The sequence below is a fragment of the Cupressus sempervirens genome, chromosome 6 (genome assembly GCF_028749045.1).
Source record: "Cupressus sempervirens isolate cs-2001-9-10 chromosome 6, ASM2874904v1, whole genome shotgun sequence".
Lineage (NCBI taxonomy): Eukaryota > Viridiplantae > Streptophyta > Pinopsida > Cupressales > Cupressaceae > Cupressus > Cupressus sempervirens.
Window position 1 is genome coordinate 507,086,383 of NC_143123.1, and position 72,089 is coordinate 507,158,471.

Here is a 72,089-nt window from a genome sequence, read left to right on the forward strand (position 1 = left end):
ACTTATAGTATGTTTTTTGTAGAGACAACCAATTGAAAAATATACAATGTTATGTTTTTGGCGATGTATGCATATTGTTCATGTTATGTTCTATGCATAATTGGTAGCATCAATATCATGTAATTTGTAACTAACTTAAGAAAAATGATTTACTCATGCAGGAAACTATACCCCTTGAATGAGGATCATGCAAAATAACATGGATTGAGAGGTATAAGTTTATTACATGTTTGCTTTGTCTTTAACTTTGACATTAACTTTAGGAAAAATTCATCAATATTAGCCTTATTTTATATCTTGATATTTCATTCCTTCAACTATATCTCATTTGATGGGCCCCAGGTACCACCAAATAGGTATCTGTCAACTTTGTTTTCCTCAAGTGAGGGAAACATAGGAATAAAAGAGGACAGTGAGACATGTAGTAGGTCTATGAAAGAGAGACAAACTAGAGGGCAAGAGATTAGAAGAAAATTCAATAAATGCATGGAATTTTTCCTTTCTTAAGGGGGGTCTGTTGGATACAATTGTTCAATTGTGTGTTGTCTTTGATGTTACACAAATGTCATATAAGTCATCAGACAAAGTCTACCAAGCTCAGATGGTCAGCAAGGCAAAACACAGAGCCTACCGAGCTTTCAAGGTTAAACAAGAAATTTAGTTGTTACCGAGCTTTCAAGGTTAAACAATAAATTTAGTTGTTACTGAGCTTTCAAGGTTAAACAAGAAATTTAGTTGTTACCAACCTCACTCAGTCATCAAAGGGAAATATGGCAGATTTAATTCTTACCGAGCTCTCATGGACAACAAAGTTCTTATTGAGTTAACTTGGTAGCCAAAGGATTTTGCAGATGTTGCAATGTTAACCGAGTCAAGATGGTTAACTTAGGAAATTATTTCTAGAAGCAGTATTTACCGAGTAGGGTCAGCCAATGAAGGATTTCATTGACTTATGAAATAACGTTTATTTTTTTAAAGTAATATTTGTAGCCAACTGATGTATGGTTTATTGATAAATGTAACTTATGAATGAGTTGACTTGATAATCTAAATGGAATATATGAGAAGTCAAGTTGTGAATTCTAAGTGCAAGAGATGGATTTGATGTAATATGAATGAGAAGGATGACTGATTATTGTGAAAGAAAATTTTGAAGGATGATCAGAGATCATTGAGGAGCAACAAAGATATATTTGATCGAAAAGGATCTAATAAGTGCAAAATAGAGATCTGTTGCATCCTATTCAAGTCAATTTATTGTTACTTTCTAATCATTGTAGCAGTGATTTCAAATCTCTTAACAGAGTTGGTTTAACAACCATTTTGTAAATCCTCTAACAAGGTGACAGTTCAGTTGAATTGTTCTAAAGACCTCTAACAAGGCCACTTCTAACAGGGTGATAAAATCCTCTAACAGGATCACACCTAACAGTGTGTATTGTAACTTTTAATAGGGTTGGCTCCTAAAAGGGCTCACTTTAGAAGAGTGAAAATTGGTAACTAGTTACTTGGTGGTTTTTCCATATTGGGTTTCCACGTTAAATTTGGTGTCTCATGTGTTCATTTTATTTACAATTGCATGTATGAATGCTTGAAGATCAGTAACAAGTTAATTTACCGAGTTACAACATTTTTTTAATGTTTACCAAGTATCAATAGTAACTAGTTATTTAAGACATCTAAGGGATCTGTGGATTAGTTTTTGTAGTAACTGATTCACACCCCCCCTCTCAGTTACTCCATCTATAATCCCAACAATTGGTATCAGAGCTCTTGGTGCTTTTAGGAAAAGATTTCAAAGATCTAAGCTAAAGATTAGGATGTCTTACAAGAGGGAAATTACAAGACTTAACAGGGACAAGTTCTCAGCATGGCAAGGATTGATGAGACTTCATCTGGCTTCTATTGGTGATTCAGGACTGAAGTATCTTGATGAAAAATATGTAAAACCTACTAGTACATTATCTATCAATGATATTACTGAAAAGAAGACTCACAACAATATGATGATAGATATAGCATCTGCTTTGAGTTATGAAAAATTTGATGACATCAAGGATTTCAAAATTGCATTTGAAATATGGAACAAGCTAAAAGAGATCTATGGAGGAGATGATAATGTGAGAAGAGCCAAAGTAGAAAGTTTGAGAGGAAAATTTGATCAAATGAGGATGAGAGAGGATGAAAACATTGCAAAATATGTTGAAAGAATTAAAGCATGTGTTAGTGCAATTAAAGCATCTGGAGGAGATATCAAAGAGGAGATAGCTATAAGTAAATTTCTTAGAACTCTACTTCCTATTTATGCAATTAGAGTCTCTGCAATTCAAGAAAGAAGATGTGAAGCAAATCATAAGATAAATTTAGAGGCCATAGTTGGAAGATTGACTGCATTTAAGCTAGATAACTATGATAATTATGTTCCATCTGCCAAGAACATTGAGTCAACATTTGAAGCCAAGCTTTCACTCAAAGAAAAAGGCAAGAAGATAAAAGATCCTCAATCAGATAGTGATGAAGAATCAAAATAGAGTTTAGACAATGATCTTGAGGTGATTGAAGCTCTACTAGGAAGGAAATATTCAAAAGGAAAAGGGAAATACAAAGGTAAGGTTCCTCTAATCTATTTTTCTTGTGAAGAAATTGGACATATTACTGCTAGGTGCCCAAATAAGTAGAACAAGAATGAGAAGAAAGGTCACAAATGTAATGACAAGAAAGACTTCAAATCATTCAAGGATAAAGGTAAGAAAACATGTTTCATGGCTAAAGATTCTAATGATTCTGATGATGAAGAAGAAGATGAAATTGTTTACAAAGCTGTAAAATATGAGTCTGATAATGATGAAGAAATGACACTCATTTCTCATATGAGAAGAAATGATACATGGATTATAGATAGTTGTTTTTCTCATCACATGATTGGTGATAAAACTAAGTTTGAACATTTTGAAGACTATGATGGTGGCAGTGTAAGATTTGGTAACAATGAACCTTGTTGTATAAAAGGAAAAGGAAGAATCTCATTGACTAGGGAACTTGTATGTGATAATGCATATTGGGTAGAAGGACTAAAGAAAAATCTATTGAGTGTGGCACAACTACTCAATAATGGATCTAAAGTAGAATTCATGCATGGAAAAGCAAGACTTCTAGATGGAAAAGGTAAACTGATTGGATTAGGCACTCAAATAAAAGGTAACTTATTTTATCTTGAACTTGGTGAATGTTCATGTGTTATTGCTCAAATTGAAGAAAGTTGGTTATGGAATAGGAGGTTATGTCATATAAGATTTGAAAACTTGATAAAAATCAATAAATTCAGGAAAGTAAGAGGCATTCTTCACATAAAAAAACCTGAGGTTGGTCTATGCAAGAATTGTCAAATTGGCAAAATGGGAAAGACTAGCTTTAAAAGCAAGAACTATCAGTCTAAAGAAATTCTAGAAATTGTGCATACTTATTTGTGTGGACCTATTGGCATTGAAAGTTATACTGGTGAAAAAAATTCATTCTTTTTGTTGATGATTATTCAAGAATGATGACTGTCATGTACCTGAGAGAGAAATCAAAAGCATTTGAAAATTTCAAATGGTATTTCGCCAGAGTAGAAAAGGAAATAGGAAAAAGACTAAAATGCTTAAGGTCTGACAAAGGTAGTGAATTCATTTCACATGAGTTCAGTAACTTTTGCATTGAAAGGGGAATCAAAAGATAGGTTTCAGCACCTGGAACTCCTGAACAAAATGGAATAACAGAAAGAAGAAACATATCTATCATGGACTGTGCAAGAACCTTAATGATTGAGAAAAACATTGCTATCAAATACTAGAAGGAAGCTATTAACATTGTAGTTCATACCTTGAACTGAGTACAGCTGAAAAAAGGACTCTTTCAAAACCCTCTAACCCAATGTAAGTTACCTAAAAGTATTTGGAAGCAAATGTTACATTTTGAAAGAATCTAGAAAAGGTAAATTTGATGTAAAAGGTGATGAAGGAATATTTTTGGGATACTCTTGCAAAAGTAAAGCATATAGATGTTTGAATTTATCTACTCACAAAGTCATAGAAAGTGCACATGTGAAAGTTGATGAGTTTGCAGAAAGAACTGAAGAAGAAAGGAAAAGGGAAGCTGAAGATTATAGGAGATTTGTTTACATTGAACCTGATACAATGCCAAATACACCTGTCAATTAGGAATCTTCAACTCCTGAGTCTTCAGTAACCAAGTCGCAGGAAGCTCAAACTGAGCTAATACCTACCGAGTTGCAAGAACTTGAGTTGCAAATAGAAGCTACCAAATCAACATCTACTGAGCCCAAACAACCAGAATCAGAACCAGAAGTTGAAGCACAAAAGGATAACAATGCAAGTCACTTAAAAGGCAAGGATCCTATGTTAGCCAAGTATGTCAGGAAGCTTCATGCACCAGATTAGATCATTGGAGATAAATCAGAAGGAACAATGACAAGAAGTAAGTTGAAAAGCACTTGTTTACTTACTGATTTTGAACTTAGAAATGTCAAAGATGCACTAGACAATGAAATTTGGATTGAAGCTATGAATGAAGAGATAGAACAAATAGAGAAAAAAAAAACATGGACTCTTGTACCTAGACCCAAAGACAAGAATGTGATTGGAACTAAGTGGGTATTAAAAAACAAGTTAAATGAAGATGGTAAGGTGTCAAGGAAAAAAGCTAGACTGGTATGCAAAGGATACTCTAGAGAAGAAGGTGTAGACTATGTAGAAAAATTTTCTCCTATTGCAAGATTGGAAGGTGTCAGAACCTTACTACAATATGCTACATACAAAGGATTTAAACTTTATCAGATGGATGTCAAGTCAACATTTCTTAATGGCATATTGGATGAAGAGGCTTACATTGAACAACCTAAAGGTTTTGTTGATCTAGACAAAAAGGACATGGTCTGCACATTGCATAAAGAATTTTATGGTCTAAAACAAGCACCTAGAGCATGGTATGAAGGACTACATAACTATCTTATTCAGATTGATTTTCAAAGAACTAATGACAATAGTAGTTTGTACATAAAGGAAGGACCAGATAATAAGATTATTTTGGCAGAAATATTTGTAGATGATACTTTGTTCATAGGAAATGATGATCTTTGCAAAAAAATTTCAAAAAAAATGAACAAAGAATTTGAAATGTCAATGTTTGGAGAAATCAAATTCTTTGTTGGTCTTCAAATTCATTAGAGTAAGAATGGTATCTACATCACTCAATATAAATACATCAAGGAGATACTAAAAAAGTTTGGTATGGAAGACTACAAACTAGAACTCCTATGTGTACTAGATTAAAACTTACTAAGGATGATGAATCAAAGGAAGTAGATCAAACATTGTGTAGATCTACAATTGGAAAATTGCAATATGTAGTGCACACAAGACCAGACATTACTCTTGCAGTAAGAATTGTAGCAAGATTCTCAACAAAACCAAAAGAAAATCACATGATGGCAATCAAAAGGATCATGAGATACTTAAAAGGAATTGAAGATTATGGATTATGGTATAAACTTGGAGGAAATCTGGATTTAAAAGTGTTCCCTAATGTAGATTGAGCAGGGAATGTTGATGAAAGAAAGATTACAAGTGGAGGAGCTTTCTTTCTTGGAAAGAGGTTGGTTTCTTGGACAAGTAAAAAGTAGAATTGTACATCCCAGTCCACAACATAGGCTGAATATGTTGCAGCAGTAGTAAACTACTCAAACATTGTGTGGTTTAAACAATTATTGGAAGGTATGAAGCAAGAAATCAAAGAACTTGTTGTTATTTTTTGTGACAACACAAGTGCAATTAACAATTTCAAGAATCTAGTGATGCATTCAAAGACCAAGCATATTGCTATAAAGTATCACTTTGTTAGAGAATTGGTACAAGAAAAGGAAAACAAATTGGAATATGTCCATACAAAGGAAAAAATTGCTGACATATTCACAAAGCCTTTACCTAAGGATGCATTCTTGTATCTAAGAGGTAAGTTAGGGGTCATTCCCCTATCTCAAGCTCACTAGAATACAATTTTAGTGATGCATCAATAGGAACAGAATTGAAGATCTATTAATTGATGCAGCAAAGCAATGAAGACATTGCATATGAATTAGTACATCAGGTACAATGCTATTCATTTGATTTTTGTTTTCTTTGGCATGTGTTGTCAAAGAGGGAGAGTATACTGTCATATCTTTCTAAAATTTGCAAAAATAATAAGAGTTTTTGTAAGAGACAGAGATTATTATGAAAGAGGGAGATTACTGTATTTGAAGAATAGGGTGAAGTATTCTGTCAGTAAAGACCTATTTTCAAATTTCATTCTGCTATGACATGTTGTGTTTCCATCAATGCCAAAGAGGGAGATTGTTGGATACAATTGTTCAATTGTGCATTGTCTTTGATGTTACACAAATGTCATATTAGTCATCAAATAGAGTCTACTAAGCTCAGATGGTCAGCAAGGAAAAAAGCAAAGCCTACTGAGTTTTCAAGGTTAAACAAAAAAATTAGTTGTTACTAAGCTTTCAAGGTTATACAAGAAATTTAGTTGTTACTGAGCTTTCAAGGTTAAACAAGAAATTTAGTTGTTATCGAGCTCACTCAGTCATGAAAGGGAAATATGGAAGAAATAGTTCTTACCGAGCTCTCATGGACAGTGAAGGAATTTAGTTCTTACCAAGTTAACTCAAAAACCAAAGGATTTTGTAGATGTTTCAATGTTAACTAAGTCAAGATGGTTAACTTAGGAAATTATTTCTAGAAGCAATATTTATCGAGTAGGGTCAGCCAATGAAGGATTTCATTGACTTATGAAATAACGTTTATTTGTTTAAAGTAATATTTGTAGCTGACTGATGTATGGTTTATTGATAAATGTAACTTATGAATGAGCCAACTTGATAATCTAAATGGTATATATGAGAAGTCAAGTTGTGAATTCTAAGTGCAAGGGATGGATTTGATGTAATATGAATGAGAAGGAAGACTAATTATTGTGAAAGAAAATGTTGAAGGATGATAAGAGATCATTAAGGAGTAGCAAAGATATATTTGATTGAAAAAGATCTAATAAGTGCAGAATAGAGATCTATTTCATCCTATTCAGGTCAACTCATTGTTACTTTCTAATCATTGTAGTAGTGATTTTAAATCTCTTAATAGAGTTGGTTTAATAGCCATTTTGTAAATGCTCTAACAAGGTGACAGTTTAGTTGTATTGTTCTAAATACCTCTCACAAGGCCACTTCTAATAGGGTGATTAAATCCTCTAATAGGGTCACACCTAACAGTGTGTATTGTATCCTTTAACAGGGTTGGCTCCTAACAGGGCTCACTTCAGAAGAGTAAAAATTGGTAACTAGTTAATTGGTGGTTTTTCCCATATTAGGTTTCCACGTTAAATCTGGTGTCTCACGTGTTCATTTTATTTACAATTGCATACATGAATGCGTGAAGATTAGTAACAAGTTAATTTACCGAGTTACAACATTTTGTTTTATGTTTACCAAGTATCAGCAGTAATTAGTTATTTAAGACATCTAAGGGATCTGTGGGTTAGTTTTTTTAGTAACTGATTCACCCCCCCCCCCCCCCCCCACCATCTATAATACCAACAAGGTCATGTTCTTATGATGATGAGACAAAGGGTGACATCAAGGTTCCCTTGAGGTACACACATCTTGAGAAAGAATGGGTGCCCAAAGAATTACTCCAAACTAACACTATTTTTGTGTTAATGAGAGGATATATTGCATAGCTCCATCATCAGCACATGGTTTGGGCCTATTTTCAATGGATTTGGGCCAAAAGCAACAGGCAACATTGTAGGTTTTAAAAATAGTACACATCTTGGGTCAACTAATAAGCAACCTAATTGCATTTTTAAGTCACGTAAGGGAAATCGTTACAAATAAGTTTAGGGGAAGAGTTGCTAATAGATTACAATTTGAATCACATAGATACAAAGAATGTTACTATCATGGGACTTGCAAATACTGTATATGTAGAATTTAAACTAATTACTTCCAATTAGAACTATAATATACAATATACCATTTTAATAATATATATTTTTTCTAAGTGGACTATTCCTTTGATTATGCTAATGTTTTTATATATTCTTTGTCACAAGGTGACATGGTCAAGCCATCAGATGGCAAAGGCAGGGATGTTGCTCCCACCCCTTCTCTAGTGTGGTTAAATCTTCTGTATAAAAATTAATGCAATTATAATTTTACAAAATGTCATATTACTATGTTACTTTCATGAAGGTTTTGGACTTGTTTAGATTATTTTACTAATTTTTTTTATCACAATTTGATCCATAGGGAAAGGGAAAGGAAAAAATTGGACAACAACAATTACTTGCTAATATGATAGCCACTGTATTATGTGGCAATGACATCACATATAGTAGTGACCCTGTTCGCTTGTGTAAAAAGACCCTGAAGAATGTCAATCTACAAATTCTTGGTCTTATGATGGATCCACATCAATAGAAGAAAAAGAGGCCACAAGAAATGAATTATGCCATAGAGCATACTATCTAGAAGTAAGCAACAGTGAGTCTTTTTCTAGGATGATAGTTCAATAAAGCTTTATGTTTTATACTAATTTATGGATCATGAACCACAATATGTATGTTTTGTTACAAGATTTTTTGAAACCACACCAAGTTCTTCTACTTGATGAGGGTACTTGTGTCTGTCCTACAAGTATGTGATTTCAATTCTCAATCACCAAAAGAGACATTATTTTGTTCATGACTATTATTGATAGTTTTATATATTACTACTATCATGTTCACCCTTCTCCTTTAGTTAAACACTTGTATTCATTCTTTGAAACTTAAGATTGATATAATCCACCATCCATACTCTATAGTTGATACTCATTCCTAATATGTTATCTTAGCTATATGTGGAAAACTCATATATCTTTTCTAATTATAATTGTTGAACATTTATGATGATATAGTCTTAAATGTATATCCTCTTGACTAATTCCATGTCTATGAGCTTGTGATGATATCATTTTGATATCTATGTTGTACATAATAATTGGTCTAAAAATTTCTATCGTTGTCTCTGATATGATTCCATTCTCATTGTCATAAAATAAGCCTTTGAAACTTTCTATATATGTCTTTGATATCTCTATTGCTCCTTATTGATAATGTCCTTGATGTATTGTATCATTTTATTAAAATGTGGGAAATAGGTACAAATAACTTACAAAAATCAATTACAAGAGACATCTTTCCTTAAAGTCTCAAATAACACTTAAAATTAATAATGATTGATGTAAGAAAAATAGTCTATGGTACCACCTTTAAATGATTGTTCTTATGTTATACAATTGATATGTATATGACAACAATGCCACTACTATCTCTGATTAAACAATTAGGTATATGTAAGATGATTTTGGTTTATATATCTGCACTTAGTCTAATGCAAAAATGTTAAAATTATCTCTATTGTTTTTGATATGATTGATAACAATTATGCAAGGATGATCTTTAATTTGAACTATGCAACTAATGAGATTGGTAGTTGTCTTTGATATGATAGTGTAAGTAAGCTAAAATCTATTCCTACTCTTACTATAATTACTATAGCCCATAGTGATGCCTTTTCTATTCTTCATATGTTGATGAAAACTTACAAGTGTTCTCAATGATGCTATCACTATGTCTGATTTTGATACTTAAACATATACAATTATCTTTCAAACATTGATTATTATGATATGATGATCTACTAGTCCTAAAACATTTCTATAGGACTGGTTCTACTTATAGTGGTATAACGCTTACCCTCGACTTGATAATATTTATTTGTAATGACTCATGGGTGGAGAGTTTCTCTCGATAGTGATGCAATTATTATTTATTATTTATTATTAAATTCTATTAGATGAAAATAGGGGAAATGATAAATACATTGTATATATATGATTTTTTTTAGGTGTTGATGATTTCCATATGCCTACTTCCATGAGGCCGATCAACACTCCAAGATTTTTGACTGTAGGATCGACAACAAGGAGCATGTAAACATCCACACTTTTTGCAATTAGAGATGGTAAATCCTTGTTTTGCTACACTTTTTTATGTGTTAAATATGATAATATTTGTACTTTATTGTTCATTTGATTATATTATGACATTGATTAACTTTTTATGTGATAGGCACACCTTGTCATGTTGATGATAGAACTGATACTAGTACTGCTGATAATTTACCAGCCTTTCCTAGAGTAGCCCATGTTACTTGTACTAGATCATTGGAGGCATCATTGTTGATGGCCATGAAAGATATGTCTCCCTTAAAATTTCCTAAGCTTCTAGGTACTTTAAAATTATAATTATTTAGAGTGTGATTGTTGTTTACTTATTCATAACTCATTTTCAACTAATGATGTAGTGATGATTTTGTAGGAAACAATCTTTTTTATGAAACTTTTTATGATTTAACATTAAAGATATTTGGGCCCACATTATGTAAAAGGTACATAGCTTGATATAATGGGTTGTTACATTTCCGTTCATCCTTGAACTAATTTTTTATCTAACAATTTTTTTTTTTGTTAAAAGCTTGACTGAGCAAGCCCCTAAATTAAAAGATCATCTCATAAAAACTATGGAAGATTTCTTTGGTCAAAATATTTTGAATAGATCCCAACTTCTAAATAAAGCTTGCAAACATCTAAAGACTATATGAGAGACCAGTACAGAAGGGCTCTAAAGCTCAACCCAAAGTATGTGTCCTCATATTGTACTGCCACAGCTGGAGTGAAAAGAAATCATTGAAGATACAAAAGAGAAGAGCTAAGGGATAAAGGAATTAACCCACCACCTTAAAAAAATAGGTATGTGTCTCATAAACTTTAGTCTCTCATCTATTCCATCTTTCCAAGAGAATCTTCAACATCTCATGAATGCATACCAACCTTCAAACACACATGCACACCATAACAAGCCTTTGTCACATTTTTTTTTCAAGAATGCTGATTCACTATTTTTGCTTGCAACAACACTTAACATGTTGATTTGTGGTCAACACTTCTCAAGGAGCAATGGTTGTGAAATGATTTTAGTTAAAAATAGAACTCTATTAAACTAAAAGTCAAGTTCTTTATTTTAAATTTAAAAGCCACAAGTAAGAATGAAATTAAACTTAAAACTCATTGATATAAATCATTTAGATACTTTTTAAATAAAAGAATCAAACTTCAAAGTAAAAAAAATCACAAACTTAAATTATTTGTCACAAATGCTTTATAACATAACTCCTTATACAATAAATCAGTTTTCACACAAAAAATTAATTTAAAAAATATGTGTAAATAGATGATTATTAAAATTATTTTAACAAAAGTCATGCCTTTACTTTTAAATTTAGAAGTCTAATATTCTCTCCTACTCAATTTCTATAATAACCTAATTCAGGTTCCTAATACCTTATGAGATTCTTTACCATTTCTTCATTTTCTTTTATCCTATTTTTTCAACTCTCTCCTAAACCTAATTCAAAATCAGGGTTAGGGTTAGAGATATTCTCTTCTAATGATTTCCTAGGGTTTTAATTTGGTATTTTTTTTTCTATTGCAAGATTTTTTTGTTGCTCTTGTAGGTTAATGATATTAAGATCTACATGGCTGTCGTGAAGTGTTTGTGTTAACTCTTTTTTTGAATTTCAATCTATTCTTTTATTTTTCTATATTGTTTTGATTTAAACTCTCTCTTTTATGGTCTTGTTACTAAATTTTTGCAGGCCAGATTTGGTAAAATGATGATGTTAATATAAATTATAAAAGAAGATAAGGGGTTTAAGTAAAACTACAGGCCTAGTTCCCTTCTATTTTTATGTGAAATTGTTGTAGGTTCTTTATTCTATTGTTTTCCTTTTCTTCTTCATGTTGTAGCTTCTAAGTTTCACTTGTACTGATCTTTGTAGAAATCTAGTCCATTTTGATGAATTTGCAGGCCAAAACAAACTAGAATAGCTCTGCATGGCTGGCGGTCTCAACATGGCAATAATGTCAAATAGTGTTGGGTGTTGAGTAGGGTGATGTGTCTTTTTTCTTTATGCACCCAAATGGGAAGGAGAGAAAAATGTGTAGGGATCTATTGTGTATAGACATAGATGCATTGTCGTAGGGGGGATTGTTAGGGCTTGGCCCACATCCAAAATATCCATTCCTTTTTATAAGGAACATCAAACTAGACCCTTCAAGATTTATATTATACAAAAGTTTCATCTTTTAAAATATAATATTCATTTAAAAAAAATATTTTTGCACTAGTGAAATTATCTATTATATATTAATCAATGACCAGAGTATGATCCTATTGGGTAGTTGAAATAAAAATCTATTTAAATCTTTATGTCCTCATAGTAGAAATTATGAATTTATTTTTGGTTTAGTACTTTCTCCACTCACATTATGTATGTTTATATATTTGTAAATATATTATTTTGGATCTCTTATGATAAATATTTAGTTTATTAGTTTAATCATTATATTTTCTTGTTTATTAGATTGTGTATCTATATTAGAGGAATAACCATCAACAAGTTCATGGGAGTTTTAATGTTCATCTTAGTTTTTTTGTCTATTTAATTCCATAGGATAATGTCTAACATATTTATAGAGAACTCTATTCATATAAATATTTTCTATTTTATTCTATAACATCATTAAGTAAGAAAACATAAAGCATACAAAAAAGTATGTTTTAGATTTTTTTTTTAAAATAAGAAATATATTCATGCTTTTTTGAAACTAAGAGGGATCCACATTTTAAATAAAACATGTAAGAGTGATGTATTCTAGTTTCCATCTTAAAAAAATATTCAAACTTTTGGGACTAGGAGTGACTCATATTGAGAAACAAAACATAATAGTAATAGTTTGCTTGGAAAAATCATGTAGAACTAACCTTACATGTACCTTTTAATAAAATTCTTATTTGAGATAATATATTGATTAAATATTGATATCACAATTTTCATGATACTTTAAACTTTCAAATTTGTAAATAAACTTGTTTGTTTGTAACATGATTTAGATAAGTTCAATTATTAAATTAAAACACCTAATAGCTAAATCTTTGCATTCTTCATTTTATCTAGGAGGCTTTAAGTAAAATATCTAGTAATATTTTCTTAACATATCAATTCTCTTACAATATAAGACAAGAGGGTAGCAATCTTTACCTTTTCATTTTATTTTTTCACAATGAATAATCAAATCTTTAGTAATAGAAATATACTATTTAAAATAGAAACAGAAAACAAAAGAAATAAAACTTCTTCTTTCATTTCATCATAACAAAAGAAATAAAACTTCTTCTTTCATTTCATCATAGGGAATAAACTTGCACATACTTTTTTTGACTTTTATTTTAAAAACCATGGGTACTAAAGCCAAGTTTTTTTAATAGCAATACATTTTATTCATTTCTTTTAAAATATATAGCTCAAAGAAATATATACATAATATTTTTCTTTTAATGGCAACAAGCCCCCATTTTTAAAAGAAAGACTGAACTTTTGCTTTAACAAATCTTGCAAGGTAAACTAAAAGTGCCCAATAATGAGAGACTCTCCCATATCATATTACAACAAGACATGTGTATCTTAACAAGGAGCAACATTAATAGAAAAAACATTTCACCCTTAGTTTTTAAAAATATTTCCATATAATGTGCAATAAAATTAGAAATACTATGCCATGGAAGCTCACATCCCATCCTAGGCCTTTACAAGGCCACCCTTGAGCTAGGAGAACTATATACCAAACTAGGGTATCAAAATCATATCACAACACAATAATAACACAAAAACTTGTGAATTATACAATATAACACATAAACTCCCATTTACCCAAGGCTTCACTATGACCTTCAATGGTCTACAATGGGGTGGAGAGGGACATCACAAAGAGGAGAAGCCACAATTATCAATAAGAACTATTTCCATTATAAGGAAAATAAAATACATATTTTCTCATTCATATCAACCCTTAAACCCTTATGACCTCCAAATAAGGCTTTCCTTAAAGCTCCCCTTATGCCCCCCATATACAAAGTGGCACAAGGAGCCCATACTTCTTTCTGACATCCCTCTCCTCCATGAGGAGAGACTCTACACTAAAAAGAGTATCCTCCCCTCACCCCCAAGTCCAAGGAATACATATGCCTTGATATAACCAAATGGAAATCTATATAGAAATGATACTAGCACCCTACATTTCATACAACATCTTCACAAAACATACATACTAAAAAACACAATTACTACACTATTAATGACTAGAACATAAAAATGGAAGATAGGTGATGAAGAGCTCCCTCCCAATCCCTTCAAAAAGCTCTTACTCCTAAGCTTGTCTCTAAAATTGGAGAGTGGGGAATGAGTTAACCAATAATGGAGGAACCCCCTAAAAGGGCTCTACACATTTCCCATAACCCTCTTAGTGGAAGTGTGGGCTCCCATGGGTCCCTCTTCCCAAGTCCTTAAAATTTATATGTTTGGAAACTAAAAAAGGTACTCAAGAAAGGGGGAAAAGGCCTTTAGCACAAAATTCGAAGGTTTCCCACCTAAGGTCATGCTTCTAGAAGTTGATTTTAATCTATCTTGAAAGAACAACTTTTGGAAGGCCTCCCAAGTCAACTAACTGTTGTCTTATGGTTAAAATTGACCCTTACCAATAGGTATAACAATTGGTCTTGCTAAAAGAGGCCTAACTCAACCCTAGGTACTCATATGAACCTCCAAAAATCCTCCTAAAACTTACATACTAATTTCAGGAGATTAGACACATCTTAGGGTGTTAGCATGAATGTCAATGCTATCACTATGTGGAAGCATTTTAGAACATTGATATGATGTATTCATGATTATGTTTGTCATTGATGACAACATAGTAGTGAGTTTGTGAAGACTGACAGAGCAGTAGACTGTGATCTTTGTATTAAGAACAATACATTAGTCATCTATTGATGCACAGTGTCCAAAGTATACTACAATATATGTTTGTTACAAGGGTAAGTGCATGAAACCTGAACTGATAGTATACAAAAAATATTATTGATCTATAGAGAACTATATGGAAACTAAGTATTAGGAAAGAAGTTAATATTATGTGATTTTTGTAGCTCATCACAAATATAATGAAAGGTTGCACAATTAACTGGAGATAGTAAAATGGCTAGTGATGACATTAGAGAATGTGCATGTACAGAAGTCACACGAGTAAAAGTCTGCTTATGAATGTGAGCCAACAACACTAATTAAATGTGTATTCATTTAATTGATGTATTATAATTAAGTGGGAAGTTGACTCAAGGATTTATTATTTGGCATGGGATAAAGGAAATAAATTTTCCATGTTTAAGATAAGAGACTTGTGAACTATTGAGAAAGCATAGTGCTAAAGAAGCAGAGTGATTTACCTATGCATGTAAGTGACCTTAAGGGTTATTATTATTGAGAACTAAGTTCTAGATCTGATTGCATGGTTTAAAGGAGAATTCTAACATACTGGACAATGGAAGAAGTAAAATCTTGTTTCACATCTATTATTTTGAAAGTAATAGTATTGAGGTCAATTAGACAGTAGGTTCATTGATCTGATCTTGAAGCTATTAGAATAGTGGGTTCAACTATCTTACACAACTCCTAACAAGGTTGGCACAACTCCTAATAGGGTTGGGATCTCCTAATAGGGATTCAAAGTCTCCTAACATGGACTTTTTGTACTAAATATTGTAATAGACTCCTAACTGGGTCCATCCTCTAAAAAGGAATATTTATATTAGTACATCATCTTGTGGGCATAATTCCCACCAGGGTTTTCCTTTTGATCAATGGTTTCCCTAGTCAACATATTTGGTGTAATTGTTTATGTGCATCTTTGTATGGTTGTTGTTTACTTTTGTTGAATGGTTAAGTTTGTTTAAAGAGGATAAATGCTTTAACTATTGGATAACTAATTCACCCCCCCCACCCGTCTCAGTTATCTTGGTGGACTATTGTTTCTAACATAGGATTCTCTACCTAGACGAGTCACATGAGATGTCTAGTAGGTTTCTATTGTTAAGGTAGGGTTCACATGTTTCCTAAGTAGACATGTCATACACAGAACACATGTTCAAAGTGACATTAGAATTACACATCACAACACACATGACATTGTCCTAGGATTTGCACATTTTCAAATAACAAATAATAATTGCACTCATGCAACAACACATTTATGAATACAACATTATTACAAATGAGGTTTTGTCTCTCAATGGATGCAACCTTGGCTAACTATTTCATGTAAGTTTAGTTCTAGTTCTTTGAATAAATTCTTTTGATTTTCCTATACATCTCAATGCAAAAGTTAGTGGCCCAAGATATCTCATGTGTATATACATAACAATGTGCAAGATTCATAACATCGTATAATTCAAAAAATACTATACAACTTGTTATCTCACTTTAACATTTTCCAATATACAATATCATAATTAATCCACATAAAACCATAATTGTATTATATTAATTACAATTACCATTAACATAAGCATCTCATGTAAAAAATACATTTACCACAAGTCATATCCATCTCAATTCATTTAATCACAATGAAATTCTCTATCATTATCATCATGAGATAAACATCAAAAGTCAAGAAGGTAACCATATCATTAATGTATCTAGAAAATCAACATGCATGGCAATAATGTCATCATGAGAAGTACCACATCCTACATTATCAAATCCTAATAAAATAGTCTAAACTAGAATCATAGCGTAGAAAATGCTAAAACTAAAATGAGAGTCTATCAATTCTATGATGGCTTGGGGTAGGGCTTCACACTTTGATTGCTCTGAGTTAGTAATTGTAATTACTTTCATGATGATATCATATGATGTGTCTTTGGATGATGTTTATTTTATCTTCATAATTGTGATCTTCTTGTGTTCGAATATATTATTTATATTTGGAATTTATTATTATACATATCCAATACTTCCATGTGTATGGTGCATGTCTATTTTACATTTCTATTTGACGTGTCTAATGTGGTTGAGGGAGAGAGTCATAGTCACCTACTAGTTGAGATCTACATGATGCACCACTCCCCACCATTTCCTATTTAGTTTAGATATAAATCACATGTACATGCTCATCTTTTATGCAGGTTTATAGCTATTGGCCATCAACTTGTCTAAATTGTGACAATGAGTGTGCCTTATTGCAACAACTCAATGATAAGAATGGGGAGATAATACTTAGATTCAATCCCAGCCATAGCCTAATTACTTTTCCTAACAAACTGGACATGTATCTAACTTCCTACCCATTTTAAACCTATGAGTTTATCTTTATGTGTGTTATTTAATTTAGGGTTTTTGTTGGTTTTGGTAAAGTTACTAATATATTATTTTGGCTATGTGATTTACTTTGTAAATGATTTAATTATAATACTTGGACTAATCATATATTATTGATAATTATTAAATGTTATTTGATTAAAAATAAAATATTAAAATATGAAAATTTATTTAAATAATTAGAGATTAATTAAATATGTGTTTTAATTTAAAAGTATAAATTGGAAAATTAGTTAACGAATAATTAAAATATTAAAGATTTCATACTATTTATTAAAATTATTTAATTAACAATAATAAAAATTAGAGTTTTTAAAAAAAATTTGATCAGTATGAGGCCTAAGCCAAGATTAATTATTATGTATTATAATTAGATATAATTATTTATTAAGCTTGAGTAGACTTGAACCCAAGACCTTCATGATACTTTTTTATTATGATCCAAATACTTTTTCCTTCCTTTATGATTCTTCTCTACTTCCCTATTTATACAATACCCTTCTTTATTTGGTAGCTTCCATTCCTTGTTTGTGAACTTTTGAAAATGTTTGCATACACTTGTTCTTGGCCAAGATCGTTGTTAGAGTTTACTCTATTTAATAATTGATATATAGATTAAGAGAAAAATAAATCCATGTAATCTTATTTATTTTTATTCAATAAAATATAAAAAATACATAACAAAGGAAATTAGTACATCGATGTCTTAGTGTTTGAAATAATTTCTATCGTGCAAAAATTACTAAGCTGGACAATCTCCAGCTCTAGATACAAATAATTCAGTTAATTGGTTTTATTCTTATGTCTGAATAAGGGCAACCTTGGGAGATATTCAAAGTATGATGCTTCCCCACATTGATATTATGCAAAAGAGAATTGAATATGCAAAGACACTAATCAAAGATACAAACATTTCAGTGGTAGAGCATATGATGGAGTTGTTAGTTGAGCTTCAGATAGAACTGCACATCTTAAAGGTATTGCAAGATAATTGGGATAAGACTATGTCTTTAATTTTGAAGGTGTGTTGTGATTTCCTCTCTCATTTTGGCATTACCTTGTAAATTTTGGCATTTGTAACAAAAACAAGGGGAAATTTATATAGAGAGGAGGAAATATGATTATATGAACAAAAGGGGGGAAAATGTACAGAATAAGAATTGTATAGAAGATATGTAAAAATAATATTAAAAAAAAAAATTGAAAAATAAAAAATAGATAGTTGTAACCAAGTTGTAGAGTCTTTAGTTCAAACCAAGTTGTAGAACATAGCACATGCAAAGGGGGAGTTTGACTGAAAGATTTTGATTAAAGATTTTGTGTATGACAAGTGTTTTTTGTCACTAATTCCAAAGGGGGATATTGTTGACCCTATGTCAAGACATATTGTTAATTAGTGCCAAAAAACTTAGTCATAATGGGAAGTCAATTAATAATGCAATTGAGCTTTCCCTCAGACATCAAGCATCGGTATAGCCTGAGTTACCAAGTAGATGACTATTAACTAAGCTCTAGTATGAACTAAATTAGAAGTGTTAACCGAGCTCTATAAACTGAGTAACTGAGAACTCCCAGTTTCAAAATGAGAATCAAGAAGGAAAAAGTAGTGTCAACCAACTCACCAATGTTTGTCAAGTGACTAATGTGGTTGAGCATCCAACATCAACTGAGTGGATAGAGTTGCCTGAGTATTTGCATACCACTCGAGCAAGCTATTGGACCCAAGTCTCAGCATTGAGCCAACTTGGTAATTGTTTAAGAAACTATTGTAGTTGACCTAATATAATGTTACTATTTGGATAGGTATATATGAAGGAAATATTGTATCATCCAAATAATCATAAAAATATATTATTCATTATCACAAGAGAATGTGGATAATAGAAGAGTAGATTGATTGGGAGGCTACCAAGAAGTACAAAGGCAAAGAGAGTCTCATCTATCGCAATCAGTGATCATTATATTATTAAAAGGATCTTCATCAGAAAATAAAGTTGCAAAGAAGAGATCAAATTGTTGATTCATCCTAATAGGTGTATCAATCTCAAATCCTCTAACTAGGTGGACCTAATAGTCCTTACAGAATCTCTTAATTGAGTGCATACTTCATTGTATTATAGAAATACTTTCACAAGGTGGACCTAGTAGTCCTACTTACTCTTAGACGTGTAGATCACTACAAGTGATCAATTGTAAGTCCTAATAGGCCAACTTTATTACTATAGTAGTGAAGCATTGTGGGTGTCATTCCCACCCCAATTTTACCTTCTCCTTGGAGGGTTTTTGAGTTACCAATTATTGTGTCAAAGTGTTATGGTGTTGTTTCTTTTATTGCTTTGTGATCCATGTATGCAAGTAGATTATATAATCTAATAAAGTTGGATTAAGGCAAAAAAGGTTTAAGTTGTTCCTGATTCATCCCCCTCTTAGTCACTCTATCATCATTACATTTCCAACAATTGGTATCAGAGCAAGATTCTCTTGTCAGAAGTTTAGCAGCTTGAGAGTAAAGATCAAAGGAAATGGAAGTGTACAAACTAGAGAAAGTCATTAAGAATGAAAAGCTAGATTTACATGTGGCCATGGAATAAATCAAGAAATTGAAGGATAAACTCTCTCAATACTTGAAAAGAATAAAAGAGTTAGCAAGACAGATGAATGATAATCTATACACAGAAGAAAGAATTGAAGACATTTTTTAGAGAATGAAGTTTAGAAGAAGAAGATGTAGCAATAGAAGATCTACTCCGAAGGAACCTCATTCTGTAAGAAGTCAGGAAATTGAAAAGAGAACACAAGATTCATTCAATTAGGATATGTGAAGTAATGGAACAAAAGAATAAAGCTGAAAATGAAAAAGGTATGGAAGATGAAGATAAAATATTACTCAACATGAGAATAGAAGAAAAGGACAATGAGATCCATCAGCTATCACTACATCAAGAAAATATGATAAATCATCTTAATGGTGCAAATCAAGAAGTCATCAATCTAATGAAAAAAAATGATCTTAGAGAAGAAAAGGAAACCAATGAAAGAATGATGAGATCATAAGAAAATATGAATTAGTTGACTAAACTATCTCAGAAAAGAAACAAAGGCAAAATAGGATTGGGTTACACTAAACAAGGAGAATCATCACAACAAGGAGCTCAAAAGAACAAAAGGCCTACATGCAACCACTATGGAAAGATAGGACACCCATCAAAAAAATGCTAGAGTAATGGAAAGTCAAAGTTCAATGGAAATTGTTATAGTTGCAACAAGCCTGGACACAAAGCAAATGAATGTAAAGATAAACCAAAGTTTGAAGAAAAGTGCTTTACATGCAACAAGAAAGGTCATGAATACTCTATGCACAGAACAAAGTAATGGAACATTAGACCAAGACCATGAGCATTTATCAATTAAGATTACAATACATGGTATATATGTTATCTATGTAGAGAATATGAACATAATGGAGCAAACTATGCAAGGACTCACTTCAAGAAAATGAATCCTATGAAAAGATGTTAAGTTTGCAAAGAAATCGGTCATTTGGAAAGAAATTTCTTAAACTGAGCTAGTGCAAATACTAATGAAGAAAATAAAGGCAAGACTAAAATTGATGAGATCAAGTCTCAAAGCAATCAACAATGGGTAAGGAAAAATATGGAAAGCTCAAGTCAAAACTTTGAAGTAAGTATGCAAGGAGAACACTAGAGTTGTTAATAAATATAAGATCCTACATCAATTCTAGACAAGTAAGCAAGCAAGTCCAAATCAACATATCAGATGCACTAGGACAAGTGGAAGAATCATTTCTTAATTGAGTCAAATCTCTATTATAACCAAGATGTTAGACATTATCGAGTTATTCTTCAGGAATAACTATGTAAGGTTGTATTCTATGAATCAATTGAGTCATATGACTTAATTGAGAGAAGTTGGGTTGATAGCTAGTTCTAACCAAACTTCACTATGTATAGTTCATGTTGAGCTTGAGTTTTAAGACCTAACCAAGTTATTTCACCTACCTTAGTATATAGATTTATGAGGCCCTAAAAGGGGAAATTTTTATAAAAGGTGAAAGTGAGGGTTTATTATTTTATTATGAATTTAGAGAGAAAATTTTGCTGGAGTTTAAGCTTCCTCAAATTTTGAAGAGAGGAAAGAAAAGGATGGAGAAATTTGCCAAGAAAGATGCCCCTCTTATTCTTACTGAAGGAAAAGGTGATAATACAAAAGAGGTAGATGGCCCTCCAAAGAATAAAGGCATGACACCATTAAGAAAGTCTACTAGGTCACCTACACCTATGATCATTGCCACTAAGCCAAGGAAGTCACTAAGGAGATTGAGGCTTTATGATGATGATGAAAAAATTCCAATCATCTCACTAAAGAAGTCCCCACCAAATTTTGAATATAGGTTGAAATTATTAAGGGAAGGAGGTGGAATGACTAATTTGAAATTTCTTAGATACAAATCTAGAAATAAAGAGGAGCAGAAATAGATTGAAGATGCATTGGTGGAGAAGATGATGAAATGGAAATATGACCGCAATGAACTCAAAGGGAAAGCTCCTGAAGCCCTATTGAATGTTATTTCTCACCAACGATCAAATGTTATCAAAACTAAGGAGGACATCAGAGAACAAACTCTAAAGAAACTAATGCCAAACCTCTCTAAGAAGGAAATAAAGGAGGCAATGTCAAAATATGAAAACAAACAAACACCTAGATTCAAATCATTTTAGATTATGTCAAATAAAGTTGAGGATGTTGTACAGTCTACATCCAATATATGGAAAAAAACATTTTTAATCTACATGATAAGAAGGAAGAGGAAGATTTTCCAGAGGTTCAAACCGTTGAAGAATAAAATCCTGAATCAATTCCAATAGAAGTCATGTCATCTCTTCCAAACTCTATAAGAAAAGATGTTGTCCCATCCAACTCCAAGTTAATCAAGGTCACTCCCAAGTTGTAGTCTACCGAGTTGAACATAGTTCAACCTATTAGAAAGGCCAAGGCTATTAACATGTCAATTCCTAATACAACCAATAGTCTTATAGAACCATAAGAGGTGGTTAAGCCATCTCACAAATCTTGTGATAGATGTTGGCCCACTACCAACACAATTGAGAAATGATGAGAAGGAAGAAAAAGAAAAAGAAAAAGAAATTATACCTTCACCGAGTGTAGATAAGGCAAAAGAGGAGAAATAAAATCCTTCATCCACCCTAGTAGTAACTAAGAAACATGCTCTAACTACTCCTAGGGCAAGAATAACCAAGTAACAACCTATCAAGGATGAGGGCATAGTTGAAAAAGAAGATAAAGAAGACAAGCTTCAACTAACCAATGAAGAAAAGAGTGATGAAGGAAAAGGGAAAGAAATTATACCTTCATCAACTATCAAGGTCAAAGGAAAAGAAAATAATATTGAGGATATTGACCTAGATGAAGAGATTGTGATCTATCCAATCTCTCTATTGAGAAAATGGAGATAATGGGTGAACTTTGGAAGAAAATATCCAAGCAACAGAAGGTAAGAGTAGAAGGAGATATAAGAAAAGTCCTTGAGGACATTAAAGATATATTTTTGGATGCATTTTCTATAGAGGTAAATGAAAAATTCCCCATCATTGAACAATTACTTGAAATTGTACAAAAGTTAAATGAAGACAAAAAACTTTTTGAAAAGGCAGAAAGGAAGTTTGAAAATAAAGCTCTAGAAAATGTAGCATAGAAAATTGTCATTGACCAAGTAGAGTTGTGCACTCTTATTGCTACATTGGAGAATATTGTATCACTATTTGTAAAATTAATTGAAACAAAAAAATTTACCAAGGAAATCAAGGATAAATTGGCTAAGATTGATATGGACTTGAAGGCTGGTGCTATTTAGTTGGCACTTAACCCAAGTTCCATCTCAACTCATTTTGAAAAAGTCTAATTTTTGATAGATCTATAGGAATAATTGTTAAGGGAAGATACTAGAATGAGGGAAACCTTGACAAAAATTAAGATTATGATGCTTCCCCACATGGATATTATATAGAAGATAATTGATCATGCAAAGACACTAGTCAAAGACACAAACCTTTCAATGGAATAGCATATGATGGAGTTGTTAGCCAAGCTTTAGATAGAACTTTACATCTTAAAGGTATTGAAAGATAATTGGGATAAGACTATGCATTTAATTTTAAGGTGCATAATTATTTCCTCTCTCATTTTGGCATTACCCTTTAAATTTTGGAATTTGTAACAAAAATAAGGGGGAAATGTAAATAGAGGAGGAAATATACTTATATGAACAAAAGTGGGGAAAATGTGCAGAATAAGAATTGTATAGAAGATATGTAAAAATAAGATAAACAGAAATAATTTTGAAAAATGAAAAATAGATAGTTGTAACCAAGTTATAGAACAAAGCACATGTAAAGTGGGAGTTTCACTGGAAGATTTTGATTAAATATTTTGTGTATGACAAGTTTTTTTCCCACTAATTCCAAAGGGGGAGATTGTTGACCCTATGTCAAGACATATTGTTAATTAGTTCCAAAACACTTAGTCATCATGGGAAGTTAGTTAGTACTACGATTGAGCTTTCCCTCAAACATCAAGCATCAATATAGCCCAACCTACCAAGAAGATGGGTGTTAACTGAGCTCCAATATTAACTGAATTAGCAGTGTCAACCAAGCTTTGTAAAATAAGTAGCTAAGCACTCCCAGTTTTAGAGTGAGAATCAAGTAAGAAAAAGTAGTGTGAACCGAGCCATCAATGTTTATTGAGTGATCAATGTAAACTAAGCATCCAATATCAATTGAGTAGATATAGTTGCCTGAGTATCTGCATATCACTCGAGTAAGCTATTGGGCCCAAGTATCAGCATTGAGTTGACCTGGTAATTATTTTTGAAACTATTGTAGCAGACCTAATGTAAAGTTACTATTTGGATAGGTATATATGAAGGAAATCTTGTTTCATCCAAATAATTATAAAAATATATTATTCATTATCATAAGCGAATGTGGATAATGGAAGAGTAGATTGATTAGGAGGCTACTAAGAAGTACAAAGGCAAAGTAGAGACTCATCTATCACAGTCGGGTGATCATTATACTATTCAAAGGATCTTCATTAGCAAACAAAGTAACAAAGCATAGATCAACCTACTGATTCATCCTAACAGGTGTATCAGTCTCAAATCCTCTAACCAAGTAGACCTAACAATCCTTGCAGAATCTCTTAATCAAGTGCATACTTCATTGTATTGTAGAAATTATTTCACAAGGTGGACCTAGCAGTCCTACTTACTCTAAACTAAGTAGATCACTAGAAGTGATCAATTGTAAACCCGAACAAGCTAACTTTATTATTGCAGTAGTGAAGCATTGTTGGTGTCATTCCCACCCCAATTTTACCTCCTCCTTGAAGGGTTTCTTTGTTACCAAATATTGTGTCAAAGTGTTATGGTGTTGTTTCTTTTATTACTTTATGTTCCATGCATGCAATTAGAATAGATAATCTAATAAAGTGGGATTAAGAGAAATAAGTTTTAAATGGTTCTTGATTCATCCCCTCTCTCAGTCACTTAGTCATCATTATGTTTCCAACATAGATCATATTCAAGTTTAGAATTAAGAATCTAGTTTGGGGTCTCTATTTTTATTAACATATTTAAGAAAATTTATGAATCATCTTCAATAACTAATTTATTAATACTTATCTCTCTACTTAAGTTAAGCCTTCAATTAGGGCCTCCAATCTTGCTAAGTTATTAGACATCACTCCTAAGGGCTTGACACATTTCATTATGCATGGTCTGTTATCTGAACAAATAATACATCCTAAACTTACTAGTCCTAGATTTCCCCTAGAGGCCCCTTCAAAATTTAACTTTGACCATCTTGCAAGAGTAGGTTCCCATTTACATTCTTTCCTAGTGATCTTGTTGGATTTTGTGTATGTCATTTGTAGATTAGTTAGGTAAAACCAATTTTTATGCATTTCTACATCTTAGTCTAAAAAAGAACCTTCCTCCATAGATAAGTTGATGAGATTATTGTTAGCTACCTTTATAATACATGCCTACAATTTATTAAGAAAGAATGTTGGATCCATCCTTTCATTAAAAAAAATTCTTCTATTCCTTTCTTTCCATAATTTCCATAGGAGTATATGGAAGGGGTTATTTTCCTAAAATTACTATAAACCTTAGAAAATCCATGTTTAGGCTAACTTCTTAAGAAAATTAATAAATTTTCATGGAATATTGTTTGCTAATTTAATTTCTTACATAACAAATACCAATAATTCTAAACAAAGGGACACTCATAAAGAAATTTTTTTGATGATTCATATTCTTTTTCTCATAATGGGCATCTTGGTGGTCCCTCAAAACCCATCTTGGTAAACCTATTTGTTGTTAGAATTCTCCTTTGGAAAGAACCCTAAAGGAAAATACCTACTTGTGGAAGGCATGTTGGGTCCCAACACAGATTAAGAGGGATGTCAATCTTATCCCATTATTGGAAATTTATTATCTTTTCACACTCTAGTTTGACTTTATAGTTTTTGTAATGCCTACCCCTAGTTGACTTTTTATGTCATATTGCCAAACTCTTTTAGGCATGTTTTATGATTAGCAGTACTTGGTTACTAGATTTGATTTAGATATTATTTCATAATCAATTTATATATGTGATGAGTTAGTTATTTCATATGTTCATGATTATTTTGATGATGATATATGTATGTTCATACAATGATTTCATTTATCTCATGATGATAATTAGATGTGTGAATTATATGCAGTTCTAGGTTACTTACCCCATACTTGCATGTGTATGGTGCAAGTGTTGCAATTTAAGAAACAACATTAGAATAGTTATATTAATATAAATAAAGTATCACCATATAGATATTACAAAAACTATGTTTTTGCACAAAAAACTATGATATTTCAATATCAGTCAGTAAATGATATTGTAGAAATTAATATCTATTGAAACTCTATCTCATGTCCAATATCCCTTAACATTGTATCAAAGCCTAACTAATAGAGATCAAATAAAGATAGTAAATTTTAATTAAAATTTTATACTTACATCCATTCAAAAGTGTGATCATGGTGAACAATGCAAGACTCAAGGATAGACTTGAAGGCACACAATTTCATTATCACAAATAATTCAAATAATGATATTTCTTTGAGAACTTGAACTGGAATCATAAGTGGAAATAAAAAAATTGATGTCTGATAATGATCTAGATAAAACAATATGGAAAAGGCATAACAATAAAGCCATGAAAAGTATTATTGATGTTATAAAGGATCATATCCTTCCAACTATATCAAAATTAACAATTGCATATGACATGTTCCTGAGTATTCAAAATACATATGAGATCAATAATACAAGTAGATTTCTTACTTTGAAACAAGAACTTCTGCATATCAACATGAATAAAGGAGAAATAATTAAATTTTATTTTATGAGAGTTTTATTATTGCAAGATCAACTTTCAACTATTGGAAATAATATAGATGATTTTGAATTATCCCTACTAACGATTAAAGGGTTACCAACTACTTGGGAATCCTTTATTCAAGATATTAGTGCATGACATACACTACCAAAATTTTATCCTCTTAAGAATGACTACACTTAGGAAGAATCAAGACTAATTACAAGATGAATTAGTCAAAATAAAGAGGGAGAAATTAACGCCCTCCATACTAAATAAATAAATAAAGGAAAGAAAATTAATTTCAAATGGAAAAGAGGGAAGAATATCAAATCTATTAAAATAGATATTTTTCTAAAATACAATGCTATAAGTGTGATACGTTTGGACACACTCATAGGTATTACCCAGAAAGGAAGAAAGATAAAGCCTCTATAGCTAAAGTTAATTTAGCAAAAAATTCACTATTCTTCTTAGCCTTATCAAGTGAATTAAAATCAAATAAGAATACTTGGATAATTGATAGAAAATCATCTCAACACATAATCAGTTTCAAAGACCAATTTGAAACTTTTGAAGGGCACTCAACTAAGGAAGTCACAATATGGGATAACTGCACCTATCAAATGAAAGGAATTGGGACATGTTCAATTCAATTAAAAGCTAGAATTACTCTATAGTTGAAAGATTTTGTATTTGTACTAGACATCAAATGAGATGTGGTCTCTACTTCTAGCCTAGAAAATTAAGGATATCATGTTACTTTTTTGGAAGCTAAATTTCTATCATGGCTTAAAATTTCTAAAATAAAAAATGAAACCTCTATAAGATTTAGAGATGGAAGTTTATATAAAATATGCAATTCTCAAAATCATGTACTAAATCATGAAGTTTCCAAAACTAATGAATTTTTGCATAGAAGGTTAGGACACCTCCATTTTCATGCCCTGCCCTCTATAGAAAAAATTGTGAGAAGGTTACCAAATCTACAATCTAGAAATATTAGATCTTGAAAAGGATGTGCCTTAGGAAAGAACTCCAAAGGATCATTTTCACATCATGAACATAAAAATAAATTTTTCCTAGAAATTATTCACACTGATTTGTGTGGCCCAATGTTAGTTCCCTCATTAGGGGGATTATTGTACTAAGGAATATTTGTTGATGACTACTCTAGAAAAACCTAGAATTTTTTTCTAAAACTTGAAATAAATAAAATAGTATTCAAAATTAAAGAATTTAAAGCATTAGTCAAAAATTAGTCTAGGAAGAAAATTAAAACTCTAAGATCTGACAATGGTGGTGAATAAATTTCTTTAAAAATTATAGAATTTTGCACTTCTATTGGGATTAAAAGGGAGTATACAATACCTTATGATCCTCAAAAAAGTGGAGTAGCATAAATAGAAAAAAAAAAAACCATCATTGAAGCCACCAAAGCTATGATGCATGATCAAAATCTTCACACCCCATTTTGGGTTGAAGCCTCAAATATGACAATATACATTAAAAATAGATGTCCTCATTCTATTTTAGAAAAAATAATACCTAAAAAATCCTTGATTGGAAACAAACCAAATTTAAGTCCCCTAAGAATTTTTGGTTGTCATATGTATCTTCATCTTCCTAAAGAAAAGAGGTCCAAACTAGAATGCTCTAGAAGCAAGGCATATTTGTTGGTTATAGTGAATCCTTTAAAGCCTATAGATTTTATATCCTATGATAAAGAAATATTGAAATTAGAAGAGATGTTAAAGTTGAAGAAGATGTTGCATATAAAAATTCTTCAAAAATTGAAGAATCAAATGATGAACCAACTATAGAATTAGATGAAAAATATACTATTGAAATTTAAAGGAAGAATTGTTCAGAATATCATGAACCTTTATCATATAATTATTAAAATATGGAAATCCCTAACAAGAAGAAAAGACCACTATGGGAAAGAAAAATGATTGAAGAAAATAATGTAGCCCCTAATGAAACCTTTAGAGAAAATAAGAAAACAAGAAGTCACTCTTTCTATGTTACACTTATTACCGAGCTCATCAAATATCAACTAATGTTGAAGAGGCCTTATCATGCCAATCCTAGAAAGAGCTATATTATTGAGGAATCTGTATTGAAAAATTATGTCTAGAATGTTGTACCTAGACTTAAGGATAAAAAATTTGTCTCCTCAAAATGGCTATTCAAAATCAAACATACACCACATGGTTGTATTGAAAAACACAAAGCCATATTTGTTTCCAGAGGGTCCTCTCAAGGGTGGAATTTATTATGAAGAAAAATTTGCCTCTATTCTCAATATACCTCTTTAAGAACCAAATTGCCATTGCAACACCCAAAGGATGGAAGATACATCAAAAGGAAGTAAATACCACTTTTCTAAATGGTGTTATTAATGAAGAGGTATATCCATGAAAATAATTCCTATTTGTGTAAATTGAAGAAATCTCTCTATGACCTTAAACAAGCCCCAAGGGCATGGTATGAAAGGATAGACACTTACCTTACCAAACTAGGATACTCCAAAAATGACACAGATCCAAAAATATACTTCAAATTATTAAATGGTTACATTTTAATACCTATTATATATGTTGATGACTTACTAATAATAGGGGAAGATCATCTTGTTACAAAATTCAAACAGGATCTTGCATCTGAATTTGATATAAAAGATTTGACTCTTCACTAGTTTCTAGGTCTAGAAGTGTGGAAAAGGGAGAACTATAATTTACTAAGTCAATGAAAATACACTATAGAAATACTCACAAAATTTGGGATGATGGACTATAAACCATTATCCATATTGATGGTGAAAAACCTTCACAAGCTTAAAAATGATGAAATTGAATCTGAACCTATAGATCCCACATACTATAAAGAAATAATTGGATCACTAATGTATATGGTGAATAGTCATCCTAATATTTACTATCCAAAAAATGCATTGAGTCAATTCATGTGTGAACCTGAGATAACCCATCTCATGGAAGCTAAATACATTCTATGATACTTGAATAGAACCATTGGACTTGGTCTTAAATATGACAATGCTAAAATTCAACTTCAAGGGCATTCAGATTCAAACTAGGATGATAGTTCCATCAACCATAAAATTACTTCAGATTGTTGTTTCAATTTTGGATCTGATATGATATATTGGTTTAGCAAGAATTAGTTAGTAGTATCTCAAATTATTACTAAAGTTGAATGCATAGCCACATTTATGGGAGCTTGAGAACTAGTATGGCTAACAAAGTTGTTGGTTGGACTATTTGGGAAGTCATTGAATCTCATAGTTATACACTATGATAATCAAAGCCACATCAAATTTATTAAATCTATTTTTTCATAAAAAATCCAAGCACATAGAATTTCCTACCACTACATCAAATGTGTGGTAGATAGGAATGTATGAAGAGAAAAATGTGAACATATTTACCAAACCTATTGCAAAGTTGAAAGTGGAGTACTTTAGAGGTAAACATGGTAAGAATAATATGTAATCCTAATTCTTGAGATTGACTCTCAATCATGTTTAAATTGAATACATATTCATTTATATTTTAAATGTTAAAAGAGTTACAATGTTGCATATGTGGATAATGTCATGAAAGGTGACAATCTTAGAAATAGTTTGACTTGCTATCATGAAAGACTTATTATTTTTTTTGTTTTGGAATGTGCCAAAAATCTTGTTAGTACATTTTTGAGTTCTTGTTATATTATCATGATAGACTATATTAAATTATTGTATTGGAATGTGTCCGAGATCATGATAACTAACATATCATGATAGAATACATTAAGTTGATGTCCCAACTTATGTCAAAGATAGTGATACTTGTCATGATGCAAACTATATTGTTTTCCATAAGATAAAGATTGGTATATGATAAGACCACATTCAATTATTATCCTAGAGTGTGTTATAAATCAAATAACTCATCTCCTTCTAGGATATGATTTAATTTAACATTCTTGTTGATATGCATCCATGTATTGATGCTAGTAATCATGTCAAAAGAATATGAGATTGATTAATACCTCCTAAATAATACTATGAATTTTAATTACCATATTGTGAGATGGTTGTGTTGGTTATATCCTCCCTTACTAAGAGAGAGTGTTGAGAATGTAGCATCATTTAGATATATTTATGATTGGCACAACCATATGTATGTATGTATGTATGTATGTATGTGTATATATAAATATATATGTATGTATATGTATATGTATATCTATGTATGTGTGTGTGTGTATATATATATATATGTATATATATATATCTATGTATATGTATACGTATATATATATCTATGTACATATGTATATGTATATATATATATATCTATGTATATGTATATATATATGTATATATATATATATGTATATATATATATATATATCTATGTATATGTATATATATATGTATGTATATGTATATATATATGTATATATATGTATATATATATATATCTATGTATATATATACATAGATATACATAGATATATATACATATATATATATATATATATGTATACATACACACACACACACACACACACACATATTTCAATGTGATTGATTATGTTCATATTTCTTATCTTTCAAATACTATATCAAAATTCATTATTACTATTAATCAAACCCATGCCCTACATTGGCACCCTTGTCATGTGTTATGATAATTGTTGGTCAAATGTTGTGTGAACACTATTATTATTGATCAAAGGGTGTATTAGTATTGACACATTATCTATCATGATTTTATTTTCATCATGCTATATAAAATATCTCCTATGCTTATTAAGGAAAGGATCTTGTGTTATCTTGGTCAACTTTCACATGGGGTCATGACCTTATGTGGCCCAAGACACACAGTGTCATAACCTTGTATGGAGGGTGACTATTCAAATATATATTTATATACAAGGATGATTTCTTGTGGAAAATTATTAATAAAAATGAACATTGTATTAACTTCATTCATTGTCCAATACATATGCAATTTAAGAAACAAGATCAACAAATTTATATTAATGTAAAGAATGTCTCACATATACATATTGCATAAATTATGTCATTTTAGAAAAAGTTAAGATATTTCAATTGTGTGGCCTCAACCTATCCGTCATAGTATAGATGACATATTTGCATTATGATACTTCTAATTTGATGTTTTGATATACTTTAGAGACTATAGGGTTATGTTATTTTAATAGCTACATTTTGATGATCTACACTTATGTCTGCACATTAACATGTAAATGATATATTTAATGATTTCATTCATGTTCTAATCCTTTTGCACTTGCTTTTACAAAAAATGAATACAAAAAATGCTTGTAATGTGAAATTGTAATGTTTAAGTGGAAATTAGAGTTAAAGGATAGATGGTGATATGCATTAGGACCTAATTCACATGCCAAGGGAATCAATAGTCATGGATTCAATATTTCATTACTATGATAGAAAATAGATCATAAAGTTATTTAGAATATTAATTTGATCATGTTAAGTAAATTTTAATGTTGATAGGAAGAATTTGATATTTTAATGTTTTGAAAGTTCTATGTGAAAATGATTATAAAAAGCAAGTTAATTGGAAATGATGAAGTATGAAACCTTAATGTTTTGATGTGATAATGATTTATTGCACATATAAACATATTGCTTACATGATTTTCTTGGAAAACTAATGCTCAAGTTTAGTGTGTAGGAATTTAACCATGGGATTTGACAAGGAACCAAGGCTCAAGCCCATGTGAACATGACATAGCCAAGGTTGAATTGGTGGAAAAGATTCAAACCTTGTTGTAAAGTGTTTTTATTCATAAAAATGAATTATATGTGTGTGTAATAGTTTAATTCATGTATTATTTGAGACAAGTCTCTTTTAATGTAATGTGTTGTTTTTGTGTGTCACTTGACACTTGTGTTGTCCATGTGTTGATGACTTGTCATTTAGGGTTTTAGGAAAAAGTTACTTAACCTAGACCTAACCCAATGTAGTACCCAAGTTAACCCCTTACAGTAGAGTGTTAAGAGAAGTCTCCATCAAGGGAAATTACAATTCCAACTTCCCAATAAATTTTAGGGATCAAAAAGTGGTCCAAGGGGGTTACATGATATTAGTATGGTTTGGGGGGTCTAAATTTAACCTTTAGTAGGCCTAGATGACCTTGGGAACCCTCCAAAAAAGTCACTTTCAAAGAATATTGAAATTGGAGTGTCATGTGAATTCTTCCATGCTCTCTTAGTTAGTCAAGGTTAAATTTTTAGAAGGGGACAATGGCGTATGAAAAATTGGCTCGTGTTATGAACATTTTTAGATAGTGGGGGTTTTGGGATCCTTTTTAGATGACTTGGGATGAAATTAGTGGATTACCTACCCACTATCTAATTTTAGAGACTCTAAGGGTTTAGAAGCTTGGAGGGAGCTCTTCTACAACATTTCAGATCCATTTTGCAAAAGGATTCCATTTTGAAGTTGAATCATGGTATTGCATTCACGAGCACGTAGGAAGTGAGAATTCTATTGTAAGAAAAATGTGTAGCATCATCTTCTATCATGTTGTATTGTGATGAGTATGAAGCTTGTATTCTCATTGTTTTCTTGCTTTTTTTCCTTAATTTTGTGCATGAGTGTTGTTATGGGTGTGAGGGCTTCACTCACCCTTTGGGAAGGGAAGAGAAGTCTTGGGTGAAGGTCTTAGTTTGGCTTGACAATATAGTTGAGAACCTTGGAGTATGGGATCCATGGTATGCAATAATCACTCATATCTTGCTTGGGTGTGATAAGGGAAGTATGGTGGAGATGAGGAATTTTATGGAATATGGGCTCCAAGGAAGCTATAGCTGATGGTAGTATGTTTGGAGAATGGTTGTAAAAGCCTCAAAAGGGCATGGAATTTGCTGATTTGTGAAAGCATGTGATTTCTACAACTATCAGAATTAATGGATGTTAGGAGTAGGAAAGTGAGTAGTTAGTGTTATGTTAGTTAGTAGTATAGTATTATAAGTAGAATGAGTAATAGATTTATTCATTTGTTAATTATTAATTAGTAGCATTTTGGTAATGATTATTAGTTAGTAGGATTTTAGTTATTGCTTAATTTGCTAGTTATTAGATTTGTCTAATTTACTTGAGATTTATATTAAGTGCTAGTAATAGAAAAGTGGTGTGATAACCCATCTAAGTGATTTTAATTTATAATTAGTGTAGGTTAGTTATTGTTATATTGATATAAGTAATTTCCATAGTAAAGGAAATAGTATAACAATGTAGTTAAATTAGTTAGTAGGTTATGTAATTAGTTATAATTCAAGGATATGTTAGTAGAATAGTATTTAGTATAGTATGAAAATTAGTTGTGGTATAATCTACAAATTTTATTTAATAATATAATTATGTTTAAATAGCATGTTCATGATACTACCTTAGTTTATTTGATAATTTAAGCTAAATTTCAACAAAAGAGTTTAATGTTAGTTTAAATAAATATTTTATACATTGTCATTCACTTAAGAGCGGTTAGTTTTATTAAATGCATTCAATGAAATGACGATTTGAATACTTGATTTTATGGAAACTTTTAGAGTAGTTATTTTATACTAAGAGAAATAAGATAAATACATGAAGGTCATTTTAGTGCAAGTTCATTATTTAGAAGAAATTGATTAGATATATACAGTTTTATTAAATATCACCAAAATTAAAAGTAATTAGAAGAAGTCTTAATTAAGGGAAGAGTGGTAAAGAATTCAAATTTTATGTATAGATAACTTAGCTTAGTGGAGATCAATCTAATAGTAAGGGGTTAGTTTGTGTATCACCTAATCTTGTAGTGCCATATTGAATACTAACTAATAAATGAAAGCATTCACACAACTAAATAGTTAACACTTATGATAGGACCAAAGTTATCACCAACAAGGAATGCAAACCAAGAATGGTAGGCTCCTTATGGTATAACCTATGGTGATGTAGATGTGTCCCTGATGGATGGAGATGTATGCTAACATTGTGCTCAAGCTTCCAAAGGATGGAGGGTTTTTACCAAGTGTGTATATGGATGAGAGTTTCAATAATGGAGGTATAGATGGATTTCAACATTATGATGATATTTTGGTAGTTTTTAGGCTCTCAAAATAGCATTATAAGTTTACATAAAAGTGGTTTTTTGGATTGTGAGAGGGAAGGACTTTATTTATAGGCTAAAGGGGTAGTAAAATGGAGGGTCAAGATGCAAGAATGGAAGAATGGTGAGGGAGGTTTAAGATGCTTTCAAAGGGAAGCACATGGATTGTGCTTGTTTAGAGCCAATAAGAGAGTGACACTTGTCACAAGGAGGATGAGTGTGAGAGGATGGGATAAGGGTTGGTCAAGGAGAGTAATGAGAGAGGTTGAGTGTGTAAGGGACATGTAAGAGACATAAAGAGGGATATAAGAGGAATTAATGACATGTCAGAGCCATTAATGCTCTTGGAAAGGGTGGAAGAGGATAAGGGAGACTTGTTGACTTTGGCTTGGGCTAGCAAATCCTAACCCTTGCTTAAAGTTGTACACATGTTTAGGAGGAGAATTAGACTTAGTTTAGTAAGGGGCTTAGGGGGAAAGTGGCTTATCTTTGATAGGATGGGTTAGTTAGGTGGCTAAGTGAGGTTAGTATGGGTGAATGGGTTGGATTAGGGATAAAGGTAGATCTTAGGGAGGCTTTAGGGGTTTGGATATTTTATTAAATGATTTATTTAATAAAATGGGGATATGAGATTAAATTAAATATATTTGAGAATTTATTTAATTTAATAGAGGAATAGGGATTTAACTGATAATTTGATTTTGGGTTATCATTTAGACTAAATTAATTAACTAGGGGATGACAACTAATTAATTAAATAATAAATATTTAATCAATAATGTCCTAGGAGATGACTAAATATGATTATCTAGTGGTGTAATCAGATTTAGGCATCTAAATTTTGCCCCTCTTTAACATATTGTTGGAACAACACTATTTCAAAGAAGTTCTAATATAAATGACACAAAGAAGACCTTTTTTAAAGCAACATGGTTGACCCAATTTCAAGTAGAAGAGGAGAGAATGGACTGTGTGATGCCCCCTCAAGAAGGTGGTAGACAAAGAACACAAGGCTTGATGACTTCTTGAAAAAATCACTGTGAGTTAGGGTGAGTAGGAGGACCTAGAAGAATGAAAAAGGGGTGGAAAGGGGAATAAAAGGAAAAAAGAAATTAGGCTAGGGGAAAAGTAGGATGCTAGAGGAAGCTAAAAGAAAGAGTATATATATAGGGCATTTGAGGGGTTCTATAAGGGGCATGAGGGGGACAAGGAAGGGTCATTTTCTTTCATATGAATGAGGAGATATAGTTGTTGGGAGCTCTAATTTGGACAATACAATGACTATGCTTGGATGACCAAAGCATCGAGTGGATGTGGTATGACAAGTGTGGGTGCAAAAAACACTAGATAAATCAATAGGTTCAAAAAATCAACTATTTAGTTATTATTTTAGAGCATTTTTAGCATTCTTAGTGTTGGGATTAAAAATTGCAAGGTCAATTTTGAGTGCCATTGAGAAATTCAAGCCCCATAAACATTTTTTGATGCATGTGTACCTAGCTGTACCTTTGAGCCTTGTGAAGTGTTCAATGTTTCTAACACCTTTCATTCAGTGCATCTACTTGTTTCATGAAGTTATTTTGTCATTTCGAGTCATTTCGTGAAGCTCTATTTTATGCAATCTCCAAATCTGCATTTTTCACCTAAGTGTCAAACAACAATAGGAGGCTGTGTTTGCATTAGAACATCTTTAACCTAGAAATATTTCATAACTCACCACTTTGGGAGTATCTAGTGTCTATACCTAAGAGCCTATGTTTTAGATTTTGAATCATTTTGAATCCATTTGGTTAGGTTTTGAATCCTTCAAAGTTGGTAGTTTATTGTTTTCATGATGATGCACATTGCACATAATTCTGGGAAGCCCTATTTGACTTGTTATAAGTTTTCAAATGCAACAAATCCATTTGATCAGTTTTCAAACACAATTCCAAATGGAATTTCTAACTTTTTATTGGTGTTAGCATATGCAAATTTGTTGGAACCCCTTTTTTGATGTTTTAACTTGAAATCTATGATAGGTGAGATGAAATGGATTGTACCACTATATTGTACTCCAAAAATACTTCAAGTATGCCAATTTTCACATCTTGACAAATTCATCCTCACACTTTTCCAGGTCAATTCCATTTGCAAAAATTGTTTTTCTACCATTGTTTCAATCTGCAAAATCTGAATAGCCTGCGTTGACTACTTGCCAAATGCGTCCAATTATTCGTCATGAACAAAAATCCTAGATTCATACTTTCCTCATGACAATGAACTAATGCCTCATTTTTCATCTTTCCAAGTGTCAATTTTCCAAGTTTTTGAAGCCAAATCTGAAAGCAATTTATGGTTTTCTGACATGTTTTCTTGCATGCAGTTTTGAAAGGTCAACTTTGATGGTCAATATCTTTTGACCCTAAATTCTTCATGAGATGAGATTTGACAGGGTGAAAGTATGTGGAACAGAGAATTAGTGGATCAGATTTTAGAGCCTAGTTAGGTGTTCAGATCAATTTTTAAGGCTAATCAAAGGACCTTCTGGTGCAAAAGTGATAGGATGCAAAAAAGGATAAAATCAGTTTCAAATGTTGATTCAGTGTTTGAATTTGTTTCAAATTAGTATCGGGTAGTCAGTGGGCTAGTTATAAGATTCAATTGTTTGGAAACAAAATTTTTTTTAGTTGAACCCACTTTGGGGCTCGACTAAATTCATCAGAATGATATGGTGTATCTCGCCCTAGATGCCACAAGTGAAACTGATGAAAACTTCCTAAGATCCAATGCCAATTCAACATTTTTTTCTTCTTCTTCTTGGAATTTTAGATTAGGCATGGTGTAGTCAACATGATAATAGGGAATGGGTTACAAAATGTATCAAGATCATGTGTTCTATATGCTTAACAAAAGCTCTTTGTTCTTAGAGTTGATCTTGATTCAACACATAGTTTTCTATAGCCATCATAAATATTCATTTATTTGCTCAACCCAACTAGCAAATCTTTGAATGACAAAGCAGTGAAATGAGAAGATTGAGACACTTTATTCAATGAATATGTCTCAAGATTGAGAGCAACAATGAGTGATTGATTGTGGCTTCCAATGTCCACATCCATAGCCATAGGAAGATTATTTTGTACTGGAGTACCCAATGTGGAAATAATGAGAGTTTTATCTATGTTATCCTCCTCCATGGCTAGATTGAGCAACTACTCAAAGGCGACATGATTAAGAAAGAACCTCCACACATAAGTCTAAGGAAGGAGCTTGCACAAGAAAAATTCATGTCACATTATATCTTTGAAAAAAGTATAGCTATGATTTATGCTATGGAGGCCCATGCTAAGCAAACAGGGGCCGATCACACTAAGAGGAGTAGGTAGAAGCCATCAACAGAGAAACCAATAGCCAAGACAATTAGAAAATGCCTCATGTTGATCATCAAAGGCAAGGAAAAGCTGTAGTCTGAAACACCCCATGCAGGAGGAAATAAAAAAGGGGAGCACACATTCAAGAAATGAGGATAAAAAGAAAGGAAGCCATTATAGGGTAGAGTATGCACACAAGGGAGCTTAGGAAAACATCATGCAAAGAGTAGCCCACATGTAGAATAGAGAAGCTCCTCAATGAAGAGTGGCAGAACATAGAAGAGTATATGCATAAAGAAAAGAAGTCGTAAGCATCCAATATCTGATCAAGGGAAGATGAAGCCATCAAAAATAAAAAGGAGTCCCACAACATGCTTGCGTGAAGGTATCAAGAGGAACTCACGCCAATAAAGAGGTAGTCTACATGCATATGAGAAGACCTTGCATAATCAAAGGAAGAAACACACATATAAGAGAGGCCTCACATAATAAAGAAGTGGTAAAAAACCAAGGCAAAGACGTTCAACACCAAGGGAGGATAGAGCAACATGTGAAGGAAGATGCCCATACATAGAGAACAGAGGATGTCCATGGCAAAAAGGACAGTCAAAGATAAAGATGAGCATCTGAGAATGAAAGGGGACATCCATGTATGGTAAAGAAAAAATATAGCAATGAAGAAGAGCTACTTAAGAAATAGAAAATCACCTCCTTTATAGGCGTCAAGCACTTCTCCCACACAAAACCAAGCATTTGTCTCCATCTGATTACTCATTTAGCAGTAGGGCCTTCATGAAAAATAAAGAACAACCCCATAGGCAAGGTCACAACAAACAAAAGAAAAAAAAGGAAGGCTATGGCTAACATTTTGTCCCATATTCCTTGTGATATCATATCTCTAAGTCTTTAAATACAAGGTGACTCAATAAGCATTGTGTCTTAAGAGACAAGGTCTTTTGTGAAGACAAAGCTTGTAGAGGGGCCCCACCTTTTAGTCAACTTGGACGTGATATTTGGTGATGTAAGCAAAATTTTGACCGAAGATGTAGAGATGTTGATGTGGTAGAGATGGCACCAAATCACGCTATGTGTCCACATCATGTGGACAATGCAAGCTTGCAAGATGAAAATGTTTGAGATTTAGATTATGCGAGTATGTGGGATTGCACCACGTGTCAATGGGTCCCTGCTGGTCGTGAGGTGACATCAAAAGAAAAAGTTCAAGATGGATTCATAGGATGCTGCCACATGGTAGATTTAACAGTGTACACATCCCCACAAGATAGAAGTGCTTGAAAGTTAAATAATGTAGGTAAGAAGATGTCATATCCAAACTGTGGGGCAAAAACACACAATTTTTTTTTTAATTATAATTAAAATGCTCTAAGTTTTAATATGATTGCTTGAAAGAGAAGTGAAGGTTCACTACAATTCATCTAAGGTTTAACCAAGAGAAGGAAAAAAATTGTTTAAAAATTTAAACTCTTGGTATCAAATTGTTATCAACACTTGTGCATTATTTAATTAACAATAAACTTAACTTTTTTCAAACTGGTTTCAAAATGAAGTAAAGATAAGTCAAACTCTTTGAATCTTTTGAATTCAAAAGAACTTACTAATTAATGTGATGATACATTCATAATTAAACATTATTTAGAAGTTATTCAAATCACATTTTTATTTAAATCTATAAATCATTAAAACATTTCTAAACTTTAAAGTAACTAACTACTAAAATCAACGTCAGTCAAAACTATTAATTAAGCTTTAAGTAATCTTTATTTTAAATTATTTGGGTTCAAACAGATTAACTAAGCATCATAACGGTTATACTGACTAATCTTTTCTAAGGTCTAACGACATTAATAACTAATACTAATCTCTAACTAATAAAATTACTAACTCAAAAAGAAACTAATTTATACTAATTTATACTATTGAAACCAACACTACTATACAACTTTATAACATACTAATTTAATTTCTTACGTAAATTAATAAAAAATCTAATTTAATTAAATTAATAACTAACTACACTTACTTTTTACAAAAATCTAAAATAACAACTACTTTAAAATAAATACATTTTTAAATATAAAACATACTAAAGACTAACTAACATAACATAACTTAAATAATAAACTAACCTACCTACTAACTATCCCACCCCTAAGCTACCCCTACACCCTACTCTCACTTGACAGCTCAGCTCCCGCCCCCACATACCCTTGCACTTCCCAAAGTGCGCTTCCCAAACATTGCGCTTGGGATAGCGCACTGACAAGGGAGGTACTGATGACGCCTCCCCTCCAACACATGGCCTAGACTCCCATGTGAGTGCTAGGAAGAAAATATGGTGGGGAGAATGTATTAAAACATTTTGCCTCCAACAAAAAGTAAAGTGAGGGGGATGGGGGATGGGACATGGGGGCAGGGTGACATCACCCCTCCCCCTGATCATTTTGACTTGCCAAACAAACTTTTTTTTTTTTTTTAAACCTTTTTAAATATAGTTTCAGATCTGACGTCCACCAAGGAAGATGGAAAAGCATTGATTACATAAAGTTTTATGGGTAGCAATATAGATATTTAGTTTTAAATTATATTATACACATTTTTTTCTAATATCATTATCAATTTAGTTTTAATTTTCAAGTTTTTACAATTGATTTAAAAGAGAATTTACAATTGATTTCAAAGGGCAATTAAATTGTTTTCCCCATACAAAAGACAGAGAGTTTTTACTCTCTTGAAACTCATTTTTAACAAAAAATTTCTAAGTAAGGTTTACAAGGCAATGTATATTTTTTTTTCAAGGGGTATTTTTTTTTTAATAGATTTAAAACATTGATACAATAGTTTGTGTCACATTAACACCATAGTTAGTTGATCTCCTATACAACTTGAATTGAAATATGTCAACCTTAGCCATTATTTTATTTCCTTAACATAATTTTCATTTTTGAACATATAAGGAAAACTGATAAGTTTTTCTTAATTAAACCATCATCTTATTTCTAATTTTCATCCATCTAATTGAAAATTTTACGATTAAATCACACAATAAGCAATATTACTCAATCACCATTTTATTGGCAAACCTGATTAAAAGGCTCAGCCAGGAAAGAACCAGGAAGAAAACTCAGCGTCGTAGCCATTACAAAAAAGTTTGAAAAAAACTAATTACATAGGGTATCAATCCCAAATTACAACAATTTAATTGAATTTTCTTCATGACCCTCATCAAGGGATTCATAACAATTTCTGCAACACATTTCTAGAACCATGGAGGGAACAAAATCTGATCAGGTGACAACAAGCATGACCAAGAAACAATTCAAATATGCATATTCATACAAGGTTTTCACAATAGGATTCACAATGAATCAAAACTAGGGAAAGGTGGATTTTTCCAACTGGAGATGTCAGACACAACACCAAACCAGGTGCCCAATCGGGGCTATAAATCAAGAACTTATGTTCTTTCATTCTTACATGCCAAAACTCATACGTGGTTTGTGCTGACAAGTAGGGTCCCATAACACCCTACCCTCTCTCCCTCTTCTCGTCCTGAGAAGAGACTCTACACTGTTGGAGTCCAACTAAAAGGACCTTTCCCGAAATTGGCCACTTCTACCCTCTCCAAGGGTGAGTAATGCCAAAACACCCATACAAGAAAACTTCAAAATTTAAATAGAAACATGGAAGAAAAGCATTCAAGAACATGGTTTTCAAATCTTTCCAACATACCCACAAACATACAAACATCCAAATAGCAACACCATAGCAAAGCATGAAACAAGCATGAAAAACTGAACAAGGGAGATGAAATTCCTACCTTCACAAAGAGGTAATGGAAAATGAATAAGTTTGAGTAGAGTCTTTCCCTTCCTTGCTTCAATCTTCCATGACTCCTCTCTAAATGTAGAGATTGGGTAACAACCTCCACTACTCCAAGAAGGGCCTCTAAATAAGCCTCAAACTCAAGCACCAAAAGGATCAACAACTTCTCCCACCCACCTACAAATCTAGAAGCTCCTAACTCAACCCATACTATGGTTAACCACTAGGTGGAGGTGAGGTGAGACAACTCACGGTAGCCATAGTCAATTTTCGCACAAAGGCAAAAAGAGACTTTTTTGAGTGACCTCAAAAGTCAATAAAAGGGGCTTAGGGGTTGGAAAAGACCCCCAACCCATACCCATACCCCTTGGGTATAAATATTTCATGTTTTAAAGCCTTAGGAATAGGTTTGGAACCAAACAAAAGCTAAGAAATAAATAGGACCATCTAACAACTCTAACAAAGTAGATTAAGCAATAATCTAGATTAGGGATGACTAAACTTGATTAAGAACCAAATTAGCAAACTAACACTAACTTAATCTGACTTAGGTCCAAAGGTTACACAGCTAACCCTAACTAGCACGATGAAGAACATAAACAATTCACAAGTGTCAAGTGACACTAAAAGAACACAGTTACAAACATTAACATTTACTAATCACAGAAAGATACATACATACATCTCACAATTAAAATACTTGAATTACGAACAACAAGGTTTCCAAAATTAGCACATAGAGATCAGTTTTGTTCCTCCGTCAATTTTCTCGGCTAAAATATCTGCACACTCATTGCACACATCAGTAGTCCCGTAAAATCACATGTACATATATATACATACATACATACATACATACATACATAAATACATACATACATACATACATACATACATACATACATACATACATACATACATATATATATATATATATATACGTATCAAAAATTCAAATAAATCGAAACATACATCAATCAGGGTTTCTTTCATCCTACTTATATCCTTAGTCATAAAGATTCCAAAATCAATGTGTTAATCCTACATTTACTGATTTCATCAACATACATATACATAAAACATTAAATGACAAACTCAAATATCTGAAAGTAACATCACACAACATAAAATAATATAATATGTTCAAGTATCTGATAATGTCTCAACATCTCGAGTTGTGAGTATCAAAATAATAAAGTAACAACTAAGGCTACGAAGGGTTGGGGCAAGGCCTCACAGCGGATGCAAAGCTCCATTTAGATGATGACATGGTAGATGCAAGTTTCAAGCCAATCAATAGATGACATGTGGCACTTGTTGGCAGTGATCAACCAATCATGAAGCACCATGTGTCACCCGGTCAAACAAAAAATATAAAATGTTAGAAAAGATCAATTTTTTAATATATTTCCTCAAAAAGGCACGTTCAAAGTTTTAAATTTAAATGGGCCTTTTTCTAAAGTTTGAAATTTAGAACAATTTATTTTTTTGAAAAATTTAAAATATCAAAGTTGCAGACCTAAGTCTTCTACCAGAGGGATAATTTTCAAACTAGGATTCTAGCGGTTCTTGGTAAGAAAAATATACAATGTTATATATCACCAAAATCGGGAGAAACTAATTTTTTTGATTAAGAAGTTAGTTTTTGCACAAGAAGCAGTCTATTTGAGCTATAGGAGGTTTTCTCCCTATTTTCCAAGTTGCAACTATGTTCAGGTTACGAAGTTTAGAATTGATTTTTGGCATGGAAATGACCTAAATATGTGTAAAAGACAATGAAAATGTAGTTGGGATTGAATTAATCAAGGTTTTATCAGCATACTTGATGCATATTAGATATTTTGGCAAACAAAAGGGATTTTCATCATTAAATAGGATATTTTTACAAGTTTGTTACAAAGTAATGATGTAAACAAAATCAGATCAAAATGGTAGAAAGATGAAAGAGGTTTTCAATAGAGAAGATGGAATTCCAAGTGGACACATGTCATTTTGAGATCAGATCTGGGAATTCATCTTGGTCTATATCTTTCTTTCTTTCATCCATTGTAGGGGTTCCAATTTTTTCACTATGAGACCATTGTTGGTTGGAATTTTTAGTCTTTCTGTGAGACCACTTTGTGGATCCAAATCTATGATTCCACCTTTATTCTTTAGCATAATTCTCTTGTATGAACATAATTAGGAAGGATAATATAGATAGTTCAGATCTATTACATTTTTCTATGTTTTCATTTCATGCATATGAGTGTATTATTTTAAATAAATTAATACAAAGAACAACAGGTTGAGTTTCATCTTGAATCTTGTCTCCTTTCTCAGTGAGCTTCAATGTTTTGCAATCTTTAAACAAAGAGCCTAGGTCATAGTTGCAGTCCCTTAAAGTTGTATGTTGTTTCATTACTACTTATAACTTAAGGCTGTAGGGGAATCAACAAGATTGCAAGTTTACTAATGAGGATATCAGGTAAGAATGAGGTTTAGGTTGAACATAGATGTCTATTTACAAGGTGAATGGATAGATTAGATATTTGAAGATATGAATAGGCATTAGATATCCATATGTATGTATTTGATTCATGGATTTTCCCAATGGATTAAGCACTGGTCAGCTATAGGATCATTAGTTCTTACTATTGCATATTTGAGGATTTGTTGAATTCAACTTTATTAATCAAATGTTCTTTCCCTTTCATGTTGAAGAACCTAAATAGAATGCCCTCACTCAGCTTATGAAGTTCATAGATTTGCATCTAGCTATTGTAGATCTATGTTATTGCATGAGTCTTAGGAGATATAAGAGTTGTTATCTACATTGTTAGATTCAAGAGTATGTTTTGCACTGGTACCATATTGATTGAATCTAAGGTCCACCTGCCTAGGTTTTCTAGAGCCTAAAGTAGAAGAAGGGTCTAGCCTTATAGTTGGACTAGTGTCTAAAGTGATGTGATGAAGATGGGAGTTAGTTGCCCCTAGATGTGCCATATTCTCATCAAGGTAATTGGAAACCTACAACATTTTCAAACACCAACAAAATGGCAACTCAAATGGGGAGATAAGAAGGCAATACATTTTTTTAAAAGGACAAGAATCTTTGGTGTTAATTGAATATCTCAATCCTATTTTTAGTATGGTTTTGACCATTCGAGTCACCAACAAAATGGTGAATCTTCTAGGGACTGTATTGAATCTAAATGGTAGGCAAACCTTGAGAATTTGAAAGAAGTAGATTCAATATAGCATGAGAAGTGCATGAAAGAGTTGTAGGAGTAAATTCTTTGATGTTTTTTTCCAATTTTCTTACTTAAATATCATGAACCCCAATGATGCTTTGTTTAGGACAACAATATATTTGAAGGATTGAGTACAGATTGTGTTGCTACTAAGTTTTATGACTCAATCACTTCAGTCAGTTTGGTTTTCAAAATACTACTGTAAATTCAAATTCAAAATTGTTTTAAAGAGTTTTCTCTCTTTGAAGTTTTTAAACATTTGCACATCCTATAAATTGAAATTTCAATTCAGATTTTTCATGTTATGAATCATGTTTTAAAAATCTTTCTCACAATTGTGAGTGGCGACTCTCTTAAAGATCTTTGTACCGTGTAGATCGGTTAATATATAAATGTTTTCAAAGAGTTTTCAGCTTGGTAATTTAGATCTGAAAATTAAGTTTTAGACAAGAAGAGAGATACATGAATTTTTGACCATTGAGTTTTAAAGTGTTGATTGATTTGCTATCATAAGAAATTTGAATTGTTAAAGTGAATCACAATAGTGATTTCATTTTTTTCTCCTCAAGGAGATGGTGGCTCTATAAGGATTCAACTAGTGGTGTAAAGGAATTTCTGTCTTGCATCTATGCTAAATCAGAAGATCAAAGTTTAGCATCAACATTTGCGGTATTTTGATTTTCATGTTTCTTTTCATGAAGGTCAAGTGTTTAAAAGGGTTGCCTCAATTTAGTTATTTTTAGCACTAGATAGAAGAGGTAGAAGTTTTACTTTATGATGGAGTCAGATCTCAAATTAGAGATTAGTTTGCCAAATTTTGAAATTTAGAAACTGTGAGTAATAACATTGTTATGTTGAATAAAATGATTTACAAAAGGATTATCAATCTTATAAGAATTGAAGTAGGAAGTACTCAAGGTTTAAGTGCCAAAAAATGTTATTTAAGATGTCTTTTCATTATTGACCTGAGGAATCTTCCTTGCCTAATGTTTTCCTTGGTGTACTAGTGTCTGATTCAATGAATTCTCCAGCACCTATAAGATTACAAAGAATCTTACAAATTGAAAGATTCATTGAAGAGATGGAAGATGATGATTATAGATTTCATGTTATTTCTTCTAATGATAATGAATGTGCTGAAAGCTAAGGTAGCAATGAATGATTATATAAAGGTGATTTGTCTTCTAAGTGTGAAGAGAAGGATTTAAATGTTAATGAATCGAGTGATAGTAATCAGCATGAGGAAGATGGATATGATAAAGAAAATAAATTTTATTATAGTAAATATGAAGTTGATGAAAGTTATAACAATAGTAGATCTAGTGGTTGCCATGATAAGAAAGAATGTCATAATAATGTTGATTTTTCATATTGTTACACTAATGATCTTGTTGTTGTAAGTTCTTCATGTTATTCAGATGATAATGATAGTTGGGAGAAGATTTGTTAGGAAATCTTCTTGAGCTTCGATGAAATCTCAGATTTGTTGGCTTGTGATTTTGAAAAGCATGTAAGTGTTTCTAAGGATCTCCATATTTTCTCTCATAACACTTTCTCATTCAGTCAAATTGATTCTCCAAAGTTTGATGTGGAAAAAGAGGTAGAATTTGAACAATCTTTATTAGACTTTAGAGGTGTATATAATAGTACCTCAAATGTTTTTGCACATGAAGATTTGTTGGATGATGGGCATATTAGTGAAGGGAAGTTTAATGCTATTTCAGATTGTTTTCATGCTAGTTATGTTGCAATATGTTTTGATTTTTCATGTGATGAAGAGGAAAATAATAAAAGTTGTTAATGAGATTAGAGATTCTCTGTATATACTGATAAGTCTTCTAAAGATAAGTTCAAGATCCATTCTAACATTCAATTAGATGAAGAAAATGATTGTAATTAGCATATCTTAGATCAGTACTTTCAAAATGAGTTCTCGAGCTTGGTAACTAATCAATTGTTTGAAGAATGTAAAGAGGTTTCAGTGAAATATAAATATGATGTGATGAATGACATGACTACAAGTAGGCAACAATCATATTTCACATACTCTTTGTAGCTGGAGACACAAGGTAAGTTACAAGCTTTTGGTATATGCAACTTGGTGAATGGTGTAGAATATGAAGTTTTTGTGTTTTCGATCAGCATGCATGAATTATTATTAGACTTTGATTCTCAGTTTAGACCATGTGATTGTGAGCATGCTGATTTATTTTCTCATAATGAGCATAAGGTAAAGGCTAATTCTGATGTATATATGTACTATGAGAATGATGACAGTTATTTTGTTTTGCCTCATTAGCTGAGTGAAGGTATTTTTTAAAATGGAAAAACAAATGAAAGTGAAATTTGGAGCTTACGTCAGCAAAATGCAAATGAAAATTAGGTTTTTGATAGAGGTAAAGGTTGTGAGAAAGTTTGATGGACGGGGGTCATTGTGTGTACATAGTAGTGGTAGTTGTTGTTTGCTTTCAATAAAACTATTCAAGAAATTTTTTTGAAGTTTTGGGAGTAGTCTGCTTCTTCCAGAGATCTGAATCCTTGCCATGCCCACAAGGGATATGCATCCCCAAACAAAACCACTATTGGGACTAAAAATTCATGGTCAATTTTGTGTACCATTGAGAAATTCAAGCTTCATAAATGCTTTTTGATGCATGTGTATCCGACTCCATGTGAGGTGTTCAATGTTTCTAACACCTTTCATTTAGTGCATCTACTTATTTCATGAAGTTATTTTTTCATTCCGAGTCATTTTGTGAAGCCCTATTTTAAGCAATCTCCAAATCTACATTTTTCACTTAAGTGTCAAACAGCAACAAGAGCTTGTGTTTGCATTTGAACATCTTTAACCCAAAACTGTTTCATAACTCACCACTTTGGGAGTATCTAGTGTCTATACTTGAGAGCCTATGTTTCAGATTTTGAGTCATTTTGAATCCATTTGATTAGGTTTTGAATCCTTTAAAGTTGGTAGTTTACTATTTTCATGTTGATGCACATTGCACATAATTCTGGGAAGCCTTGTTTGACTTGTTATAACTTTCACCTAGTTGAATAAAATGCTAAAATTCCTTTTGAATTTCATTTTAGGGGTTAGAGACTTGTCTTTTTTCAAGTTTGAACTCATGACGAATCTATTTGATCAATTTTCAAACGCAATTCCAAATGGAATTTCTAACTTTTTACTGGTATTAACACATGCAGATTTGTTGGAACCCTTGTTTGTGATGTTATAACTTGAAATCCATGATAGGTGAGATTGAATGGATTGTACCACTATATTTTCTTTTGAAAATACTTCAAGTGTGCCAATTTTCACATCTTGACGAATCCATTTGCACACTTTTCTAGGTCAATTTAATTTGCAATAATTTATTTTCTACCATTATTTCAATCTTCAAAATTTGAATAGGCTACTTTAACCGCTTGTCAAATGTGTCCAGTTATTTTTCATGAGCCCAAATCCCTAATTCATACTCTCATCATGACAGTGAACCAACACCCCATTTTTCATCTTCCCAAGTGTCAATTTGCCCAATATTTGAAGCTGAATCCAAATGCAATTTATGGTTTTCTGACATGTTTTCTTGCAGGCAATTTTTAAAGGTCAACGTTGACGGTCAATATCTTTTGACCTCGAATCTGTCATGAGAAAAAATTTGACAAGGTGAAAGTATGTAAACAGAGAATCAGTGGATCAGATTTTAGCACCCAGTTAGGTGTTCAGATTAGTTTTTAAGGCCAGTCAAAGGACCTCCTGGCACAAAAGTGACAGGTTGTAAAAAAGGATAAAATGAGTTTCAAAGGAACAAGTTCAAGATGGATTCACAAGATGTCGCCACATGGAAAATCAAATAGTGTGCACATCCCCTCAAGATAGAAGTGATTGAAAGTTAAATAATGTGGATAAGCGAGATGCTAACACGTGTCAGCAAGCTTTGCTTAGATGATGATGTGGTAGATGCAAGTTCTAAGCCAATCAATAGATGACATGTGGCACTTGTTGGCAGTGGTCAACCGATCACAAAGTGCCATGTGTTTCCTAATTAAAAGATGGTTGACCCCAAAATTGAAGGCACGGGAAAAATATAAAATGTTTGGAAAGATCAAATTTTTAATATATTTCCTCAAAAAGTCACGTTCAAAGTTTTAAATTTAAATGGGCCTTTTTCTAAAGTTTGAACTTTAGAACAATTTAATTTTTTGAAAAATTTAAAATATCAAAGTTGCAGATCTGAGTCTTCTACCAAAGGGGTGATTTTCAAACTATGATTCTAGAGGTTCCTGGTCAATAAAACATTTGATGTTATATATCACCAAAATTGAGAGAAACTAAATTTTCTAATTAAGAAGTTAGTTTTTGCATAGAAAGCAGTCTATTTTGAGCTATAGGAGGTTTTTTCCTAGATTTCCAACTTGCAACTATATTCAGATGACGAAGTTCAATACTGATTTTTGGCATGGAAATGACCTAAATATGTGTAAAAGATAATGAAAATGTAGTTGGGGTCAAATTTAACCACTTTCAAGTCAATTGAATCAAGGTTTTATCAACATTCTTGATGCATATCAAATATTTTGGCAAACAAAAGGGATTTTCATCATTGAATAGGAGATTTTTACAATTTTCTTACAAAGTAATGATGAAAACAAAATTAGATCAAAATGGTAGAAAGGTGAAAGAGGTTTTCAACAGTAGAAAATGGAATTCCAAGTGGAAACATGTCATTCTAAGATCAGATCCAGGAATTCATCTTGGTCTATATCTTTCTTTCTTTCATCCATTGTAGGGGTTCCAATTTTTTCACTGTGAGACCATTGTTGGTTGGAATTTTTAGTCTTTCTATGAGACTACTTTGTGGATCCAGATTGGTGATTCCACCTTCTTTCTTTAGCATAATTCTCTTGTATGAACAACATTAGGAAGGATAATACAAATAGTTTAGATATATTAAATTTTTCTATGTTTTCATTTCATGCATATGAATGTATTATTTCAAAGAAATTAATACAAAGAATAGCACGTTGAGTTCCATCTTAAATCTTGTCTCCTTTCTTAGTGAGCTTGAAGTTTATGATCTTTGAACAAAGAGCTTAGGTCATAGTTGTAGTCCCTTAAGGTTGTATGTTATTTCATTGTTGCTTATAACTCAAGAGGTTATGTAAATGCTTCAGGGGAATCAACAGGGTTGCAAGTTTACTGATGAGGATATCAGGTAAGAATGAGTTTTAGGTTGAACATAGATGTCTATTTACAAGGTGAATGGATAGATCAAATATCTAAAGATACGAATAGCTATTAGATATCCATATGTATGCATTTGATTCATGGATTTGTCCAATGGATTAGGAACTGGTCAGCTACAGGATCATTAGTTCTTACTGCTACATATTTGAGGTTTTTCTAAATTCAACTTTATTAATCAAATGTTATTTCCCTTTCATGTTGAAGAACCTAAATAGAATGACCTCACTCAGCTTATGAAGTTCATAGATCTGCATCTAGCTACTGTAGATCTTTTTTATTGCATGAGTATTAGTAGATATAAGGGTTGCTATCTGCATTGTTAGATTTAGGAGTATGTTTTGCACTGGTACCATATTAATTGAATCTGAGGCCCACCTACCTAGGTTTTGTAGAGCCTAAAGTAGAAGAAGGGTCTAGCCTTATAGTTGGCCCAGTGTTTGAAGTGATGTGTTGAAGATGGGAGTTAGTTGCCCCTAGATGTGTCATATTCTCATCGAGGTAATTGGAAACGTACAATGTTTTCAAACACCAACACTTAGAATGGAAAAAATTTGATCCCACAGACATGGGTCTAGTAGGATCACTAGCGGGATTAGCAGGATTGTGATCCCATGAAAATGGCTTAGGGTAGGGTAAAAGAGAGGCTAAGAAAACACATTTTATGAGATTGCAAATTTGGGTAGAAATTTTTTGTTAGAGTGAGGCTAGGGTAGCGGGATCATGATCTCGCTAGAAAAAATGCACTTTTCCTAGTGGGGACATGATCTTGCTACAAGAAATTTTTTAATGCAAGAATGTGGTAGGGGTTGACTAGGAGGGTAAGTCAAACACAGTACCATAGTAAGATGTGTTGACATGATCATTAAGGTTAAGTCACACAAGAACGTCCCTATAGGGACATAAGTTTAGGTCTGAGGTAGGTCAAAGGGTCAAATAATGATCTTGGGGGAACCTATTTTAGCAAGATCACAAGTTTCATAGGTCTGGGAGAATGCATTGGTGGGAATGCAATTAGGGTGTTTAGCAAGTTAATGTGTCAAACAATGATCTTGCAAGAACTTGTTTCAATAGGATTGTGAATTTCAAAAGCTCATAGGAATGCATTGGTAGGAGTGGGGGAAAAGGGAAAGAGATGTAGTTAAAGGATGGATTGGGTAGAGGGATGGGGGGTTTATGAGAATTAATATGAAAACAAAAACTAACATGTGACTAGTTTTTGTGTAGTGGTCTCTAGATGTGTTGGTGTCACATGAGCAGTGGGTGGCTGTACTACATGCTAGAGAGTAGCTTACACTAGTAGACTAGGTGAGGGTAGATGACATTAGCCTAGGGTATCTAGCAAGACTACTCCACACATGTATCTATATGGCAATGGTGATTGTCTTTTGTGAGCAGTGGCATAGTGAGACTAGGACATTTCACTTGCCAATAGGGGAGATGATAGTTACATTGGAGGATGTGTACATGATCTTTAGATTACCTATGCAAGGGACACCAATGACGGTGACTAGGGAGATGACGGGGGAGGTAGTAGTGTAGAGGCTGGTGAGGCCAAGAGTAGAACACCAGATCCACCAAGGGTAGTTCTCTTTGGATGAGCATTTGGATCAGGTAGCTGTAGAGAGGTAGATCTATTTTTATGTATGTGGTCTAGTATTGGGGTATATTGCCCCAGATATAGGTGGGATAGATGTCACTTTGGCATTGATACTAGTGATCATGAGGATAGTGGATGTGGGAGTACTAACAACTTGGGGGTCTCTGATGCTAGCAAAGTTATATTAGGATCTGCATCAGATTGTCTATTAGGAAGTGGGATGGTAGGGGAGGAGCATAAGATTCCCTACATCACCAAAGGTTTGGGCATGAGAGCACATTGTGACATTCAGGCTGATTGGATGGAGGGATAGGCAAGCAGAGGAGCTAATGGCTTATAGCTAGGGAGAGCACTTAACCTATCATCATACAGAAGTTGTGGACTACTGGCAAGTCTAGATAGATGAGATTAGGGAAGTGGTATGGAGACCATATATGGGGTTGGGGCCATGGGCAGAGGAGGTGCAATATCTTCCATACACCATATTACCATGCTTCATTTTTGGATGGTGGGAGTACATAGTTGAGCAATACCATTTGGATAGGGCCTTGCGGTAGTTTGGATGGGTTCAAGTGGCTCCAGGGGAGCCAAACTAGTATTAGTGGGTGACACATGAGCCAATGTTGATTTATGGGCTAGTACTATAAAGAGATGGGTTAATTTAGGCATAATAGAAGCTATCACCATAACAATGGGATTGATTTGGCAAAGTGGCAGATGCAGGCTCCACATAGGAGTACCAAGACTAGTTCTAGTGGCCGAGGCTAGTAGGTCAAGCACAAGTGAATAGGGTGTTAGTGGTGGTAGGGGAGATAGCCCAAGCAACCAGACATGACAAGTATGTGGTGAGAGGGTTGTGACAGTGGGCCGAGGTGGTGACATAGGAGGAGGGGTCAGTGAGGTAGAGGTAGAGAGGAGATAGGTACGATGAGAGAGGGGCACAGTTGGAGAGAGGAGAGGAGAGGCCAACAATGGAGAGGAGACCACAATGGGAGGAGGAGTAGAGGCCATAGAGGCTAGTAGGTGGAGGATATGGGGGTGGCTCTTTAGTAGGGCAAGGGGATGATGGATGGGTGGCCTCATACACATCCCTGCAGTAGACCCATGAGGTAGTTAGCCAGCTACTATAGAATACATAGCAAGAGAGGGACCAACTCAAGATAGAGTAGGAGTAGCTAAGATAGGAGAGTGATGTAGTGAGGGGAGAGGTAGAGAGAGTAGGGGTAGAGGTGGGTACACCTCTATTGGAGGGAAGTCGGTAGGAGGGTAGGTTAGATGTGGTGAGCTTGGAGAGGAAGGCAATATAGGTGAGGTTAGATACCATGTAGCAGGAGTAGGATAGACTGGTAGTGGAGGTGGTGACCCTGAGAGCACAAGTGGTAGTCAGTGGAGGGATGGTGGAGCTGAGGAGGTTGCAGGGAGAGGTGGAGGCATTTAAAGAGAGAGTAGGGTTTTATCAAGGGAGGTATCATGCAATAGTTCCAATGGATCAGATAGAGCACTATAGATGGTCGACATGGTTGAGGATAGGTGGAACCCACACCAAGATGCAAGGAGGAGGGGAGGAAAGTGGATGGAGTATTGCAGGCTTATAGATGATAGGCAAGTCTCAACACATAGGACATAGCCATAGGACAGGGTAGAGCTAGAGATAAGATAGGGGGATGAGTGGGAGGAGGGATGAGGTGGAGAGCTTGAGTACGAGAGGAGGATGGATGAGGCCACCACCTCCACCACTCGTACTGCCAGGAGTGGAGAGGGACACCTATGAGTCCCATGATGAGGAGGCGACAGATGAAGGTGATCAGTGATATGCTAGTTATACTTGTTATTATTTTTTGAATGTATGGGTAGATGTATTTTTGTGAACATAGACTCAATGTATTTATATGTACGATATGGATACTGGATATCTAGACTATGATGGACTTTGGTATTTTTGCAGGGGGTGATTTATTCATTTATTCTTTGTGGATGATATATAGATTAGATCATTCTTTGGGGTGGAATATGGATGTATGGACTTATGATGTCATGATTATGTTTATGATGTGGATGTTTATATATGTTTAGATGTAGATGAGAGACTGATGTGTTTATATGTAGGATGTGATGTGTTATGAGAGATATGATATTGTTGATAGTTTGTGATGCAAGATATGATGTGTTAGGAGAGATATGATATTGCTGACAATTTGTGATGCATGATATGATGTGCTTTGATGATGAGATTTATTTGGATAGTGCTGATATATTTGTGATGTAGGATATGATGTGCTTTGATGACAAGATTTGTTTTGATAGTGTTGGATATGTTGTGATTTTTGATGATGGGATTTTTTTTGGTAGATTGTTTTTATGATGATGTTTAGGATAACTAGGAAAATAATTAAGAATGAACCTAAAAAATGAGGATGGATGCAATGCATTTGGACTTGTGAAAAAGATAAATGGAAATAAATGGGTATAAAAAACATGACCTAAGAGATGAAATATAAAAAAATGGGAGAAAGATGAATGCAAACCTAGGATGATGAGTACATTAAAAAGAAACTTTGAACTACGATAAAAAGATGATAAAATGAACATAAACTAGGATAATGACTTATGATTTAAATGAACACAAACTAAGATAAAATGAATGTGAGATTTATGATGATGGCACATAACTAAAATGAACACAAAAAATGGGATAACGAAACTCAAAGTTATGGTGAGAACATATGATAAGTGACTAAAGATTATGATGATGAAACATGAGAAGTATATCTAACATGTGATGAATGAACTAAATCTATGATGGGGAAATGTGATAAGATAAATCCAAATTATGACAAGGGTAAATGAACACAATCTATGATAATATAACATGGTAAATAAATTGAACACTAGGATGCTAGGAGATAACAAATAGACATAATCAATGATGGAAAGAATAAGATACAAGAAAATTTATGATGGTGGGATAGGATTAAAAAAAGTCAAACTAGGATAGTGATCTATGATAAAGAATGAACATAAGATAGAGGAGATACTAACTCTTAAGAATATGATGTTGGAAAAATGATTGACCAACAAACTCATAGTTAGGAACATAGGGAATAGGATAGATGACCTTAGGGCTAGGATATTGAACTATGTTAAAGAACATAATTGATGGTTGAGGATAAGGAAATTGAATTAAAAGATTCTGATGATGGAAGATTCAAAGGGTGAGAAAGATAGGTGATTTAAAGGAAGAGAGTAGTTTAGGCAAGGGAAAAAAGGAGAAGGGTTGTAAGGGGGTTTAGGGATGATGATTGGTTATGCTAGGAAAGGGAAGTAGAGTGATAGGAAAATAGATGTCAGTTGTAGGAGAATGGTACAACATATCACTAATCGGTCATGACCTTGGTCACGGGGTAGGAACAATATGCACAACTTTAAAAAAGACATCTATAGAGGATTAAATAGGATATTAGGATGAGGGGAAAGGTGAGGTCATGGGGGATAAGATTTGTTAGAGGAGGCTAAGAAAACTTGTAGGAGGGGGTGAGTACGGATGTTCATAGGGGTGATATGAACATGTAATTCTTCATATGGGATAAAATAGTGAGAATGAGGGGATATGCTAGAAGCTTGAGAGTGGGGTACTTTGTAAAGAAGTGCCACCATATAATGTGAGCACTTTATTTGATATAGGAATATTAGGGATCTATCAAGGTTACTAGGAAAGTCAAGGCCTTTTCCCCAATATTACATAGGACTAACTCAAACAAGCACACAAGGATTGCCCCAGCATCACACATGAGTTCTAGAGAAATTAGCCAAATGATGCTAGGTGATCCACAAGAAAATGATACTTCCCAACTACATCATGTGATCATAAATGAAAACATGTTTGTAATATGCAAGGGTGATATCCGACTGACTCACAAGTAGAAAAAGACCATGGTCAAAACCATGCTTTTGATTTGCCCTAGTCAAAGTATGCCATGATATGGAAGACCATGGTGACCATGAGGAGGGAACTATTAAATCACCTAGAGATGACCCACTAAAATATACAACAAAAAAAAACCAAAATTAGAAGAAAGAATAAAATCCATGATAAATTCACCTTTACCAAATAGATCACAATAATCAGATACTAATGGACAAAGTTAGGTACAAGGAAGGAAGTATCCTATAAGGATTTAGTGATAGTATGTTTAAGATGGTGGAAAAATTGGCAATGATACTTTCCAATAGATGACTAGCTAGTGACATAGGGTTTCATTGTAAGACTCAAAAAATGTACAAGCATCACTATACAATGGGTGGATGACTCAAAAACATATGATAGAATATAGTAGTGGGTATGTGTATGAAGGGGGAAAGCTCAAGATGAGGAGATAGCATTGATGTAATATAGTTATTGTTACATGAGTATAGTACATAAAGGACTACCATTGTTACAAGGATATAATATATAGGGTACTATTGTTGTTACAAGGATATGATATATAGGGTACTACTATTGTTATAAGGATATGATACATAGGAATGGTACAAAGGATAAGCTATGTTGGATAGGAGACATGTGGTAGAATACAAGGATAAAATACACTAAATATGATACATGTGGTAAAGTACAAGGATAGGATACATTAAGTATGATACATGTGGTAGAGTACAAGGTTAGGATACACTGAGTATGATACACATGATAGAGTACAAGGATAGGATAGATATATGAACTAAAAATATAATATAGGATCTAGGTAGGGTGTTCAAACTAATGGATGCTAAAAGGAAATGTCGTGAGTTATTTTGGGAGTGTGAAGGTGGAACTACGGAGAACACCTTGGAAAATGGGAAGGTGGGCAATGAGGTGTAAAGGGGTGATGGGGGAAATCTATGTCATTGATAGATAATAAAAAGGCTAAGTACACTTGGCACCTAATTACTAGGTTTTCACCAGGGTATCTATCCATGGTGCTTAAATTGCCAAGTTTTCACCATTGGATGCTTGTTTTTCTTGACTTAAATTTTTAATACTAGGGATTTTTTGGCATAGAATTTCTTGAGGTAAATGATGTTGGTGGGACCATTCAAGGCTTCACCTTCAAGTGTGGATTGCTGATAGACCCCTAAACCAAAATAGGTTGTGACCACATAAGGACCAAGCCAAATGGGCTCAAACTTTCCTTTCTTTTCTCAGTCAACTTGTATCTTCATGTTTTCTTTGAGGACCATGTCTCCCTCTTGAAATTGGTGCAGATGGACCTTCCTATTGAAGTTGTGCTTGAGGCAATTCTGGTAGACCATGAGGTGGTCATGGGCATGTTGCCTTTTTTCATCAAGTAAGTCGAGCTGGGTAAGCCTAGCCACTTTGTAATCCTCATCTAATATCTGGCCCCACAAAGAAATGCAAAGGGATGAGAGTTCAACCTTAATAGGTAATACTACTTTAGCACCATAAACTAGGAAGTATGGGGTTATACCTGTGGATGTATGGAACAAGGTGTGGTAGGCCAATAGGGTGGGGTTGATCTATAAATGCCAATCACAACTAGAATCATTGACAACTTTCTTTAGGATTTTGAGTAGGGTTTTATGAGTTGCCTCCACCTAACTATTACTTCTGGTAAGTATGGGCTAGAAAAATGGTGATGATATGAAGGGAAGTGCATAATTCCTCCATGGTTAGTAAAAATGGTAGCTAGGATGTTGAAGTGTCATATGATATGATATAGGATGAATTTGGACACATGAACTCCTGTGGCAGTGACAAGGGGGACTACTTCCACCCACTTAGTGAAATAAGCAATAGTGGTGATTATCTACTTGTGTCCTTCTGAAGAAAGAGGTGCAATAACACCAACAAGGTTAAACCCCCAACATGAAAATGGCCATGGTGACATAATAGGTTGTAGATCTTGAGTTGGCGCTTAGATCAAATTAGCATGTTGTTGACAGGGTAGACACCATTTCACAAAGTCACATGCATCATGCTTTAGAGTAGGCAAATAATACCCAACCCGAAGGATTTGTTTAGCTAGGACAATTACACTCATCTAAGCACTACAAAGTCTAGCATGTACCTTTTTGAGAGCCATTGTAGCCTCATTTTGGTCTAAACATCAAGAGAGAGTACCATGATAACCACAAAAATATAGCATATGGGTGATGATAGTATAATGGGAGGCTCTATGAATAAGGTTCTAGCATTGGGTTCATGTGAGATGGGGAGATATGATACCATTTTGTAGGTAAGCATAAATTTTGTGGTACCATGGGGATTGGGAACCAACCAAGATGCATACCTATGTTGACTCATCATTCTCGTATGTGGGCTCATGTAGCTGCTCAACTAAGAATTCATATTGTGTAGCCTCTCATGGTATTTCCAAAAGTGAACCAATAGTGGCCATGGCATCAGCTGCCTTGTTTTGCAATCGAGGTATCTGTATGAACTAGATTTGAATAAAATGCTCCCTCAATTGGTCGACCAACTCCTTGTAAGGTAGCAACTTTTCATCCTTGGTCTAATATTCATCCAAGGCCTATTTGACAATAAGTTGTGAATCTTCGTAGACTTGTAGCTCTGTGATATTCCATTCAATCATGATTTTGAGCCCTGCAATAAGGGCCTCATACTCTAAGATGTTTTTGGTACACTAGAATTGTAGTTTAAAGGATTTATGAATTTAATCTCCTTTAGGGGTGAGCAAGAGTATGCCGGCACTGGAGCCATGGAATGTGTAGGATCCATCAAAGTACAATTTTTAGGAGGTTGTTCCTTTATTAAGCAGAGGTGCTCATTTGGAAATTTCATAATGAGGGTGTGATTTGTAACGAAAGGTGCATCTGCCAAGTGATCTACTATAGCTTGTCCTTTAAGATCCTTTCAATCAACTTATTAGATATTGAATTTGTTAAGAAGCATGACCCATTTAGCTAGATACCCTATGAGCACCGTGTGTGACAACATATATTTTAAAGGATCAATTTTGGATATGAGTTGTACACTATGGCTTAACATGTAATGTCAAAACTTCTAAGTGGAAAATACCATAGGTAAGAAAGCCTTTTTCATTGGTCTATAATTGAGCTCATATCCCACTAGAGTATGACTAATTTAGTAAATAGCTCTTTCTCTACCTGCACCATCAAGTTGTGCTAGAAGAGCACCTAGTGTTGTTGGGGTAGCTGTGATGTAGAGTATTAGCTGATGGCCTACAACTAGAGGAACCAATATAGGTGGATTAGCCAAGTATTTCTTGATTAGTTTGAAGTTGCATTGGCAAATGGGGCCCCACCAAAAATCTTGATCCTTTTTGAGTAAATGTGTAAATAGTAAGCACTTGTCAACGAGTTGTCAGATGAATCGTCTGACTAATTGTATCTTCTCTTGAAGAGAGAAAAGCTATCTGAGTGTCTTAGGAGGAGCCATATTCATGATTTCCTTGACCTTCTTAGGATCAATCTCAATTCCATGCTATGATACAATGAATCCTAGGAGCTTTCCCAAGGTAACACCAAAGACACATTTCTTAGGGTTGAGCATGAGACAATATTTAGCCAATTGATCAAACACCTCCTCAAGATGAGACAAGTGATCAAGGGTATTAAGAGATTTGACTAAAATATCATCCATGTAATCCTCCAGGGTCATATGGATAAGGTCATGGAAGATGACCATCATGGCATGCTGATAAGTTGCCCTGCTATTCTTTAACCCAAATGGCATCATGTTGTAATAGAATGTCCCTCAAGGGGTGGTAAATTTTTTCTTATGCCAATTTTCCTCTACTATTTGAATCTGATTGTATCTAGAGAAACCACCCATGAGCAATAAGATCTCATGATCTATGGTGAGATCAATAATCATGTTTATATTTGGCAAAGGGAAATTTTCCTTCAGGCAAGCCTTGTTGAGATCTTTGAAGCCTATGCAAATCCTAATATCACTAGAAGGTTTTGTAATGGGCACCATATTAGAGATCCATTTGAAATAGTCAATTGGGTGAATGATCTTTTCCTCTAGTAGTTTTTCTAGCTTTATTTTAACCAATAAAGCAACTTTGGTGTGCATCTTTCAGAGCTTTTTCTTGACAGGCCTAGCCTGATCTACAACCAAATGATGTACTACTAGCATGGGGTCCAACACCAACATGTCTTGATAAGACCATGAAAAGTGACCAACATTCTCATGTAGGACTTCAATGATAATTTTTGCTTGTTCAAGTGGTGGAGATGTTGTAATGTATCTGATCTTTGGTTCTTCGGTCAGATAGATATTGACCAGTCTAGTTTTTGCTATCAAGACTGATGAAATGGTAAGCCTATGATCCTATGGGGGGAGGATGAAATATCCATCTTCAAGTGCCTCTAAGAGTTTTTCACCATCAAATGCATCCTTTACTTTCTTTTCATTTATTCATTCATACAATGGTGCTTCAGAGGAGTTTTCACCAAAGGATGTTTTGGCTTTCCTTTTTTGCTTTTTTGTTTCATTTTTTAGTTCAATTTTGCAACTAAAAATTTCCTCCTCCCCAAAGTAACCTACTGGATCTAGTTTGTAGACATATTTTGATGTTGGTGGTGACCATTTATGTGGTATTTCTACCCCCATGAATTGAAGGAGTGTGTGCAATGTAGAGAATTTGTCAACATGGATAACACTTGGTTGGTTCCAATCAATGAGTTTGAGGTGAGAGAGTGGTAATTCTATGAGATTTAGGGATAATTGGTAGAGCATAAAGGCTCCTAGGATAATTTCATCAAGGAATATATCATTGTATGCTTTCTTTTCTACTTCCTCAAGGATGTCTTTGACCTTGATGGGACTATTTTGGATGTTTGTGAAGGCATGGCCTTCTTTTTTAGTGCCCCCAATTATGGGGAGTCCATAGCCTAAGCCCTTCTTTTTCTTTTCTTTGTACACATCTACAGGCTACCTAACACCTGACTCCAGATGGCCTAGACCATCTCCTTGATAATCCCATTGCTCAGTAGCAAGGTGATGTGTCCATGGGTACTTTTGTTTGAAGTGATCAAGAAGTTCTTTACTTTTTGGAGGTGGCTATTTGTATAGCCATGTACTAATGTCTAGAATAGTTTCCTCTTCATTGAGGATACCATTGGTAGGAAATATTGTAGGTTCTAGTTGTTTGATCTGAGGGGTCATATCTGATCTTGACCCTTGATGTGTCAGGTGCCTCTGAGTATGTGGATCAAGTGGTAGAGCACTGACAAAAAAAGCATCTATGGGACTATATTCACCAAAGCCTTGGTATTTGATCTTAACTTTGGAAAGAGTGGAGGCTAAAATGGTATCTAGATTGTGGAAGGTGCCAGAGCAACTAGTTGCAATAAGAAAAGGGTTTAGGATTTGCATGAATGGTTACCTTAGTACCATTATGCAAAAATTTGATGCACTAATGGTATGTGGATGGAACAGCCTTCATGGCATGAATCCAACGTCAACCAAAGAGGATGTTATGTGGAAGGTTAAGATCAACTATCTAACAAACTATTTCTTGTGTAGCTACCAACTCTAAGAGGGAGCAAGATGATTCCTTCATTAGTGCACTCTAAGTTGTCATATGCTTTGATGGTAATTACCTCATTAAGGATATCTACCTCAGTGTATCCTACTTGTTTGATGAATTTTAAGTTACATGGATTTAAAATTGATCCATTATCTATCATGACCTATTTGACCACAAAGTCAAAAACCATGATAGCTTTGCGAAGTGGAAGTATATGATCAGGTTCAACTACTAGGATGTCAGAAGTTTTGAAGGATAGTACACATGATGCAATAAGGTGGCTAACCAAGTTGTGGAACTCAGTGGAATTTATGTCAATGGGGATGCATGACTCATCGAGAGTACTATCAAGGATCTCTTAATAAAGTAGGCTTGTTTATAATAGATCTAGAATGGAAATTTGGGCTAGCATGTTTCCAAGGTGTTCCAAGATATTATATTGTGGTCCTAATGGGGTGATCCTAATGAAGGTTCCATTGATGGAGGTGGCCTTGATGGTGTAAATGTAGATGGGCCATCTATATTGAGTCAAGCTAGTCAAGTGGTAACTACATGTTGGGAATATAGGCCTTTGATATTGATAACATTGATAGATGGTTTAACTTGTGATATGCAGCTGATAAGGTTTCCATAGTCCAAGTATACCTAGGTATAATTTTGAGACTTGTCTCAATTATCACTTTTTTTATTTTGAGCATTGTTGGGTTTGTTGACAGGAGTTTTTGTGGGTGTTTTCCCTATGTTTGTGTTATGAGGAGGAAAAGCATTTTGATATATCATTAACCCTACATTGGGTAAGGCTTGTGCTCTCACTATGATCTCTTTTTGGTCAATAAGGTCTTGGACATAGTCCTTGAGTTGCATTCACTTGAGGGTGGTATACCCTTTGACATGATGGAATTTTTAAAACTCATTATCCTTGTACTAGGATACTCTAGACTGATTGGGTTCCAAGGGTTGTGTTTTTGCATGTCTAATAAGATTATCCTTGGCTAATTTCTAAAATATCACATCAAGAGGCTCCCACAATGGGGTGTATACATGGGGTTGTCTCTAAACATGTGGTTTAGGTCCAGTTGAAAGTTTGATAGCATTAGTCTGATTTTGATGGCTGGGTACTTTGACATTGTGTGGTTTGTTTTGCATAGGAGGTTGTTGATAGATTAGCAGTTGTTGTTGGTAAGGTTGTTGTTGAAAAAATGTGGTAGGTATGTTGGCTGCTACCCCAATGATATGAACATGTTGGGTGTTAGTGACACCATCAGTCACTATGTTCTTATTTTTATTCCTATACTATAGTTTTTCATTGCTTGGGCCTCAATCCTAGGTGTTTTCTTTGTAAATTTTGATGACACAATCTTTGATGAGCTCCTACTCGAGTCCCATCCCTTTTTACTTAATGTCCTTGTATTTTTGTAAATAGTTCATAACCATATGATGGGAAAGACTAGGATATTCATTGTTTATGAACATTTTGACAAGGTGACATTCTGGGATGGTACATGAGATCCTAGTTGTGAGGGTTTTGCAACATTGTAAGTATTCTGCAAGGCTTTCTCCTCCTTTTTGCTTGGTATGAACTAGGTCTACTACAAATAACTTGGTCTTGATAAGATGAGCATATTGAGCTACAACGGCTTTAGAAAGATCAGCAAAGGTTTTAATGGTACCCTAGGGTATATGACAAAATCATTCAAGGGCTAGTCCCCCTAAGCTTTTTGGAAAAGTTGCATGAGGAATACATCATTATAGGCCACTTCTTGGCAATACATATAGAATTATTTGACATGTGTGACTGGATCACTTTTCCCTCTAAATTTATCAAACTTGGGGATCTCAAAGTGCTTAAGAAAAGGTGTCATCATGATGGTTTTGTCAAATAGATATGGGCAACCATATCAAATTTAAAAGTTTTGGAGTCTGTCCCATCTTTGAGGACTTTGAGAGAATTTTTCATCTCTTCCCATTTAGAGTTTATAGGTGGGGTAGTAGGTACCCTTAGTCCAGGAGCCCCTAGTGTGGGATATGTAGCAGATCTTGGAGGTTGATATGGGAAACCCTGACTGCCATATGGTGGTTGTGAAAAAATAGTTTGCACAACTAGTGGGATAAATGCTATGGGTTGTTGGAATGTAGTTTGTGCATACTACTACATGTATTTGGAAGACTATTGATGGGGAGTGTAAGTATGAGGTTGTTTCCCTACTAGATAATTCTACATGAATACCTGGGCATACTGCTAGCATGATGATTGTGGCTAAAAAATTTGGTAATGTCGGCAATACCTAGGCCATGCTTTGGGAATGTATACTATTGGTATTTGAAATTACTAAACAACAAAATGCTCAACACTAAAGTGATAATACTCACATAACCTAAGTATTAGTCACTTCCTATTAATAATTATATGTGCAAACCACTTGGACCCAACTTCAACAAAACCAAGGATGGTTTTCTACTCTTTAGGCTTTGCAAAACCAAGGTGGGTATACCTAAAGGATGATTCAAATGCAAACTATTGTATGAAAATTATCTTAGTTTCATTCTGATTCTCATCTTCTATCTTCAAACACATACATAGTTTATCCATTTCTTAACATTCTCTGATTCATACACATCCCTCATAAGTAGATTTGGTCACAATTCTCCTTAAGTTTATAGATATTTCAAGAAGTAGCAGCTACCTAAGACTCAGAAAAAAGTATAAATGAGTGTTGACCAGCATTTATGACTTTGAACAAAATGGAATGAAAATAATTTTGAATTTTAAAAGATTTGAGATGTAGTGGTAGAATTTACTTTCACTTGCTTCTGATTTATGTTACCAATGCCTTATCCATTGGGAAAAAGGTTAACTATTGGTAGGAAATCTAATTCAAATAGCTTGTAAATGAATTTATCAATTGCAATCACCCATTCCCATTCTTATGAAATATCCCTTTCAAAAACTCATGAATTCTACTGATCTACTGAAGCATTTATATAATTCCTTGAATTAAAAGCAACCATAGAACCAATATACAACCCATCCAAACTGCATTCTCAATTGAACCTTATTCAAATAACCTCAAAATTTTAAAAAAACTCATGAAATGGAGATAGAAATTGGTGACACAAAAATAGTGTAAATACCCCTTTGTATTATCCTTTTATATGACTAATACAATAACCAATAGAGATTCAATTAAAAGCCCAAAATATCTTGCTGATTTTGTCATTTCTATTTATCATCAGAGAGTATACAATTGAAAATAAACTCAAAAATCTACATACAACTAGATTGACTATACTTTTCTTGAAATTTCAAAAATACACAAGCCTTCAGACCCTCACTTTGCCTTGAAAACTCATTTGTATAAGCATGATTTGCAACAAGCAAAGGGAAAATGTGATTGATAGGTGTCCTTTTACAACAAGGAATACAAAAAACTTTTAAAATATCCTTCACACCTTAACTCAAAAAGGAAAAACAAAAATAGTTGAAGATGATAGCTGGAGCATCAAATCTTTAATTTTGTTTTTTTCTTCAACTGCCCATTGTTGGTAAAGCCTTTATTTCTACAATTGCTTCCCACACAATAACTTCCCTTTTTGTTGGCCACTCACTTGTCTTGACTACTGCTAATTCACCAACAGATTTTTGCCACCTAGCATCTGTGATCACTTTACCCTTTATTATGAACCTATTCATTTCAGTTTCAATGAGTTCATTAAAAAAAAACTCATCAGTGCCACCTTCAAAAATGGATGCCACTTGTGGCAAGTTTACAATATGGTCAAAATAATTAGACCATTCATTCAAATCCATTATTTGGTTATCATAATTGAGAATAGAAAGAAATAAAAAATAAAATCCATTGGTCAACACTTTCATCTTATTATGAATTGTTTCCAATTTCCTTATAAAGAACTGTAACAAATCCTTCACCTTATCCATGCCCTCTTTAATAGCAATGACCTTATCTGGAAGGTCTGGCTTCTTATCTAACAATGGTATTAATCTATCAAAAAATTGCATGTAAGGTCCCCATTGTTGGAAAATTGGATCAAGCCAACCTAATGGTTCTTTGCATATTTGTTCTGCAACTTGCAAGTTGGTGAATGCATTATATGCATCTTAAGATATTCTCTTCAAGATGCTTATCCTGTGACTCAAGATATTCATCATCAAACCCTTCTTTGTTGCATTATTAGATTGGGGAGCTTCAACTTCCACATTTACCACATGCACTGGCATTGTTACCCCTATGGGTATATCTTTTGTTTGGGCCTCTGCTTCAACAGTGTGCCTCACTTCTTCCACATTTCCCTATGTATGTTCTACCTCTACTATAGTTTTGAGTTGGCCTTTTAGGGATGCAATTTCCTCTTCTAGGATTTAAATTTTCCCTTCCAACTCTTCTATTCTTTAATTTTACACATAGCTTGTCTTAAGCTTTTCCTGATACAATTTCCTAACATCAAAACATTCATTATAAGCAGTAGCAGGCCTGTCTTATATTTGATCCACCTTTGCCTAATTCATGAGTGCAAAGTGTTTAACTAGGATAGAGATCTCTTTTTATAGTGGTATTTTCTAGTGTCCAAACAATCATATTTCCCTAAGTTGTCTCCTCTATGTGCATCATTTTAGGCTTCTTGGTGTCACGGGCAACACTCCATACAATTAAGGTCTTTGTGTTTATGCTAAAACCTGACCCTCTCTTCAAGCCTTCGTTGCTACTAGCTTCATAACTGATTGCCTTGTCTTGCCTTCTAATTTAGGTAAGTACAAAGGCTCTTTCAATGTCCCAATTTGGTACCAAGATCATACCACTCTTGTGTACCAACTCACTAGCTTCTACAGGGTCATTGTTTCACTGTATGGATCATTTGCCAGTAGTTTCTCAACTAGTTCTTGGTTCTTAGGATCTTCTCCTAGCCTAAGGCTCAAAGTGAGCTCATTTTCCTTTATTTTATACAAAAAAATTTTAAATTATGATGATTTAATAAAATCATCATCCTCCATGAATTTTTTAGATTAGATGAGTCTATCATCCAATCTGGAAGCTGCAATTTGTAGATCATTTAAGGCCCTTCCTACCTTTGTCACCCTTTGATGTAAGTAATTTTGCCTAATATTAGCAAAATACTAATCATTTTTTGGCATAATTTGCAAGGCTCTACTCACCACCCTCTCTGGGATGTGCATGGTTTTCTATCTTTTATTCCCTTTTTGCACCCATGTGGAAGATGATGGCTAGTCCTCCTCAACATCAAGCTCTAATTGAACATTAGGCTCAGGGAAGTCTCTATTCACCATTGCCTCCTCTCCCTCTAGCTCATTTGGAATTTGAGCCATGATATGGTCAAAATTTTCTACCATTTTTCTCAAATTGCAAGGATAATGGATATCAGTGTAAAAACCCTTGAAATTAGGGTTAGTCCTTTTGAAGGCATCCTCCACTTTTTTGATTTCACAATACTTTCTTAGAAACTCATTAGCCTCTTTCATTGCTACTATGTTAGTAGTCAAATATTTTATAGGGATTGGTTTTCTGGGAGGTAGAATGTAACCCTTGGTGGCTTTGACCTCATTTATTATATAGTTTTCTGGGTCACACATTCTATAAGGTCAAGTAGCAAACTTATACTGACCTAGATATTTGCTTAGTTCTTTAGATGCATTCTTCCCAATTACAAAATATTCTCCCTTAAAACTTCTACAAACAAATGTTGGTTTGTGTAGGGAAGGAGGAAACATCTCTTTATTCATTAGTAAAAATTACCAAAACAATTTAATAATAGCTAACCTAGGAGGAAGATATTTAGGTAATAGATGAGGGGGTTGTGGGCATGCATAAACTCTCATCAAAGTACATTCCTTAAACAAAAATATGTCACCCCAATTATGATGTAATTTCACTTTATCATCCAAATAGGAAGGTCTAAGTAATGTTCTCAAAACATTGGGGGCCCTAAAGAAGGTATGATCTACCATCCTCATGATAATAGAACTAAACAAATTGAAAAATATATTTTCATTTGAATAGTGAAAGTTATCATCCCAAATATGAGTACATAGTTGCATAGGTAACTCACCAAACTCATCAGAAGTTTGATTGATGAAGTCCTGACTGATGTAACCAATGTTATTATACAAGATCAGGTGCATCAACAATGAATAATGATGAAATTTGAAGTCCTTCATCTCTCCTTTCTTGGCATTGACTATTTGGTGGTGCATTCTATCCATGATGAATCCCACATTATCATATTCTTTATTGTGGAAAGGGTCTTGTATGTCACATGCCATCAGAAATAATGAACCATAGACACAATCCTCTATCCCATCAGTTCCTAGAACCTTATGTAATCCATACACTATATTTTTGAAGTAGTTTTTGAATGTGCTCAATGGTAAGTGATCCTCTACTTTCTTTGGAGTTGGTCCTACCTTCTTGACATTGTAAGGGATGTGGGGTAGCATCACATTGTTCATATAATAAGTCTTATTCCTCCCAAATTTTCCCTATAAAACTTCAATGTCTATGGGCACATCCATCTATCCCTCCAAACCAAAAGCTTCTATGAAAGAAGTCTTGTCAAGTGTGCATAGAATACTCCCATTATGCCTGTGGAATAACCTTGTAACTAGATTATAAGAATTTATCAGTGCTTTCAACAAGTCCACATCAATAAATAAATTTGGGAATATCAATTTTGCCATGTTCTTGTTCCATGGGTTGCATACTAGTATGTTTTCAATTTAGTTTTGGTAAAAATATAGAAACACATTAAAACCATCAATCCTAGGGCATTTTGCATCTCTACACAGGAAGTAAGGGTCTTTGAAAACATGGTCATTTGCTAAAATTGTGTTGGATGACCCTGGAAGAATTTTTAACCAATCCTCTATGTTCTTGTTTGGCTTTCTAACCCTTGACTTCTTCTATGTTTTTACTGCACCCTTCTTCTTTTTTCCTTCAGATGTAACCTCTATGATATCATCACCCTCATCTTCAACTTCTACTTCTTCCATAGGAACCTCTTCAACTTCCATGTCAACCATTTTTTCTACAAACTTGCAACTCAACCCTTGCAACAAAAGCACAGAAACTCACAAAACTATGGACACCTTTGAACTTTCAGAACAGAAACACAACTTCTTTGAAATGGAAAATACTCTAATCATTCAATCAAATCTTTATGGTTTAATCATGCAATCTACCAACTTTTTTAATAGATTCTGCATGGATGAGCTTTAAAACCATTCTCTTAGGGTGTTAGCAAAGAATATAAACCATGTAATTAGATCCTAGAGTACTTTTTAGCTTTTTATTTTACTTGGCCATAGTGAATTTGTCCTTTTTTCTTAACTATCATGACACTTCAGCCACTCTTTTTTTTCAAAATTGGTCTTCCTCTTATACGATGAGTCAAAAACTCTTCAATCTTCATAACCTTGAAGATACAACTAGCAAACCTTTATGTATGTCTGATGATGCTTCAAAAAACTCCAACTATAGAAGCGTTAGGGTTCCTTAAGCATAGCTTTGAAATTCCTTTTATGCTCTTATGAAGCCCCTTATAGCATAAGATCTCAAACCCCTTCAACAAATCCTTATGTATTTACGCTTCAACACATCTTGTACTCACATAAAGAATTTGTTACAATTTTCATTTGACCTTTTATGCTCATATGCACACATAGCACCAAAGCCCTTTAAAACTTTCTTTATACTATCATGCTCACTTCAATTGTTGAAGCATCTTAATGCTTTGCAAATTCATCCTCTAATCATATGTTTGGAGTTTTCCTCATGCCATCATAATGCATTTTTCCTTTTCTTTATTCTCCCTTACACCCACGTGGGTTACCTCATTCTTTGTAGCATCAGGAAGCCTTTATAATCCATCTCCCACTCTTACATTTCACCCTCTTTGTGCCAGTGTAAAACACTCATTTTCCCTATCTTTCTTTTACGCTCATACACTTAGACCAATCTCGTAACCATAGACAAAGGAATGCAACAACTCTTTGTTCATACTATATCCATGCAATCATAAGGATGTAATGAGAATATTTTTATTTTCAACAAATCAATGACCCAAATTATATCTCACAAAAATAGAAAAGGAACATCACTATTGATTTAAGCACATGCAAAATGAATAATTTAAGTCATCTTCCACATAGTTCGAGCCCATCTAATATGTATGATGTGTCATCACTTGATTTGTTCTCCTCAAGGCCCAAGTGGCAACTTAATAGGTCCCACACAACATGTTCTTCCTTATAACATTTCTTTATGATTAATCACAAGTCAAAGCAATGAAGGCACATAAAACAAAATTAAACCTTACTTCACTCTTACGAGTCTTCTTTGTGCATAGAATTGTAAAACCTTTTAATATCCTCATGAGACATCCTTTACACCGTCACAGGCCTTTACACTCTTATGCTATTCAATGAAATGTAAGTGCATGAACCAAAGTGATCCACCATTCTACTCATCCACTCAATTCATTACTCGTATCCCTATAAAATAATATATGGTCACTATTAAAAACATATTATGCTCATATGCTCAAAAGGAAAATGTATGACTAGAAATACATGAATGAATTGCTTTTTCTTATATGGTTTAACTTATCACTGTGGAATTGTAAGAAAACTTATAAAGAAAAAAAATCTTTTACACCTCTCTGGCTGAGGATCAATCATATAAATAGAAGACCCCAAAGTGGACTACTCTACAATTATGAGATACACAACTGTATACCTATAAACCATGAACTCTTTTATGCCCTTAAACCAATTAGGAGAATGTAACCATAGAAATAGGAACACGGAAGCACTTCACTCTTATGCGAAGTCCAAACATTGTAAGACCTTAATAGAGAGAAACCTAGGCATTTTACAAACCCTTTCAAAAATTTGAAAATAACCTAAGGTTTTAACACACTTTGGGTATTTTACTGACTATGTTGATGAAAATCCTTGAGAATTCAATAAAATTCAAGCAACATATAAACTAGGGCATGACTAGGGTAACACAAAATTTTGAAAAATTATAAGAATAGAAACCCTAGCCTATAGGACACAAGGATTACATGAATTTTTCACACATATTTTGAAATTTCTCTACACTGTGAAAAATCAAACCATCAGTGGCTCTATCTAGGGATGATAGACTACCTGAGTTTATGCAAGAATTTGGAATCTATGGTAGAGAAGACCACATACTTGATACAACAATGACAACTTCTTCAAAGAGCACAAAAAAAAAACAACAGAAAAAAAAGGAACTAGACTATACAGAGACACTTACAAGGATTTACAAAATATACATAATGTACAAGGACACGAAACACCCTAAAACTACTATTCATGGAAAATAGATACTTTTAGGAAAAGTACCTCTTCAAGAATTGTCCATGAATTAGCAATTCAAGAATATCTCCAGTTAAATCCCTCAAAAAATATGAGTCTTCACCATTTGTATCACAAATGTTGTATGGGCCAAGCTAGATTGGGTCAAATTTACCATGCTTTCCTTTATCTTCCATTCTAGCATTCCACATCAATACCATACACCTATTTCAAATTTCCTCTCAATAGCCCTTTTCTCATATAAGTTCTTCATCTGTGATTGTAACTTGGCATTTTGAATAGAAGACTCTCTCCTTATTTCTTCTAATTGCAAGATATCATCCCTTCTGAGCTGCATCTCATCAATGATATCATCTTCATAAAGTTGAACAAATTTATACATTTCCTTTAGGTTATTCTGTAGAAGTTTGGCTTGTATTCCATAAACCAAATCAAATGGAGCACATCCAATGGCCTTTTTCATAGTAAACCTATCAGCCCATAGAGCTAATGGCAATTTTGAATCCCAAGCCTTCTTATTTTCTCCTAAAATCCTCTTGATAATTTTCAATATACTTTTATTGCTTGATTTTGCCTGACCATTTCCCTAGGGATGATATGGTGATGAGGAGTATTCTATAATGTTGTACTTTTTAAAAAATTCATATATTCCTTAGATCTGAAACACATAGCATTATTAGTTACAATCTTCTATGGGCACCCAAACTTAGTCACAATATTGTTTAAAATGAAATTAGTCACTACTTTACTTGTTGCATTCTTAGTAGGAATTGCCTCAACCCACTTAGTGAAATAATCAGTAGCCACCAGGATCCAAGAATGTCCACCATTGGACTTATTTGAAATCTTACCAATGAAATCAATTCCCCATTGTTGA